The sequence below is a fragment of the Lottia gigantea genome (genome assembly GCF_000327385.1).
Source record: "Lottia gigantea unplaced genomic scaffold LOTGIsca_36, whole genome shotgun sequence".
NCBI lineage: Eukaryota > Metazoa > Mollusca > Gastropoda > Lottiidae > Lottia > Lottia gigantea.
In genome coordinates this window covers 1682759-1754847 of record NW_008709220.1, presented here as the reverse complement: position 1 = coordinate 1754847, position 72089 = coordinate 1682759, and the positions used below count along the sequence as shown (strand labels likewise).

At 36.1% G+C, this 72089-nt stretch overlaps 6 protein-coding genes across 6 annotated transcripts in view; 1 reads left to right on the top strand and 5 right to left on the bottom strand.

The window, feature by feature from the left end:
- Positions 1-2445, bottom strand: part of LOTGIDRAFT_162876 (hypothetical protein) — a gene marked incomplete at both ends in the record, with an annotated part of 3645 nt that extends 1200 nt beyond the window's left edge. The window contains one exon of the mRNA XM_009058895.1: positions 2370-2445. Coding sequence (XP_009057143.1) covers positions 2370-2445 — 76 coding nt within the window. The remainder of the gene's footprint in view (positions 1-2369) is intronic.
- A 25874-nt stretch (positions 2446-28319) lies between these two features.
- On the bottom strand, positions 28320-30623 carry LOTGIDRAFT_162875 (hypothetical protein; the record flags this gene model as incomplete). Its single annotated transcript, XM_009058894.1, has 4 exons — positions 28320-28382; positions 29428-29546; positions 29832-29966; positions 30503-30623. 4 exons carry the CDS (start codon positions 30621-30623, stop codon positions 28320-28322), a joined length of 438 nt encoding a protein of 145 aa, XP_009057142.1.
- A 2631-nt stretch (positions 30624-33254) lies between these two features.
- Positions 33255-33635, top strand: LOTGIDRAFT_121279 (hypothetical protein; the record flags this gene model as incomplete). The annotated part of the gene is made up of 1 exon (XM_009058893.1): positions 33255-33635. A coding segment is annotated over one exon (381 nt), but the record flags the coding sequence as incomplete, so codon positions are not given.
- Positions 33636-53257: 19622 nt separating this feature from the next.
- LOTGIDRAFT_190955 (hypothetical protein) lies at positions 53258-61590 on the bottom strand. The gene is made up of 8 exons (XM_009058892.1): positions 61531-61590; positions 58629-58807; positions 57508-57636; positions 56591-56757; positions 55948-56067; positions 55302-55458; positions 54885-55083; positions 53258-54040 (listed from the first exon to the last, which is right to left on the bottom strand). The coding sequence occupies exons 1-8, from the start codon at positions 61562-61564 to the stop codon at positions 53721-53723; spliced, it is 1305 nt and encodes a 434-aa protein (XP_009057140.1). The 5' UTR covers positions 61565-61590; the 3' UTR covers positions 53258-53720.
- On the bottom strand, positions 61475-67973 carry LOTGIDRAFT_162873 (hypothetical protein; the record flags this gene model as incomplete). Its single annotated transcript, XM_009058891.1, has 10 exons — positions 61475-61629; positions 62268-62354; positions 62656-62845; positions 63247-63374; positions 63754-63903; positions 64260-64316; positions 64671-64826; positions 65833-66382; positions 67013-67147; positions 67797-67973. The coding sequence occupies 10 exons, from the start codon at positions 67971-67973 to the stop codon at positions 61475-61477; spliced, it is 1785 nt and encodes a 594-aa protein (XP_009057139.1).
- A 2972-nt stretch (positions 67974-70945) lies between these two features.
- Positions 70946-72089, bottom strand: part of LOTGIDRAFT_162872 (hypothetical protein) — a gene marked incomplete at both ends in the record, with an annotated part of 24447 nt that continues 23303 nt past the window's right edge. Inside the window, 3 exons of the mRNA XM_009058890.1 lie at positions 70946-71037; positions 71337-71439; positions 71668-71812. Of these exons, the coding sequence (XP_009057138.1) occupies positions 70946-71037; positions 71337-71439; positions 71668-71812 (340 nt within the window). The remainder of the gene's footprint in view (positions 71038-71336; positions 71440-71667; positions 71813-72089) is intronic.

The window sequence follows — 72089 nt, the reverse complement described above, 5'->3', positions numbered from 1 at the left end:
ATTGACTAATAAAACAGAATTTACAATTAACGATTGGATTAACTCGGGATTACTGAAGCATACAATTTAAGCAATATTACTGAAGTAAAAACTCAGATCCCAAGCGAGATCATCAGACTTCAAAAGAGGATATCTTTAATTATGCAATAAAAATATGATATTCCCTTAACTAGCATGGACAGAAAACTGTTTAAGAGTTTGGGAATTACTTCACAAAGATTTCAATAAATTTCAGATCAATAGAACCAAAAATATTTTATTTAATATCGTGCTTTGAAAAAATGCTTTGGTCTATTAACCCAAAGAAAGTAAATTACTGAAGCATAAAAAATTAGGCAATATTACTTACTGGGTTAATCTTTGAAACAAAAATTTGTTTTCAGAGAGAATATCTTTAATTATGCAACAAAAAACCAGAGAAGTATTCTCTTAACTCGCTTTTGGGAATTACTTCACATAGATGATATCACAGGACTTAAAATTTTATTATCTAATATCGTTCTTTGAAAATATACGCTGATCTATTAATGCAAGGACAGCGTATAGGAAGGCCCAGAGGTATTTTATATCATAAGAAGATGGAAAGTCAAAGCCAATTTTTCATGACTTGGGAATACGATGTACAACAATCTACAGGAATAAAATTTTATTATTTAATACCGCTCTTTGAAAAAAATTGCTTTGGTCTAATAACGCGAGGGCACTGGCAGTAGGTCTCACTCCTAAAGGAGATTAAAAGAATGGTTTGTCGAAGCCAAGTTTACATCAAATTCATTACCCAGAGACCTGGGAATACGAAACGATCTACAGGAATAAAATTTTATTATTTAATACCGCTCTTTGAAAAAATTGCTTTGGTCTATTAACGCGAGGGCACTGGCAGTAGGTCTCACTCCTAAAGGAGATTAAAAGAATGTTTTGTCGAAGTCAAGTTTCCATCAAATTCATTACCCAGAGACCTGAGAATACGATACGATCTACAGGAATAAAATTTTATTATTTAATATCGTTTTGTGAAAAATAAAGTTTTGGTTGTTATGGACACAAACACATAAAACAGAAATATCAGAGGTTTCAGTCAGTATTAGAGAGAAATGGAATTTTATGTGATAATTGTCTGGGTACAGCGAGGAGGTTACAGCAGATCATTTAAGCAAAATTTGGGAATAAATTCCCGAAATAGTCAGACGATATCTTTCATGCAGACCATTTCCACCTCAAAATACCGGACTATTTCTTCTCGTGACATTGATAAATAACGGTAATTACACCATGACGTCATGATTGACACGCAATGGAATCAGAATTCATGACGTCTCCTAGTTACAGTATCATTGCTCCAAGAGGTGTTGAAAACAAGTAGACCATTCTATCAATTTCAGGGTTCCTACCAGCCGTGAAATTCCTGGTAAATTGTCCGTCAAATCTCATTAAGAGTGTCTTGATTCTCGCTCATTAGTTCGTTTATAACACGTCATTCATTCATCACAAGAATATATACACGTGACTTCACGTCTGGTTTTAATTGACGTCATGATAACACCACGTCATCATTATCTCGATCATCAAGACGTTAAATAGTATAATATAATTAGTAAACTATTTATGACTGATATAAACAAGTCTAATGTAAATCTCGATATCACTTACATCTGGAATGTGTTTCTGTCAAAACGGACACCTGTCAAGAGACGACTAGCATGGAAGGGTCACGGCCACAAATGTCTCTAGTGGATCGTGATTCAGACAAGTTTTTTGTTTCACCCATATATAATTAATGAGACTTGAAGACTCAAGGCTCAAGACTATGGTGATTGAAGAAATAGTCGATGACAAATGAGGCATGTAATACAAGACTATTAATCATCCCAATCGTCTACTTCCGGTTATGATGTCGTCTGCCAGTGAGAAATATCGTCTGGGATATTCTAGAAATTTCGAATATGACGTGGAATATTAGAATTAAGACGTTTATCATCTGAGTTATTCTGACACACCATGGTTAGTCGATATGATAGAAAATGAAATGAATGGAGTTTTACGTCCTTCTTATTGCACCGACTTGAGGTAATGAAGATAGGACATGATAAACAAAATTTGACAGACCAACTATCGGAAATACCGACTATGCATCAGATGTTTCTGTCACATCACATCAGCTCAGTTAGTAGCGAGTTTGCTTGTCGTCTGCTGCTAGGTGCTGCCGTGAGTTTCTACTCGAGGTAAAAGGAGGTCAATGCCTCCAAGAGTCGGGACAGTATCGACTTTCAAACCCTTTAAAAAAAAAAACAACTACCCCAATGCCTTAAAAATGTTACAAAGTTGAAAGGTGGAAGAAATAGAAAGCCCCATTTCTGAATTGTTTTTACCTTGAGTAAACTCGAATAGACTAGAACTTACGGCACCAATATTACCAGAAACCTGACGGAAGAATGATATGGTCATCCTATAATTTATTGTGACTTATGACAAGTGGATATTGAAACATGATGGAGATATGTAGAATTGATATATTTATTATCGCAACTAGAATTCCTGACATTTCCACAGACAGACCACCTGCAGGTGGAACCGGAAGATGGACTGTAAACATAAGGCGCTGTGGCGTCTCTAGGAAGCCATTAGTTTAGGGGACCGATCAGGAGTCAAAAATATTTTCAGGGGGCGAGGACTATTCTTTCACTATGTAAATTGAAAAAAAAAATAGAAGTGCAACTGATAAGGCGCCTGTAATTTCGATATAATTTCGATTTCATTATTGTTTTTAATAGGTAGGTCATAGTTTGATCATCTGTTTCAATATAATGCTTCTTTAAGCGACCTCTGCAAATCTGAAATGAAATGGAGTCTTACGGCCTACATGCACCTCTTTTGCTAATGAGGAGGGACAACGCCATGCAATGTGCAATTTGGGAAATTTGTTTAGGATGATGCACGTCTGTGGGGCTCATATGACAAAGCGTCTAGTTGTCCGGACAATAAAATGAAGCCCATGTGTTACAAACTGGGCAGGACAGTTAGAAATTGAAAAAAAAGAAGCCTATGCTAAGACTGTCCTGAAAAATTACCTCATTGCATTATGTTGTTATTCTTTTACCCAGTAAGTAAAACGAATAACTCCATTTTTGAACATTTTATCAAAGTTATTTAAACCCAAGCCTTGTATTAATTTAGTTTATTGCATGAAATAATGTCAAAAATCGGATCAATCCTTTAAAACATGCCTTATCTCGTCAGGTACCCGGAAAATTTTCCGCTGATAATTCACTTATATCTTTAAAAAGGGCTTAACATCATCTACTAAATAGTCAAGATTATATGTAGAAACCCGTCTTATCTCTATAACTAAACGGAAATATTTTGAAGATTGCATCTAAAACACTTATAATGATCTATTTACTTTTTGCAATTCTAAGATATGAAACTATATCATTTGAACTTTCGGCATTTTGTTTTATTGTTCTAAACTTTAAACCTACTTGTAGATGACGCCAGGAAATACACAGAAAAATACATCATTCGAAAATATATTAATCTATAGGCAACAAATATTTAAGGAGTCATAAAGAGGTTTTCTTTTCTAAACTTTTTATGTGTTTTGGTGACAGCATTAATTTGCATCGTTTCAGTTTTCAATCGGACGTCTGTGGTTCTTGCAATTCCATTGAAAGAAAGCGTTTTATGGCGTCACTGTCGTAAAAGCTTCTATTGATATTGATATTATGCATGATTTTCTGATTGAAAATTGATAAGGTGTAAATTGATGCTATCATTTGCCTCTTATACACATATTTCTTTTAGAAAACCTCTTTACAATCCTGTAATCATCGATTAAAATATAGATATGGCTGTACTGTTTCGTGTTTTATCTCTTAGTTTCTTAACTATCCATCCTTCATCTGACGTAATTCTCCTTTAAATCGTGTTCAAGCATTCAATAATTTTTTAATGTTCTAATAAGATTATTCTTTATGCATTGTATCGGAAATAGCCATGTTCGAACTTTTGATGTTCTGTGTAATTTATTGACGACATTTAGAAGTTTATGTTCGGAAATTTATGACTCGTACATGAAAACGATTTTAATTGTAGGAACTGTATGCAAGCTGGAATTACTTTCCTTATCCAATTAAACCAGAAATGTTTTCTCTGTAAAATCGATGTAATACTTATAGAAATTGAAAATGAATTGAGGTTTTTCAGGCAGTAATTTCATTGTATCTAATCTTTAATCAGACTTGACTATTTTCAGAATGTCATTTTATATCGAGGTTATTCTGATCTCAAACAGAAATTATTTGTGACGTCTGAGATGGCAGAAAATGTTCGCAGAGCGTTTCCAAACATAGCACATGACATGATAATTATGAAATAAACATAGTAAAATCATAATGGCGATTTTCCCTCGAGATCATCTTCCTGCTTGACACTTCATCTCGTCTGTTGTATTCACCTTTAATTATAGAGAGCATTATTCACGTGCTGGCGTTACGTCATGACGTCATTGTTACGACATTGTTTACTGTATGACGTCGTATTGTTCTATTTAACACGAGCTGTTTCATGTCCCCGAGGACCGAAATCTGGCTTGGGAGTTTATTTAGGGTAAGATTATGAGATATATTTGAAAAAGATGCGATGTCAGGTCCGAACAATTCTTAGACGAACGACAGGATCAGAAATCACGCCCTGGTCGTGACCTATTACGTCACTGACAATGGCAGTGTTGTTTTGACCCATGACCTGTTCGTGTTAAAGGTCAACTGGGTTCTAACAGGTGCCGTTTTGAAGGAAACAAGGGCTGGTTTGTGTCGGGGTTGAAACAGACAGTGAATTGTATCTGGATAGTTTCATGGTTCATTAACTAGTAGGACATCTCTGTAATCCATCAGCGGGGCTTTCTGACATAATCTCGATTATTTAGGCCATTTCAATCGCTTAATAGAGAACTGAATGTTCGAGACAATTTCTGACACCATTTTACACAGACCTGACATTAGTAAATTATCGACATTAATGAGATGTATCTGCTCCATTAAAATTAGACCTCATTAAATTTTGACACCCATTGAAAATGTTACCGATGAAAGGTTTTGGAATGTGGAGGAATTCTTCAGGAATATTTTAAGGAGAGATTTAAATGCTTTATGAATGAATGAAATGATGAGAATTATGATAATTTCCAACTTCTCTGCCCAGTCATTCCAAATAGAGCATGCGAAATGATGGGTGTCATTAGGTGAAAGCTGTTGTAAAAACAATATATAATTGAGAGGAACATGGTGCAGAAAAGTAGGACGTAAAACTCCATTCATTTCATTTCATTTCATTTATAATTGAGATGAGACAAATCAGCAACACCAATTACTGTTATTTGCAAAAAAAGTGGCGAAAAAAAAAATGACGAGAAGAGCAATGGAAATGAATTAATGGAGTAAAACGCTCTACTATTCCTCTCTTGAAACTGTTCATCAGTATTGGTATTCTCGTCTTAGATATCCGGGGCCTTATTCCTGAAAACTTAACTTTAGATGATTGTAGTGTTCCAGTCATCTGATTGGTCAATCACTAAAATCGATTTTAAATTAAGTTTTATTATCCAATCAGATTAGTTATAGAAGATACTCTCCTATAGAAGCACTGGCCTAGGTCACAAGTAGAGACTATGGATTTCAACATGAAAACTATATCAATTCAAACAGAATATGTTTTAATGAAGATTATTCATAGATTATTACTTCTGGAAAGATTACAAGACAATTAGTGAATTTCTTAAAATCTGGATTTCATTCAAGTTCAGTTTTGGAGAATAAGGTTACTGATTGCCATATAGTGCACAATCAGGGGAATTTTGACAGGACAGCAGTATTGGCTAACTCGTATTAAGTTTGCAAAGGTGGAGAATCATTTCATAAGATGTTTAAGCATATGTCTGAAAAGCATTGTAAAGATGTTTTCTAAAATAAATTATGTGTATCGGGGACACTGATATAGTGATACACTTTGCACACTTCCCATTTTCAGTCAGACGTCTGTGTCTCCTGCAATTGTACAAAAATAAGTGCTTGATAAAGTCACTAATCGCAAAACATATTTGTATCACATAACCCCTCAACGATTAGTGACGTTATCACATCTTTTCAATCCCTTAAACAACAAAATCTTTCCTTTGTCAATCATATCGTCCTTTTGGTACCACAAAATACAAAAGCACAGCACTTTTCCTGATAATAATCTATTGATAAGGGCTAAGGGTCGGTTTCAACAACATTAAGAATCAACTGTGTGATATACTACCCTTTATCGCAATAATCAGAGAAACAAATTTCATCACCCCACTTCAGGACCACCAGTTCTTAAAACCTGTTGGGATTATCGCAGTCCGTTATCTGAGAAATTTTTACTACCAACAACGAATGAGATTTTTCTTTGTAGTTTCTAACGATTATCAATATTTTCAAAATGGCGCCCAGCATGGTAGCGCCACCTAGCGATGCATTTAGCTCCGGGCTTGTGTTATTTCATCACCATAAAGTCACACTTCCAAGTGTTACAACACGCACGTACTTAGTATCAACTTCAAATGATTTCAGAGTGGGGAGGGGGTCAAAAACAAAAGGGATTAGATATGTGATAGCCCCGAGGGTCTGAAGAAAGAGATTTAAAAGCTTACACCCCTTGAAAGCTGGTGGGGGTTACAAGCTAAACTAAAAGGGTTTACAGAAAATCACAGTAGGGAATTTACCTAAATACTCAATCAAACACTTCCAGGGGATTATTTCTCAAAACACCTTGTACAACACGGAAACATTTTAAAGTATAGTTTACGTCAAAACGTGACGTTGTGGTTACGTCATAAATCGTGACGTGATGTTTTCGTCATGACACGAGAATGAAAGGAAGTTTCACGTCCTACTGTTCATGTCAATACTTAAAGTGATTCGAACCTATATATTATGGTGCTTAATATGACCACCAGTGTGAAACAAGTAACGAGTTGTTGTAGGTAAATGCCCATTATGATACAAAGTGAGAGATTATGACGGGGAAAGTGGGCGTTAATTGTAGTTTTTATTGTCTGCCCTGATGTTTTATACTGCGCCACCTACCGGTAGTAGCAGTTAACGATTATTAGAGGTGATGAAAAGAGTATCATCAGCCGACTGTGTAACGACAAAGTTTCTCTTGTTTCAAAGTTTTATGGTCGTCATTATAAACTGTTTATCGGTTGGTCTAGATTGCTTATCGGTTGGTTTAGTCATAAATAAGCGTCTTTAGCGTTGGTTATTTATGACTGACTGCAGCATAGAAGTATGTTATACAGATTGACATGTACCTTGTAGAGGTGTCAGGAAAATAGGCAAGATTGGTTAAAGACGAATGAATATCAGTCTCTCGGATCATTTTAGACCTTTGTAAAAATATCCGACCCCAACCACAGAAGTATGTAGCCAAAGAAAGAAACAACAATTTTTTACAAGGATAATAAGTTAGGTTCACAAGAATCCTTTCTATTAGCTGATCCATGGCCAAACCTATTGGCATAAATCCGTTTTCATCCTCACAGATAGTTTACATAAGAACCTAGATGTACAGTACAGTGTTACAGTACCCCTGTACTGACTTAAACTAGTATAATTACCAATTCTTCCAGATGACTAACTCTGGTATTCTCGGGTTATTGTATTGATCAGTATATTGATTGATTTGAGATCAATACAATTGATATCTCTATAAAAATAACTAGTGTTAAATCAAGGTTTATATCTCTCTAGTATCATGTTTACTTACGTCACTAACTTTTTTACACTTCTGTTGACGTATCTATATCTTACCCCACTGTGTTTCTCTCCTTCCAACGAAAGCATAATCAGAAGCAATAGGACGTAAGTTCCAGTTAATTTCAGGGCTTATTATCATGTTAAATTACGTCATTGACTTAGAATATGGCTGTATATCGACTTAATTATATCTTGCCCCACCGTGCTTTCTCTCCTCCCCACGGGCATCTGCTTTAGTAAGCATAATCAGAAGCAATAGGACGTAAGGTCTAGTTTATTTCAGGGCTTATTATCATATCAACTTAAGTCATTGACTTGGTATATATTTGTATATTGACTTCATTATATCCTTCCTAAGGACATCCAGGTAATCATAATCAGAAGCAGTAGGACGTAAAACTCCATATCATCTCATTTGACCGATATCGAACAGAAAAATAGGACTTTTAATCCATTTCGTTTAAGTTAGCAAATTAGTAGAATTTTCCATTGGCCGCATTCAGGATTGAGGAGCTGATTCAGGAAACTATGTACGAAAATATATATATACTACAGTGTGGGTATATGTTACTCTGTCTTGTGCCCTATCAAAGGCTAGATTGAGCTTGTCTCTGCTTTATAAAACCTGTAAAAAGATAAATTAAACCCTGACGTTTCCTGAAATATAAATAAAAATCAGAAGTATCTTTCATATCTTAGAAAATACTTTATAAAGAATGTCAAATTATATTTCTTTATGGAGTGATAATTCTGTAATAAATAGACAGGTATTGATAATTTACCGGGCCATATCAACCCTATATTTCTCACATCAAAGGTACCGCTATTACATATATAGTAGATATCAAAGACGCCGCCATACGATATACACTGTAGATGTCTAGTATTTTGTATAGTTACTATGTTATTTTTAATATCTTTATTGATATATATTGACTTATTTCTCTAATAGACTCGATTTGATTTTAAATAATTTTCAAATTATTTAAATTGTTTACCTATCTAGATAATTTGATATGCTGAAAGTTTTGCTAATGTTTTCTTATCTGAAAGATATTGTAAGTAGACCAGCGTGAAGTTTGTCTCGTTTTTAAATATGGGTTCAAATCTTTCGTGTTGAATAGACACAATTGGAATATTTGAATGGAATTATACTTTGCCCGGTCTACCGACATGAGAACTAAATGGATGGATTATGTACTAATTTTTCTGAAACTTAATGAAGTAATGAAATAAGGTTCGGAACTTGATTAAATCTAATTAGATCTGATTAAAATACATAAACTGAATGTTTTATTTCCTGTTTTCTGCAGTTGACCTCACTCCCTATCCATACTCTCTGATGGTTGCATTCATCTTCTGTCCTGGGTCAATAAATCTATCTGGGGTGGCAACATTTCACATTTGATTTCAGGGATCTAGGTTGATATTGCCCGGGCTAGCTTTACAGAATTTATTACAGTGAGGTATACAATATGAAGTATGTATTGTATATAAAGTCAAGTACCAATATTTATCAGTTGATATCTGATCGAACTTCAATAACCGATCACTTTATTATTTATTGATCTAAAGTCTCAACAAGTTAAAACAATGTATTTAATCTTTGATCTCTGGTAAATACCGACAGGTACATAGAACAGAACACAGGTACATAGAACAGAACACAGGTAGATAGATAGAACACAGGTAGATAGAACAGAACACAGGTAGATAGAACAGAACACAGGTAGATAGAACACAGGTAGACAGAACACAGGTAGATAGAACACAGGTAGATAGATAGAACACTGGTAGAGAGAACATATTACTGGTAGATAGAACACTGGTAGATAGAACAGAACACAGGTAGATAGAACACAACACAGGTAGATAGAACACTGGTAGATAGAACACTGGTAGATAGAACACAGGTAGATAGAACACAGGTAGATAGAACACAGGTAGATAGAACAGAACACAGGTAGATTGAACACTGGTAGATAGAACACTGGTAGATAGAACACTGGTAGATAGAACACTGGTAGATAGGACAGAACACTGGTAGATAGGACACTGGTAGATAGAACACTGGTAGATAGAACACTGGTAGATAGGACAGAACACAGGTAGATTGAACACTGGTAGATAGAACACTGGTAGATAGAACACTAATAGATAGAACACAGGTAGATAGAACAGAACACAGGTAGATTGAACACTGGTAGATAGAACACTGGTAGATAGAACACTGGTAGATAGATAGAACACTGGTAGATAGAACACTGGTAGATAGAACACAGGTAGATATAACACAGGCACACAGGTAAATAGAACACTGGTAAATAGAACACTGGTAGATAGAACAAGTAGGCAAAGTTGGAAGATAATTAGCTAACTGAGGTAGAAGTAGCAGAGTTAATATGGGCGGACACATGGGTGCTGGTCCGACGAATGCTTACTCGGCCCCCTCCGCCTTGTGATTCATAGAAACGCAACCGGGTAGGGGAGGCAATGGATTTGAGTTTTTTGTATTACTCCTCTGCCCCTAACTGCAGTAGCTGATGATCTTATGATCGTGCAATGAAGGACAATGAACTCCCGAGGAATATGTAATCTGTAGTCTGTAGCATACAGGGTATTGTTTACTGAGATAAGTTACGAAACGAACTGTAAATAATTGAACAAGGGTTATATATAGAGTGTGACAACCTACTGTACTGTCTGCTGAACGCATAAACTTTATGAACTTGACTACGACAGCCGCAATACAACTGTACAACTGTTAGAGATGACCCATCCCATTCCCAGCCCCAGTAAAATACACCCTCTACCATAAAACACACTCAGCTTAGCCCTTATGATTTTTTTAAAGGAAATATGCAGTATGCGTATATACACTGACGTAAAAGCATACTTTAAACATCTCAATATCAAGTTAAATCAATATACAATAATAATATACTTATCTATGACGTAAGAAATGCTCATAAACTAAGTAAGTGGCATGTGGGGAGGGTTGTGTGAAACGTTTTTTTTACCTCACATTCAATCATATTTTAAGGACGTCTTTTCAATTGTGATGATTATCACCAGCACTCGGTTTTACCATTCTACTTGATAGTGAGAATGGTCCATTCTCGAACTACCATTTTCAGAGAACCGTTCTCTACCCTATCATGAGAACCAGTTTTCCAGACACCCTTTTCTGGAAACCTATTTTACAGATACCCTTTTCTGGGAACCTATTTTCTAGATGATCTAATACGTAGGGACCCTTCTCTGTTAATTCAACATCTCGGCAATCTTTCATTAGCACTTATTTTCTAGGTAACCTATTTTGAGGACCCATTTTATAGGTAACCTTAAGCTTTTCACTGGCCTTCATATTTGGTATGAGAAGTATTTGCCTGTCAGGTGTAGACTGTCGTGATGGAATGTTTAGATCGATAATGATAGGTGATTGATTATTGATATATTGTTTCAACTGGGCCAATATTAACTCTAGGTATATTAAACTAGGAGTATATCATAGTAAATCATTGATATACTCTATACCTCTATACAAACAGGTGCTCTTTAATAACATTATATCGTACATAATGACTGTACAGGTGTGAGTTAAATAATTCTGAATTCCACGTGGGTCCATCAATAAAACACCCTGACCTTGTCTTGTCAAGTGTCCTGAAAACAATATTAAAAGTCAATCACCTCCAAAGTCTAACTGGATCAAGTCTAAGACTTCCCCAGCATACTATCTCTCCAAGCTTACCCGAACAGTGGGATTTTCTTAAACAAATTGTTTACATTGGACTGCACTGACACAAAATTGAGTCGTGATCATAGAGAAGGACAGGTGTTACAGTATCATCAGAATTTGCAAAAAGTGCAATTTGGCTTCCCCGAAAGAGACACGCTTGACAAGCGGAGTCTTTGGGCGACTTCAGGTGTTTTCCAGGAGTGCTCACATCGTATTACAGTTTAAATCATCCGTTTGTATTAATATAATTTTTGTCAAAACAATACAAAAACGAAAGTGTTAAAAATATAAATTTATCGATCTACCAATACTAAGCAGAGTAAAATCAATAACTTTTCATATCTAGACTTCAAATTGATTTAGATTTTAATTCAAAAACTTGAAAAATATCCATAGGCACTGGCGGTGCCAGTCTCTCTAGACAAGGAGGCAGACCTTAATCGGGGACAACTGTCGAGGGTAGAAATTCAAACTGCGACGGTAGCTCTGTAGAAGAAAACAGGCACAGGCCTCTCATGGAGCGTCTCTCCAAGAAAAGTTTGAAAAATAGAATTAATTTGGTGCACTCTGGTGGTGCATATTTTAAGACAAAAAGGTATGAAAACTATATTTTCAGAATTTTTATAAATCAATCGGGGGTACAATTGGGGGTGCAACCCATTTTTCTAAAGGGGCGTAAAAAATCAATGATCAACCGACGGACGGTAGCTGAAAACCAATAAACTGTAAAATCCGTCTGGAAAACGAGTACTTTTTGTATTGATGTTTCAATGAAAGTTAAAGTTAACCAATAAAACTCTGGAAACAGTAAACTGCTGCAGGTAAGACAGACACTAGAGGTGAACAACCAAAACAACCTTGAAGTGTTTTCAAACTTTTTCAGCTTCAAATCGATTTCTCCGTCTAATGAAGATACTCGACATGTTTGTCTTTAAAGTACATTTTGAAATAGTTTTATATAAAATATCTATATATGGTTTAAGTTTGTTTATTTTGTTTGGATAAGTACAATTGAACGAGTTATGCACATAAATAAAATGAAATAAAAAGAATTCCAAATTTAGACCTGTATATTTTTAGAAGGCTACGTCTGCCGTGGTTCTATCTTTATCAATTCATTGTATGTTAATTGGGTCTCATAAATGATTTTTATTTTTCGCATCGTTTCGGTTCTATGGAACTATCATTGTTTGGAATTTAAATTGCGAAACGTGGGCCCACTGATTCCGATTCCAAGATTCAAGTTAAGAAAAATCTCTGATGTCTGCTACTTGTAGAACTGGAGATGGCTTTCGTTTTGATAACCCAAATATAGTCATTATTTTATCAATCAGCTAGCAAGTTAGTCACGAGTTTTTGGCACCAGTAAGGTGTTTATATTTAACATTAAATTCATTCATTATGGGATTTCGTGGAGAATCGGCCAAGGTTTTGCAAAAAGAAATATCCACATAGCCCAGGCCTAAAGCCTTCAAAATGAGCCGAAGGACGGAACTCTTAACCATTAAAAAAGTAAAACAATGTTTAATATAGAATGAATGATGGAAAAGTTTACGATGGACACCAAAACTCCAATGTACCGTTAAACAAAGTTGACCTAATAGCTCACTTTGATTTTGGCGGCAAGTGAAAACTTTAAACAAACATTTGCTGACAGAATTCGAGGTTCCCAGCAGAATTAACCCCGTTTCTTTCAAGTTTATTTAGAGACACTCAACCCCCTAAATCCCCTCTTTTATCAACAAGAAAAGAAGGGGACTGACTGTTCACAAATGATGCCCTACATTCAAAAATTGCATAACATTTGTGGGTTTTTCTTGAAGGCCGAACTTGATTGAATGTTAAAAACTCGGTCGCGGAGTCCAATGGGCATTGTTGACCTTCAGAAACGCAAAGGTCAAAGGTAGCGAAAACGTAATCGATTACGTCATTATGTTTGCTATGGATGTTTCTGTAATTGTACGTCTGTTTTCTCAGCCTCGTTTTCATCGGTCAGCCATGTTTTGTTGAACGACGGGATACCGGATTGACCCGCAGAATAAAGAAAGGAATAATACTAACACGTCACTACAGAAACTTCTGTTGATTTTTAGCGGATCAGATTTGTAATAATGATACCGTTTGTGATTATCTAAGTCCTTAAAATAACTATTTGACTTGAGGGGGAAACGGGGGAACAAAGAGGGGCTGGGGATGATCTAACGGTTAACTAGGGGTTATGAGGTTTGTCCCGGGGTCACACAAATACTGTCATAACAGACGACAAATTAACCGTGTATGAAATAGGCGGGAAAATATCAAAATGTATCGGTAATGTAAAGTTTGTATCTGTTAGTGATTTGAAATTGATTCCCAGTGACCACCCGGTCATAATTTAATCAAAATATTTGAAATGTTCATGCGAATTGATTTGATTATCATGTTGGATTCCTGACTCATAGTCTCACACTATCCCTACTCTCTAGTAATCACAGGAAAGCTCAGAATATTTCCCTTTAGCTCTAGCCTTTAAAGCCCGTAGATTAGTTCCTCAAAAACATTACTGCCTGACCGATTGTAACTCATGACGTCATTTGCATGATTACGTCAAACAAATGCTGGTCGTGGGTTCTGATCTCGTCCAGCATATGAAAGTCTGGTGAAAGATCAATGCCAAGAGGTTTTGCCAAGGACGAGATGGTATATAGGATCCTCGTGAACTTGAAGCTGGTATCCCTGGATCGACTGACAATTTTGCCCTTTAAGGATTTGGCTTTTGACCTTCTGTAGATTTCCCTTGAGTCTTTCATTTACCTTGTAAATTAAAAAGTGGAATATAGAGAGTTATATTAAGATTACAAGTATTTATTGTGCCCAATTGATTTAAATGTTTGAAATATCAGCTATATATGAATAACCTCTAAAATCGTAACTGAAGTGGTACTCGATAGGTCAATACGGCTTATATTGTCAGGATAAGGTCCATTATTCAGGATTTCGTTGTAGTTAAGATCCTGGCCACGTATTCTCGAAACGATCTAAGCGCTAGGATGTCCTAGAATCAATCTTAGAAGATAAGAACCTAGGATATCCTAGGATCAACGTTAGAAGATAAGAACCTAGGATATCCTAGGATCAACGTTAGATGATAAGAATCTAGGACATCCTATATAGGGCTTAGATCGTTTCGAGAATACGTGGCAAGCTCTAAACACCAGGCCACGTATTCTTGAAACTTTCTTAGCGCTAGGATGTTCTAGAATCAATGTTAGAAGATAAGAACCTAGGACATCCTAGCGCTAAGATTATTTCGAGAATACGTGGCCAGATCATACTCCCAAAAGCATCATTATATTGTATTCTTACGAATCTTCATTCTCATTTCTGTCAGTGATACCGGTCGGAGAGGATGATATTGGAGAAGCATCTAGTCGCTCGGATGGGACAATAAACTGACAAACAGTAAAGTGTATGTTAAACTTGGAATGTGAAAAAAAAAATGCAATTGATAGCCACTGCTCTGGCAAAATTCGCTCAGTACACAATGCATGGCGTTCTGACCAGGTTCAGAAATCTAGACGTAGACGTAAATCTCTCCATTGTATATTGCGATGCTGTTTGCTCCTGGCCAACATCAATGCCAATCACGGTCTGTCACGTTTGCCTATCCCCCCCACCGCAATGTCTCGCGTTCATCCCGTTTTCCCTAGCTTGGCTTGAACCGTGATTACCGTAGCCATCGGGAACATAGTGTAAAGTAATATTACATCCCCTTGTGTTTCGCTATCACTATTAAATTTTACTCTAATTCAGTTTAAGAAATTAAGAATTGGAGTGAGACATGTTTTGCTTCTTCAGACAGACACTAATGTATAAGCACTCTGTATTCTAAATGACCTCTGAATTAAACCACACGGCACCATAATTAATTGAAGTAGGAGTAAACACACTTAAATACCTAGAACTATTTAAAACACCGGTAAAAATAGAGAAACAAAGCAGGTAGATCGATCAACTTAGAGAGATGAAAATTGATCGAGACAATAAGCTTAGTGACTGGAACCAAGCGAAGTCGGCTTCAGACAATTTTTTCTGAACTGCTTGTTGATGTATAGGTTACTAACCTTTCTCTCAGATTTGACATTACTATAGTTGTTTTTGAGGTCGGCATAAACTTAAAATATATATTACTTGTATATTTCATTAAAGGGGTCGTAAAGGGATTTTCTATAACTGAAAATTGGGAGGAAGGTGCAGGATCTGAGTCATGTAGCTATTTTGCAGATTTTATTCTTTGGCTACTACACTATGTAAGCGTTCTAAAGGCAACTTTTAGGATAGCTATTTTATTTTCTCAACTAGAGGCTATTTTCGAGCTGCACCTAAGTGAAATTGGAATGGTGCCAATCAATGTTATTAATGACACCAAACTAATACATAAGTTTAGTTCATTGTTCTTGATATACATAAATAAAACTTGAAAAAACCGTTGTGTTCCATCTGTACGATTAGACGCTTTTTAGTTCCTGTGACCTGCTTCACTGTGGACAAACCCAGTGCCCCCCTGGATGGATGGGCATTTCTTTTGACATCAACAGTTGGACTCGACGACAATATCCGCATTTCTTAAAACGTCGGTAGCAATTAAAAATGTTCCAGTTGTAGACTTCAGAAAGATCTTATCGGTTATAGAAACTACCGAGTGTTGCCATTTAGACTATTTCTGGCTTTTGCAGAAAATTCTTAAGACAATTATACAATTTGATTTGATTCGCAGATCTTTATGATAAATTTCAAATTTGACTAATCAAGGAAATATTGGCAAAAGAGGTCATTTTGAATAACAAACTGCGATACGATAACGCTACAATTGATCTCTGTCGTAAATAACCATATGGTTTAGGCTTTTTAAGGGGTTTGTAGGGTTTAGGGTTTAGAGGTTTAGGTTTAGGGTTTTAGTATTTTAGGTTTAGGGGTGTAGGGTTTTAGGGTTAGAGATTTAGGTTTAAAGGTTTTGTGGTTTAGGATTGGGGGTTGGTTAGGGTTTTAGGGTTTAGGATTGGGGGCTGGTTAGGGGTTTAGGGTTAAGGGTTTATACCATAGAAGAAAACAACCTGAAGATACCACAACAACAATAGGTTATATTGGGTGACTATAGTACTGAGTGATCTATAGTAAAATACAATGAAGATTATAAAAATAATAAAAAAATCATTAAAACATGGACTTCATTATTATCCTATTGTTTCAGTCGGGGATAAACTTTTATCTAGTCTCTTTTATTATGATTAAATTCTTTAATATGAATTATAAACAAAGTGAAGGATGTCCCAAGATCTCGAGGGACACAGAAATTCAGGATTTTGTTCATCAACTAGTTGTGTTACATCAATATACCAAATCAAAATTAGACCAAACTTTCGTTCCGATTTTTCTCAGCTTTTATTTTTAATATAGCCACTTAAGTTTGGGTCTAAAGACAGGGTTTTTAAACATTCGTCAAAATAACCTTTTGACCTAATCTGATAAAATCTGCTATAACCAATCAAATTCCTCACTCCACAAAATTAGGTTTTGCAGTGTTGAATTTTCCAGATGTCTGCTTTGATATTCATACCAGGATGTAGTCCAACAAATCAACTTTAAAATTTAAACAAAAACTCAACAAATCTTGCCATACCTGTTCTCGGTCGTGATTATACGGATGTGATATCGGCACGTGAAGGCGATATCTCATCCGTATATGACGTCCGAGGAACGGATAGGGCAAGATTTGTCAAAATTGAAATGAATGGAGTTTTACACCCTACTTTTCTATACCATGTGGGCTAATGAAGACGGGCAACGCTATGCAGGGTGCAATGAGTGAATTTTGCCAGGAGAGCGACATTAGCCTGCTCTTTTTCGATTTCCAACTGTCGAGGGATCTTTTGCGTCCACTGCCAGTCAGGCTAACCAGTATGTATATATATTAGTTAATATCCAGTTGAATTAGTAAGACGCATTCGTTATTGATTCACATGACCCACATTATCAGGTTTATGCTTTTATTCGGACAAATATGTCGTTGGCGTTTTGTCCCTGGAATTGATCCTGCAAACACTTAAAGAGTTGAAGAACAATTGTCACGTCTCTAAGAACGGTCTGCAAATACTGGAACCATTATGCTGGAATTGATCTCGGTCCATTACCATACTTGAACAATATAAGGTTAACAAAAGGTTTCAATAAAATTACCTAGCCAATAAACAGTGATCGTGATAAGAGACAATAACAATAGGTTGGTGCTGTAAATTCCTGGAGTTATAATGGAACTAGGGCAGTAGTTTCCTGGCGACCATGAGGCTGTTGGATTATCCTGTCCTTAGAATGGTCTTTATATCCTAAACACGAGTTAACACCTACTAGTATAATTACGGAACCAACGTTTTCCTGTCAGGCAATCCAACTACCAACAACTACCTAGTTTGCAATATCAGCATCAGCTGACAGCGAACATTTAAGGGACAAGTGCGCCATTTTGGGGGGTTTATTTTGTCTTCAATACATATAAATAGTCATCAGAAGTACTAGTAATGTACGAAAATCACAAAATTCCTTTAAAAATACCTCAAACTGGGAATTCTATTCTATTCCTATATGCCGTCATTTTAACACTCAAACGCGGATAATTTTCGATACGCGTGGATTTAAGGGCTCAAATTTCGATGGTGAGCTGTGAACACTAATACTTATTGGCTTGGCTTACTCAAGTAGGATTGGTCAAAAAGTTTGGCGCACCTGCCCGGTTAACTTATCATATACCAACCATCCACCATTCCTGTCAGACACAATGCCATGGTACTAAAAATGGAATTAGGACAGTGGGCTCTTAAAATTATTGAATTTAGCTGTCTTGTTAATGGGTATTATATTCAAACACTTGCAAAATATACAAAATAAGATACAACCAATATCGAACAGTGGCCATGGTGTGGCCCTAAAGATGCTTAGGATTTCAATGGAACTGGTGCAGTAGGTTTTTAAAGACTACACGACTTGCTACTCTTATAATAGTTTTATATCCGAAACACCAACTAGTACAAATGACGAGTACTACCAATCCAATTTCATAGAATTATCCAGTTCAACCAATCGACAACGACTACCAACAAATACCTAGTTTGCGATATCCGTGATAGTTAGCTGGAAGCAGTCGTGAACCAACAACCAAGCGGACAGATGCAACAGCTTCGTACTGATATTGCCTGGAGATACAATGAAACTAAGGCGGACAGTGTCAAGTTTGAAAATTAAAATCGTGGTTCACCCTGTCTTGAGACTTAAGGTATTTTCTAACATGTTTCATCTTTGCACTTTTGACGTGTTATTATCTTTGTCAATATAACAGAAACAGATCGATATACTTTAAGCCATTATTAATCAATCCGGAAGTAAAACCACAGACTCTATTGTACAGTACACAATATAATTGTTTTCATCTCATCTCTCTCAGTAGATTGTTTACTTGAATTTTAAAACAAATAAACATTTTATCCCAGAAAGATTATCAATACATTCCATTGGCCTTGGTATATCAATCAATCAATTCGAATATCACAGACAAACACAGGCCCGTGGCCAGACTTGATTGTTCGGAGGGGCAAGTAGTATATCCGAAGAAGCAAGTAGTATAGGCGGAAGGGCAAGTAGTATAGGCGGAAGGGCAAGTAGTATATCCGAAGGAGCAAGTAGTATAGGCGGAAGGGCAAGTAGTATATCCGAAGGAGCAAGTAGTATAGGCGGAAGGGCAAGTAGTATATCCGGAGGGGCAAGTAGTATAAATGAAGGAGCAAGTAGTATACTCGAAGGGGCAAGTAATATCCGAAGGGGCAAGTAGTATACCCGAAGGGGCAAGTAGCATATCCGAAGGGGCAAGTAGTATATCCGAAGGGGCAAGTAGTATATCTGGAGGGGCAAGTAATATCCGTGTAGTGTATGGTGTTTAGTTACAGTAATGGAACTTGTCGGTTGTCAGGATTTTCAGGGGGCGATCCCCGTAGCTACGGGCCTAGACAAGCATCGAAGACAAAACCATTTTTCACTTTCAGTTTTGATTTCATTTTCTAGACCACGGTCTCAGGCGGGGGATTGGATGGGAGACCCGGCTTATATCTCTCTAGAGGGGCTTGACAATCAAGACATATACGTCATCGCCTGTATAGTGCGATTATAACGGCTTTTTCTAATGTCAGTGGTCAAAATGATTTTCATTATAGCATTTCTATGCTGACACTAGTACAATATTAAAAAATTTCAGATGGATTCTTCTTTAGCTACGTTGTTGGTACACACGGAGAAGTTATAGTTTGTAGTTATAGTCCGTATATTTGATTGAACTGAGCGATTGAAACAAACCTGAAAATCAATAAACGCTGAACAAATCAGAACAACAGAACCAATTCAAACATCTCTAACCGGAAGTAACATCCGCTTTTCTCCGGAACTGTTGTCCACTTAAAGTTATTTCCGGTTGATAATGAACAGCATTATGTACTTGAAAGTCAATTGTGCGCATGTCCTTTGGTGTAGGAGAAGAATTTATTTAATTGAGAGAGCAGTTCACATAAACACATGCTGAAAATGTGGATGAAACAAATTTTTGGGGGTGTGAAAGGTCCAGGTGATTGCTCCAGGGGTGTGAAGACTGAAAAAGGTTGGGAGCCCCTGTTTTTAACAGAACATACTTACAAAGACTTCCCCAAACTTCTTCGTCTTCTTCTTCAGACCATAGAACTGTAATAAGTTCAATTATTATGAAGACTCACCCCGATTGACGATGTGAATTGTACAATCTATGAACCACTAGATTTGATATATGACTCGTAATCTAAGATGTAATTCTCCCGAGTCCCCCACCCGCCCCTTACTGTAGGCAATCGTCCAACCAAGTCTGTCAGTCGGAATCAAATGATCAAATTGAACGGGAACTGGTAGTGTTAGTATTATGGACGAATGTAAATATAAAAAGCAATCCCTTTTGTTAAAGGAGCGCCATACTACCAGAAAAAAGGGTGCGGTCGATCGAGAAAGGGGTCATCAGGGTCTCCAATAACTCCCTGACCCACACTCAATAAAAACTATAGATAAAAACAAAGGTGTTAATAATATATCACTATAATTAGGGGTAGGGCTTTATTTACCTCTATACATATTATAAACATACTGCAGGTTGATGCACGTCCAGTTCACGTTCATTACATATTGATTAATAATACGCGTGACCGAGATTTCTTGTAAACAAACATGTTCCAATATGCACAAGTTTAAATTGATATTATTCTCAAGGCTAAAGTTAAGACTGCGTATAGAAAGACTACAGCTACAATGACAGTATTATGATTGGTATTTCATGAAATAAACAGAACCCAATGAGGACAAGTTTAAATTAATATACTCAATTATACTCATTCGTTTGATTGGCGATTGACTGCGATTAGCAAAACAGGAGGATCACAGTGAGATGAGGTTTTTGGTTGATATGCGTTTTGGGTGGTTCGTAGGTGTAGGTTTTTGCTAAATAAAATCACATCTCCATAGAGTACTATTCTTGAGAATATTAGGTAAGGACAGGGTATTGCCGATAAGGAACGAAATGACGAAACGTTCAATGTATGCTGACCAACGCCTAATTTCAACTTGTTCAAAGTTTACAATTTTAGTTGATAATAAGGTTTCTGGCAAACTCGAAACTACACAATACTTTGACTTTTAAGACAAAAAGGGTCGAAATGACGAAACGGTCAATATAGGTTGACCAACACCCACTTCCACTTGATCAAAGTTTACTATCTATCAATTTTAGACCACATCAAAATTGTCAAGTTTATTTACCGCCCGTCCACCTCGACCCCTTGAGACTTCACGTCTAGCGACAGCCTCTTGTAATATCAATCCACCCACATGTTTCTATTTATAGGAGCAATCCCTTATCTTGCATGTCCTAATGTCCGAACTCAATCTTTAAAAGTTGGACAAAGGGCGAACGATGGTAAAACTACAAACATTAATTTTTCAAGGCTCAATGTTTCGAAAGTAAGACATAAGACGAACGTTCGTCAGTGTACAGAATTGAATCACATATAATTATCTTGGGGAGAATTAAAATTTGAGGACGTTTCTCATTTAACTTATAATATAAGTGTCGGTACTGAGATATAGATCATACTAATAGGAATAGGAAAGGACATTCTCCGGGTTAAAACGCCATACAGTGTGCAATGGGTGAAATTACGTATAGTACGTTTTATCTCTTTATTGATTTCCAACTGACGAGAGATCTTTAACATACTCAACTTGTTGTCTGTAGCTCCTGGAGGCTTCATGACGTCAAGGGAAGCGATATGTCCGAACCTCTATGCTCTAAGCCTAATCCCTTTGCTGTTCAATGATATATTACGTACGATTTATCATAGAATAATTGATATATAATCCTGAATATAAAATTTTATTGTGTATGTATTATTTCTATTCAATCTACGATCAATTTAAATTAAAAACAATGTCATCAGAGAGGGACTACGTGACTAGTGCTTACTCTGCAGTCCGTGCATTGTTATCTAACAGATAATCTCCAATAAGATCAATAACTTTATTCAATACAGTAAACCTACTTCGTTTATCAGCTTGAATTTCCAAATTCTTTTAAATGTATTATTTTAATAAATTATTTAAATTGAAAACTATTTTTTGCAACAAAAGAACAATAATGAATTTTGTAAAATATTAACCGGTGTTTTATTTCCTGAATACGATAAGGACAGTGACATTTTCTGATTAAACAAACGAGCATATAGCATGTTCTGCTTTTGAATACCTTCTCAATTGCCAGCTATGACGTCTTATACCTTGACTATTGGCGTATCTAGAAAATATCCGAAAGAGATGGGGCAAAAATGACAGATGCCTTTCTGAAGCGAGGGCTAAAGCCCTTTGAGGTTGAAGGATATCAGATGGTTGAAGCTGAAGTTTGTGCATCAAGAGAACTTAATTTTCACTTCAAAATAGGACACTTCAAAGGCCTGGGGCTGGGGTGTATGGCTCCACGAGTAGAGTATGGTTCCCATCTGCTATCATTTTCAGTTGTACGTTTTTTTTCTCAATTTTTTTGAATCAATTTGTAATTTTTAATAATAAAAAATTCTTGAAGAAAATATCAATTAAGTCATAACCAAACAGAATACAAAATTAAAAACTTGTGTGATGATATTAGAAGAAAATAAAAAAAGCCAAAAGATCAATTGCTAAAATTTTAAGATAATTTTTTGTTTTCTTTTAAACGATAAAAACATTTAAATATTGAGTTAGTTTTAAGATAATCAAGGTTTGAATATTAATGATAACGAAAGTGTTTTGGTTTTCTTTATATTCTCTTTGTAAATGATCTACCGTCTGTTGCCACTCTGTTGTTGTGTTTTTTGGTGCGCCATTTTTTTACCAGTCACACTTTTTTTTTGGCTAAGTCAATCAGTCCACAGCTCACGGTCGAAATTTGCGTGTCCAGAATTATCCGCGTTTGACTTGTCATTTTAAGATACTCTGTGATATATAGAAAAGACATATAAAATGAAATGTTGAGTAAAATTCCTAGTATGAAGTATTTTTGAAGGAATTATGCGATTTCGTACATTTCCAGTACTTCTGAAGACTATTTACATATCTTCAAGACTCAAATCATCCTTCCAGGAACCTCGACCCAATAAGTAAGGTGTTACTGAGTAAATTGTAGAGTTGATATTGTCAGAACTTTTAAAGGCTATACAGAGGTTCGATCCGGTAATATGCCTATTTGGCATCCTCAAAACTTTTTGGCTATTGTGACCTCTTGCCAGTGATAGCGATTCAAGTTGAGAAGCAGATATGTCTTCACCATGCCAAAATTTAATAACTCTGTATAATACCTTGACATCATTAGGCACTTTTCACGTATCACGAAAGCTAGCGTCTGTGATACAAGAAAGGTGGTTATTGCAGTCGAGGCATTAGATGAAGTAATTAGATCTGTGAGCGGCCGAAATTCATTCCAAAACATCAATAACTATAGATTTTGTCAGATTTTCTGTATATATCTTTAATTGGGATGTGTCGTCTTGTCATCTTGCCTCCAGTATTTGGTTAAAAAAGTTTTATATCGTCGAAACGGTGCAGTTTAAATTCCAGCACAGTCGCTGAGCGACAACCACGAGTCACTAATGAAGCGTGACGGTATTTGAATGTAGCGTGATGTGACCGTGACGTTCTTTTCAACAGGTGGTTACATAGCCTCCAGATACTCTTAGTTCACTCATGCGCATTAAATACTTAATATTTCATTCCGCACTTTATGCTTTTTGAAATAAAAAATATTGTTTCAATTAACGGGTAAAAAACTGAGTGAATAGAAATTTGAAATGGATACCCACACTTCATTACGTTCGAATAGCATTGTAAATGTCAATCAACCGTGACGTCATCATAATTCACTTTGATGTAAGCCGGCCAGATGTAGAGCGCGGCACGAGGCTGATCGGCTGCTACTGTGAAGGGTAAAGATGAACGACGTTTTCTTGAGAAAATATGAATTCCCATGCACATTAATTAAATTTGTCGGTTGAAACATGGCGGAGGGTTTGAACGATCACTGGACTACATAATTAATACAGCGGGGTAGAATTTCACTACTTCCGGTTCACAGACAGACCGCAGTTAATCAAACCAATACGAAACATAATGCAGATCAATGTATTAGAAACAGGGCTTCGTCAACGGGGGTACATAAACTTCATTAAGGGTGTGGGCAGGTACAATGTATGTATCTTAAAGGGATTTTAAAGATGTTTTTATGTTTAGCCTGGCTGGCTAGTATTTGAATATAAGGAAGTGTGGCTTCCTACATTTGCAGAACTATTACTGTAAAGTGGCTCAATATGCGGAACTGCATCTCCACAATGTCAAACTATTACGAACTTCGTCTTATACCTCGACCTCAATAGCCACTATTCTTGTATAAGGTGCAGCGATTTGATTGTATTGTACGCCAGCAGGTTTCGTTCTGCTGTTCGGTTGATTAAGACTTTCTTTGGACATTCTTCTTATACTTAACTTGCTCATATTTGTCATCCACAATTTTTGAATTAGTTTTGCTTGTGGTTCAATGACGAGTCGACAGTATGTAAATTGTAAAAAACAATTTGAATGGTCAACGAAGAGTGTACAGATAAACAATGACAAGGCAAGACGTCCTTTGATTAAGGTATTCAAGTAGATGTATTTGTTACAACGGGGTCAACTGGCCATGTAGATTGTATAAAAACGTGTGAAACTTGTTGTTTGTTTACCTGTGCGAGATGTAAACAATATTTTTTTTACCTATACACCTCGATTAATGACAATATTATTTATATATGTGTAAACATAGGTATATTCTAGTCCAGGGTTTTCAACCTTTTTCTTTCTACTACCCCTTTCATGATCCTTGTTCGATATATCACATATTACACTAAATATCTGTCAGAATGCACAAAATCAATTCCTTTTTTACTAAAATTTTCTTGAGAGAACCCTATCAGACGTTCTATGAGAGGCTTGTGACTATGACACCACCACAGAGTAGCCAAAATAGGAATTCAGCTTCAGCAGTTGTCCCTACATTGAGTCAGTCTGCCCCCTATTTGTACCCTCAGTTTGGAAGGCTGGCAGCGCCACTGCAATCTATTTCATGTCAGAGAATATAGCCTGACTGAATAGAACGACTTAAATTATAAACGTCCAACATTATATGCTACACGACAAAGTGCCTCATTACCCCCGAAAAAGATTCAAAATCACCCCCCCCCCCCACCTTTTTTTTTACAATGCCCACATCTCCATTAACAAACAATATGTACAGCTCGATTACCCTCATAATATTCACTACCCTGATGTCTACCTAAATTAGTTTTATTTACACGAGATCAACAATATACAGGTCTACACTTCTCACCTTGAATGACTGGCCAAGCCTGGGGAGCGATTTCTCACCGTCGACAGTCTGCATTAGCCCAGGGGCTCATTTTTGACCTGGTCAACTATTTTATTTACCTGCTGTTCACTTTCATCTACCTGAGAGAATATCTACATATAATTACTTTAGTTAGGTATAATGAATGGAATTTTACATCCTTCGTTTCACCACTAATATTAGGCACGGCCATGCAGTGTGCAATGAGAGAATATCTACCTTAATTACCTTAGTTAGGTATAAGACATAGAGTTTTACAGTCTTCTTTAGTCAGAATGACGAGGATATGTCCAGCTGTTGCAAATTCACCAAGAAACGAAATAGTTACCCATCTCTTAAAATGCCTGAAGAAAACTGCAACCTGCAGTCTGTACTACTGATAGGCAGGTGTTTTTAACAAGAAGATTAATTAACAGTACTAATTAACCTGTGTTATTATCTGACTGGTTCATTAAAGCGAGTCAGTTGTTTTTACACCTCACTTAGTCCGGCTATTCTAAAATTTTACACTCAGTTAAATAATGATATAGTCAACCACAAAACGAAACTAATTACTGTCGGTATGTACATTGAGATGAAACCAGCCATATTACAGACTGAATACAAAATATGTTATAATGAATTTGACTGAAGGTGGTTTCAGTACAGCTGAGACCTGAACCAGTGAGGGGGTAGCGGTTGCATGCCATTAAAAGCAAAGCATTAGCACCGAAAATCTATGTCCCTCAAATTTGATAATTTGTGACTGTGTTGGTAAGCTGATCGAAGAAAATTATCATTATGGTGTTAGAAATTAACGATGCTGTGAAGAAGCCTATAATATCCGTTGATTCAACGAATAAAGTGGGTGACGCCATGAAACCTGAAATGAGGGACACGTAGCCGTTGACAACAGTCGTATAAGGTTTTAAAAGAGATACTCTCTCATAGAAGCATGCAGAGCGATTGATTCAGGGAGGTAACGAAGTATAAGATAACTCTGGTCTTCGATGTTGACAGTGGCGTTTCCATAAATCATCAGGCGGGCGTCAAGTAGGGGCCACAGAGCTTTCCAGGAAATTACAGGCAATTATTTTCCCATGTTCCATTATCAGCGATGAATGAAACCGAGGAACCAAACTTTCCTGTAAAAGCGCCCATGAACGTGGAGCGTCGTGAACCTAGCTTTAGAATTAAAGTAACGTTGGATGTAAAACCATGTGAACCTAGCTTTAGAATTAAAATGACGTTGGATATAAAACCATGTGAACCTAGCTTAATGATTAAATTGACGGTCGATGTAAAACCATGTGAATCTAGCTTTAGAATAAAAGTAACGTTGGATATAAAACCATGTGAACCTAGCTTAATGATTAAATTGACGGTCGATGTAGAACCATGTGAATCTAGCTTTAGTTAGACCGAAGTGTAAATATCACTGAACAAGTCAAGTAATATAAGAATAATAACATAATAATAGATTTATCATAATGAACTTAACAATGACCTTTGTAAGGTCAGCAATTAACCTCAGATGACCTTCAATTCAAGGTCATTGTGTATGCAGAGAGGATCAAAATCAATATCGATAAGGCCTTCTTATTAATTAGTAGAGCTCAACTACTGTAGTGAATTAAATAGAGCTTCATGTCCCACTTTTCTGCAGCTTATTAGGTTAATGAAGATGTGCAACGCCCTAGCCGCGTATTCTCGAAACGATCCTAGCATTAGGATGTCCCAAGTTCTTAACTTCTAATACTGTTTGTAGAACATCCTAACGCTCGGGTCTTTTCGGGAATATGTAGTCTAGAGCCTAGACCATTATATTGCCAGGGCGTCCGCATTACGTCGAGATAATACCTTCCGATTTCCACTCGGTTTCCATTTCCACTTTCAGTGACTAACCAGGTCGGAGCAAAATGTCATCGTTAGGATGGAGCATTAGCTAAAACCCCAGCTACAATCTGCGAATTTTACTGGCTAATGTTGCTGTCCTGGCAAAAGTTCCCTAATTGCATACTGTATAGTGCTGTACGTCTCCTGTAATTCAGATAAATGCAGGGCGAACATAAAACACAATTGCATATCATAAGAGCGTTTGCAAATACTGTTCATTTTCACTTCACAAAAGTACTATTGTACCCCGTCAGTGCTATAATGTCACAAATTGCTAGAAGTAAGACACGAAAGTTTTGTATGCGAAATATTTCTGTCAAGGTCTTCTGCTATTTACAGGTGCACTCACACTATAGTGATTACAGTTGTACATAATGAAAGTGCACATAATTACCGAACACTACTCAGTTGCACGAGAATTGCGTTTGAAACTTATGGCCGCTATTCTTATTTGCAACCATGTGCAACTGGTGATCTCTATAATGTGAGGGCACCTGTAGGAAGATTTTTGACCTTCGACGAAGCTTTAAATTTCCCCAAATCAAAATAAATATTGCAATGATAGATCATACTGTTTTGACGACTCATAAAAATATTCGTACTTGTTGATAGATATTTGTAACTTTTTAAAAATGCACAAACAAAACACTTGATTCGTCTTTAATAAGAACAGAACAATACGACACCATAAATACTGCATATATCTTTTCAATCAATTGTCAATAACACGAATCAGACCTAGCCAACATTGTCCAATTATTGTATGTTATATTTGCTCGATCAAATCAGGCGTGATGAATCATTAAAAACAGCTCTGGTCGACCCTGGACAACATAAAGTCATTTAAGATCTATTTTTATTGGGGAGGCCTGCACTGTCATAAAACACGACCCTCCATTCAAAAAAACACCTATAATATATCTTATTACAATTCTAATATCACAATATATTGTTTGGCAGCTCGTATACATATATATACTTTATTCATCTACAATACAATTGACATTATCAACCAATCGCATTCCTTAAGCTCATTCGCTGCGTTACTGACGTCAAATTTTCCCGCGTTTCTGGGAATGAAGAATGTCGTCTGTTGTCGTTGTGGAATTCGATCACTGGCTATTTTCTATGAATGAAATTATCTCAATTGAAAATGAGGTTTAAGGAGTGACAGGCTAGCTGGAATATCTATAGATCTCTATAAAGAATACTGTGACCCAGTTTTACCAGGAATAATAACCATTCAACAGACATAATGATTCTTAATTTTTAATAGAATAGTCAAGGTCGATTTGACATGAGTGCAAGGGTCCGCCTAGCAGTATGTAAAAGGAAATCTCTGTTGTTGTACTCCTACTCTTTTCGTTCTAGCGAGGGACCAAGCACAGCCAATAACATACTAATACATCCCATCAGTAGCCCACCAAACCTGACCCTACCAGTGATATACGAACATCCGTATATCCGTACGTCTGAGGAACGTGTAGGGTCAGATACGTCGGGCTACTCCTCAGACCTGGATACAGTGATGAATATATCACTAAAAGATTTGAACGACATTTAGAAGCGGAGAAGACATATAACATAAAATGGAATGGAATGGAATATAATCATAACACACCTCTTCGTGTTGAAACGTTATGTACGATACTTTGTTATTAAAGAAGTGTGTTATGCTATAATATTCCCTTGTGATTGCTGTTATATATATCACTTTGTTTCAGAAAAGGTTTGATGTGGAAAACTCCAAGATTAGGATGAAAAACAGTATCTCAGTCTATATAAACACTGGAATCTATACACTTCAGTTACCTAAGTAATGAAACAAAACTGCAAAATTAGTATGTCACGTGTATTTGCTAAACGAACACATAAAGATCGACAAGTTTGATATAAAACTATTCGAAATAGCAATAATCTGCTCAAAATGGCAAGATAAGACTTAAAACAGCGGTAGCAATAATGAACATCAACACGGATGATAGTTTCAGAGTCGACCCAGAATTACAGCCATCCGTGTAACAGACATATACATTGTGTACACCAGTGGTACTTCCGGTCGCCTGACATTCCATGTTGATAGGAGTTATCTGTTCTTCATATTCCTGGTAAACACAGTCTCTTCTCACCCGATACTCTTTAGATCCATTCACTGGGAAGGAAAATGAAATGAAATGAATGGAGTTTTACGTCCTACTTCTCTGCACCGGATCTCGCTTATAACATCCTTATATCACGTCTGAGGAACTGTACCCAGTGGCGTAGCAATGATTTTATTGAGGGGCGGGGGGGGGGGGGCATCCGAGCACCCCGTCGGTCCCTTGCAGACTTTAAAGGGCAGTAGTTATCACGGGTGTTTCAAGGCCCAAAAATTATCACATAAATACGCCACTGTCATCAGATTGTCGCGAAATTCACTCAAAATCGTTTTACTCACATTTTCGTTCTATTTTCTGACAGGAAACTGGTTTAAGAGATGGGTCACATGACATCAAGAAACTCTGACTGGAATCGAACTCGATACAGCCCGAAATGAAATAAGAATCACAACTAAAACATTTCAAACCAGATACTGAAATATAAAATAGAACAATTAGAACGGAACCTGAAACATGTTGCTACACTGTTTCACACTGTACGATCTTCAGACAACTGACCTATTTCAGCCCGCGTCCCTACTGAAATATAGAATAGTTAAATCTCGAAATACCCGTCATCGAAATGTTTATATAGTTATTCGGCATTATTCAAAGGTTACTTAGCTTTTAATTTGTATCAGAGCAATTAATGGTTTCTATTTGCATCATTCCAATTTTCCATCAGATCATTTAATAACATAAGAGTTAGTGATTGGTTACCAGCGTTTCCGTCCACATTTAAATTTCCCTCACTTACGAATTTACGAAAAGCAGGAATTCGAAGGAATCTGACTAATACATACAACCTATTGTAATTAGTTGATGTAAATGTATTGAGTACAAACACGAAAATAAATGTCTGCTAGTGACCTATTTAGTTTTGTCAGAGAATCATTTTTACTCATACACTCATGCTGATGTCCTGACAAATTGTCCCCCATTGCACACTGCAAGAGGAGGAAGTACTTACTTGATTCTAAAGTTATGAAGAATATCCATATGATAATCCATTTAGCTGCAATCAAAGCCATAATGTTATTTGGTATATCAGCACGGGTACTTGCAGTAACTATATCAACTTTGTTACTCATATTTAAATAATAACCCCGTGGTATTTCTAGACAGTTTGAAGGTTATTTCGTGTTCTAATTTCAGGCCGCATATCGACATAATTTTAATTTATACGTGTTCGCTGTCTGTTGCTGCGTTTTATCATGTCCTTACCCTTACCGCGTATATCTCCATCTTCAATTTAATACTGATTTTTTACATTTTTCATGGAACTGGTCACTTTACAAACCCTGAATAATAAGATATTAAAGGGATTGTAAGGAGATTTTCAGTCAGACGTCTGTTGTTCTTGAGTGTCTATTATAAGAAATGGAACCATGGACTTAAAATGGTACAAATCGATGCTATTGGTGTCCCCAATATACATGAAAAGAGAAGCAATCGGTTTTATCCCTGGAAAGCAGTTAAAAGACAGCTCAGCCATTGCTTTCGAAAGGATTTACTTGAAGCAGCTTTATATCTGGACCTTAAAAACCTAAATTAATGTTTTGACACTAAAATTAGGGGTGTCATGCTGGAGTCGGTGAATAGATGCAGACACCATGTCCAATTAAACTAGATCATTATCGAAACGTTGTAAGGAAAGAAATGAGGTTTGTTCAAGTTATAATTGTGGAAGTGAAAATAAAAGATTTGAAGTCTAGGTTAATTTTAATATTAATTTAATTGTTCCTTCCTCGGGTTTTGAAGTATTTATGACAATGAGGTATAGATTAAAAACTCTTTCTAACACAATGGTGGACCAAACTCACTCATTTTTTACAATTCGTAATCGACCTGTCCATTGTCGTGTCATTTTTTATCTCGAGTAATAATTGACCGAAATGTTTTGATGTTCTTTTTTTAAAAGATGGCTTAAATTATTATAGTTTTGTAAATTTAATTAGGGTATTTTGTTTCATGTCTTTAAAAAATGGCCTTTACCTTCTCGTTTCAGAAAAATATAATGTTGATTGTTGCTTGTCATCTGTGACGTTTTTAAATTCTAAAATAGTTATGGAGAAATCATACTGATTGTTTTTCGAAAAAAAATTGATAGAGTTATTTTTTTTTTCTGCCAGCTGTTTCCGTGGCTAAATCTCTTGGCTTTGAAGAACTGTTTCTGCTGTTGTCAAAACACTATCTACAAATTCGAAAGTAAAAACTGTCTGATTATTGTAACCAATTCAAAATGGTCTAGATTTCAGGTCTTTTTATCGAGTAACGTACAAAAGCAGATCCGTAGCAAAAATGGATTACCCCTGAAAAACTTGCCCCAACAGACAATCAAGTCTGGCTACGATATAGGTAAATAAATAGTACAAGGGAGGTAACTCAAGTCCATAGATTCATCTTTTAGTGAAAGGGGTCCAATAAGCTGAATGATAGCTTGGTACAATTACAGTCTTCTAGTGGCGTATTCGGGGCTGGGAGCATATAGTGACATCCCACCACCGCCCCCTCACATCCTCGGGCCATAACAATTGAAAATTCTACTTTCACTTCCGATATCGCGTTTGCTGTATCCTTCGCCTTCCTGGATCAGAATATCCTCCAAGGAACCCCCACCCAGAGGCGGAGCCAAAAGTGGGGAGGGGGGGGGGGGGTTTCAGAAGGGGCAATTTTTCATAACTGTGTTAGAAATTCGGGTAAACTCTACCCCCCCCTCCCCCCCCCCCCCCTCGGACCCAAACCTGTCTCCGGCACTGCTCCCACCATGTCTAGTGCCCTGTGAAGAAGCCGGGGATATATGATATTCTTCATACACATTATTGTGGACAGCATACAAATATTGATTCTGTTTCCACAAGTCGAGATCTCAGTAATCGAACATAAACAATATGTATCAGGTAGATTTAAAACCGAAAGCGAAAAAGTTATTTTATTATTATTAGAAATAGTCACCCCTCAGAAATCCCCTGCCCTGCTTATCATTTTAATCTCTGACCTCTGACCCTAGATTAATAGCATGTCACTTATATTGTCCTGCCCTTAAAATCCCTGTATTGACCCTCGGGAGATGAGGGGATGATAAGAGGACAGGGGATTCAGGTGATGGGAAAAATAGTCTGTTGTATTGAGATATTGTCATCTGCAATTTAACCTTATTTTACCTACATGTGTATCTTTCTCTGGGGGCTGGGGACTGGGGGATGGGGGCTGGGGGCTGGAGGCTGGGGTCTGGGGTCTGGGGGCTAGGTATTGTATGAAGGTAGAATTGGAGGTATGGGTAAAGCAGGGAAGGAGGAGAGAGGGGTGACGTCTTGATTTGTATATTTCTCGGGGGTTTGAAGGGGGAGAAGGGCAGTGGCGTGTCTAGGAATCATTAGTCGGAGGAAACAAGTAGGGTTCACAACGTTGCCGAGAGAGTCAAACAGTATCAGTCATTTAACAACACAATTTCAAGAAAATTCAAACTAATAAGGGGAGGGGACGGGCACGCATCTAGGGAGGGGTAGTGTCCTGATTCTACCGATTTTTCGAGGTCCGAAATCTGGGTATTGTACGGATAGAGGGGTGGTGTCGTGACGTTGATTGTGTATCCTAAACAGGTGTCGTTAAAAATTCCATTGCAAACTTGAGGTATATACAGTAATGGAATTAAAAAATGGATAATAATACATGTATATCAAATAATTAATACTTTTAACAGAAAGAAATAATTTACCACAATTATTCTACAAAATTACCACAATTACTCTACAAAATTACCACAATTATTCTACAAAATTACCACAATTATTCTACAAAATTACCACATTTATTCTACAAAATTACCACAATTACTCTACAAAATTACCACAATAATTCTGCAAAATTACCACAATTATTCTACAAAATTACCACAATTATTCTACAAAATTACCACAATTATTCTACAAAATTACCACAATTATTCTACAAAATTACCACAATTATTCTACAAAATTACCACAATTATTCTACAAAATTACCACAATTATTCTACAAAATTACCACAATTGTTCTACAAAATTACCACAATTATTCTACAAAATTACCACAATTATTCTACAAAATTACCCGCCATTTAAAACTAATTATTGAAATAATACCTTCGTTCATATTTTCTGATTTTTTTTTAAATACTATTAATTAATCGTGGGTGCAAATTTTCATAATTAACTTTAATTATTATTACTTGAAGTCAATAAGCGATGTGGTGTTCGAATCCTCCTCAAGGTACATGTACAGTGTTATTTTGCAACCTCTATAACTTAATCTATTTGCATTTAGATGCCAACCTCGTATTTCCTTTCTTGTCACAATCAACACGTTAATTCACATTGACTGCATATTTTATGTTTACACAATGCACAGGATGCTGCCCCCACTTAGTCAAATGAGGGCCATAAATTGAGCCGATTTTTTACAAATGTGACACTTTTTAATTCTGTTGCCATGTCAACTGTCATTTATTCTCGTTAATTCACGCGTGATTTACAGATTAAACATCATTTAAATCCAGAAAACGGACAAATCTTAACAAAATCTTGAATTTCTGATTTCCTCCCATTAATTTAAGATTTCCTTTTCTCGGATTAAAGAATTAAAATATATGTTGCCATGGTAATAGAATTAAAATCGAATGTCGTTTGTTTTACTGATATTCAAATATACAACCCTACAATAATGTTCCGGCGCCCTTGGAAGTATAACGTCAAAATATTCCGAAACAAATGTAGCAGTATTAGTAATATGTTTAGGTGTCTGGGCAGTGTCCCTCCAGTTTTCAATACTTTTTGAAGGGGTCAAGGTATTGCCATGTTTGTCATGTTTTTCACCTATGGTGATCAGCTGTAGTAGTTTTGGTCTCCTCTGTCCCTAATATTATACTTAGGGGTCGGGGAATTATTCCATCTGTACTATTTTGTTCCTAATATGATGTTTAAAACGCTGAGAGGTGAGAGTAAAGAGTACTTGAGATATACTGAGTTATAATAAAGACTGACAGGATGTCGAGTTGTATACTAGAATAGACAACACTGTATCACAATGTTACCAGGGGTATAACAGTTTAGGGGGGAGAAGAAAGGGGTTTAAATCAGACCCTTTATTAGCCTGTCATATATACTGGTATAAAGAGGTACTTGAAACATGACAATAGAATTCAGTCCCTGACAGATATATCCCTTAATAAACAAATAAGTTTGGATGCATTTACATACTGTTCTATTCATCTCCCTACTCGCCGTCTACACCTTGTAACAATACCCCGTCAACTCCCAGACCCTAGCCCCTTATTTACCTGTATCCCCCTACATCCTTTATTACAATAGACTCAATACTCCCACCTTCTAAAACTTTATTTACTTTTATTCAAAATACATCTCTTAATCGGATCAGGAAACAAACCCTTTCGAAATTCTCTGCACAAATTGAATAAATAAATAAACATTATCTTCAGATTGATCGTTGACGTATCTAAAAACACAATAACACGTGACACTTCCGGGCTATTTGCACATATTTTACCACTTGTACACATTCCTTTTCTATTGATACATTGATATGGTAAAATCACTTAAAGGCTCGAATAAGGCAGACCTTATTTCACCTCAATCACCTTAAAGATTGACATAAATTAATTTGATTTCCTTTTTTTCCTTTTTTTCCTTTTTTTTTCTGCTATGTAGGTTGTTATGCCTGCTTACTTTCTTTTCCACGGTATCTCCTTTTCTTGGATGACGTCTTCTTATTAAACATATCTGCACAGGATATGAAGCAATTACAACGGTGTAAAATCACGATGACGTCATAACGTTGAATCAAACTAACTGTGTAACACTCACGATGTCGTCATGACGTTGAAACAAACGGTGTAACATTCACGATGACATCATGACGTTGAAACAAACGGTGTAACATTCACGATGACATCATGACGTTGAAACAAACGGTGTAACATTCACGATGACGTCATGGCAAACACTTATTTCATGCAGCGAGTTTCTAAAAAATCCAAGAAATCAAGACAATAGTATTTCGTCTTTCACAAATTACATTGAAATATGAAAAAACATAAATAACAACATCTGAAGAAACCACCTCGGAGTTTCATTATACACCACGTCGCTTCAATTAAATCAATAGACAGAAGATAGGAGTCTATTAAACTAGAAGCTGATAAGTTTCAAAAGAATATTTAGCGAGGTTGTAGTCAGTGTTTTATTAGGGTAATGAATAATGAAGAAGCCGACATGGAATCAGTCGGTACCGAACCATCCTGGCAGCCGGTAGACTCTATCACACATTTACATCTAATTTATAAGACGAAAATTACTTTTAGTCAGTGTAAAGGTGGGTGTAATACCTCAAATTGTCGCCTAATACAGAAGGTAGAATATACCAAATAAAATTTTAGATTATGTGAACTTTTTCCATGCAAATTAACAAACGCAGTGGCAGACTTGCATAAGGTATTTTGCGGAGGTTTTGCGAAGGATTGGTCTTGATGGTTAAATCCACTATATAGTACTTCAGAAGAGCTCAAATTAAATTGGACTCAAAAGCTTGAATCTTACTAGTTGAAAAATTAGCTTAAGGCAAAGCTTGTCCACAACATAAACAACACCCTATTGGTGTATAGAATACGACAAAATGATTTTAAACTATTTGCATATGGACACTCTGATAGAGACGTAATTTCAGCAAACCCAGATGCAGGTTGAAAGAGGAATTGTAGCACAATGAAAGAGAACCAGCAAAATGATGATGTCTTTTCTATAGACTTGGTTGGAGTGTGACAGGGGATGTATAGGGCATTCCACACTATTTCAATCTACCGTCATTAAATTAAAACTCGGTGAAATATAATAGAATTAAAACAGAAAGTTTAAAATATTACTGTGCTAGCTGATAACGTTGATGAGGGGAGGGGGATTATAAAATAACTATTGACCCTGTAGGTTGAGTTAGGGAAGTCGGTAAACATTGAAAAATTGAGGTAAATGAACATATTTAGACAATCATTACTGATTGATATAAAGGAAGAAAATTCGCCCCTTTTCTTGCCCGTTTAAATTTCAGCTCTTAACACATCAGCCCAAAACAGACAAAATCTATTTAGAGAATACATTTTTCAGCCAAAGGATTGAATCTCTCTTTTTCTACACGACGAATGAAGAGCTGAGCAACTTCATTGAAATATTCTAAAAATGAAACCAATCAACCACGTTCATTTCATAAAATTATAAATGAAACAAGAAGTGTTTGATGTTTTACCGCCATAATAATATACACCATAGAAACCCTGTTAATATCATTAACTTCACACTAGGGGGCGCACTTACATCACTTCCGGTTAATCACATCCGGTTATCGAGTCACACGACCTGTAGTTTGTAAGGTCAGGGTAGAGTGATATGATTGAGAGCAGGTCGTTAGCCCCCGGGGGTTCCGAGAGGTCCCGAGGGTCAGAAATATGAGGGGTATAATTTGTAAAGTTTTGTTTATATGATGTACTGATAAAAGAATTATAATTACTAGATTTTGAAATTACAACTCGGTATCTTGTCTGTGATCTCTGTTGGTCAGTAGAATATAATTGACCATCGTCCATCGTAGAGTGGTCAGTTAAAACTTTTCAGTATTCAGTTCTGCTGTCTATTTTTTTATGGGTTTCTTTATATAGCCCGTTTGGTGCTGATTCTCCTTAATGCATTTCATTTAATTATTTATATATTTTTTTTGACAACATAGTTTTTTCTATATTATACTATCGCCTGGTCGTTGCCAAAAATATTGATGAGCAGTTATGAGAAGTTATTTTGCGCCGGTAATTAATTATCTATAACCTGTAATTAATACATTGTTACACATTGATCCTTTAAACCTCCTTTTCAGTGTTTATCACATTTATTATACGGTTGGTGTAAAAAGCTAGAATTTCAGTATGGTCAACTTCTTTGTCTAACACCCATCCCACCCCCAATTCAGAGGAAGAATGACTGAGGAAGAATGACAGAGGAAGAATTACAACTACAGAAGAAGATCTCTACAGAAGACAGAAGAACTCTACATAATATGAAGAACTACAGAAGATGAAGAACTACAGAAGATGAAGAACTACAGAAGAGGAAGAACTACAGAAGATGAAGAACTACAGAAGAGGAAGAACTACAGAAGAGGAAGAACTACAGAAGAAAAAATACAGAAGAAGAAACACCGAAGAAGAACTACAGAAGAACTTTACAGAAGAAGAACTACAGACGAAGAACTCTACAGAAGAAGAACTCTACAGAAGGAGAATCTTAAAAGAGAAGAAGAACTACAGAGGTAGAAAAAAAATCAACAGAAGAAGAACTGCAGAATAAGAACTACAGAAGAAGAACTGCAGAATAAGAATTACAGAAGAAGAACTACAGAAGGAGAATCTTAAAAGAGAAGAAGAACTACAGAGGTAGAAAAAAATCAACAGAAGAAGTATCAAGAAACAGAAGAAGTACGGAGCATGTCGCTACTTATTCTACATCTGCGATATGAATTGTCTTTTTACCTAAGTGGACAGTACAAGGAGTAGAGTGGTTTTTTGGTATTTAAATTATTACACCAACCCTATTCTTACAGGGTTTAGATCACTTAAGTGGATCTCCTAACAGCCCGAGGGGGACAACACCTCTTTTTAGAAGTACACACATTAATCTGGACCCCTGGGTCGGATAAAGGTCATTCAACTATAATTTTGAAATATGTTTAATTCGATTTTGTTAGCAATTAGAGACTTGATATGAGGATGGAGTGACCTGACTGATTAACCCTTTCGGAACGCATTCATCGTCGTCATCTCCGATTCAGATTTGAGATGCATCAAATCCGACTATTTCGTCAACGTAGGGGTTAACCCGGATTTTCAAGTCGAATTTATCAAAACGTTAATCCGATGAAATAAAAGACTAGATCTGTAACGTCAGTCTCGTTTATCAATCAAAATTCACAATCGATTAAAATCAGTGAAATTTACAGACACTGGCATTTTGATGTGTGGAAATAAGGGGTTAAGGAAACATAATTAATCTTTGACGAGTGAAAGGGAATTAGAGACAGCACAGCATGGATAAAGTTTCGGCAATCGGATTTGTATATACCCATGGTTTAATCAATATCGATGTTTGAAGGATGAAATCTTTGCGTTTGCATTCACCTAGTTTTAGAGGTAATGATCAATGCCACGGAGACTCGCATACTCTCTACCCAGGCCCGTAGCCAAGGGGGGGCTCCTAAATCAAATCTTGCCCCCCCTAGAAAAATATACCTGTCGCTTTTTTAAAATACACCTTTTCTTTTTCCTGAGTCAATAGGAGCGGCAGGTATAAACTGAGTCGGAGTGAATAGCCAACAGTGGTCATTCTGGTCAGGCATTTTATGGTGGAGTAAGTGCACCAGTCAGCTGCTCTTGCATTGTCGATCATATGATTAGTATTTGATATTTTGATTTTACGTAACGAAAAATAAGGTTATGGCTTTCAGGGCTGCGTTATGCGAAATGGTTCAACAAAATACTATAAGTATTCCTATCTGTAAGCCTAGAACTGTTTTTAAATATCTTTCTGTTTATACTTAGCTGGGGATGAAACCAGACATCATAGCTTTTCATAACATTTTTGAATTTAATTACATTAGAATAGATAATTTGATACAATTGAGTTCGTTGAAAATCATAAAAAGTCTGCAGTAAAGCGTCGTTGGTAACAAAATTATTGGCCTGATACTGGATTGTAATCTGTCCCGTCTCAAAATTCAAAAGATTTGATTGGTTGATTATAAATACTAACTGATAGACATATATTATCCTAAATTGTATTCATATTAATCAAACAATCCAAAGTAGGAAAAATGGATAAATATTTGATAAAAAAAGACAAATTGCTTGATGGTTCCGACACTACTACGACTGACACTGGTATCAAAACCACAGCGGGCAACACAACGGATGCAGTACCAAGATGCTCTGAAAAGACAGGAGTACCAGGTGACATTGGAAAAGAAGACGTTCCAAAGCAACCGAGAATAAAATTTCCAGTTTCACAATACATCTACGGGTGCATAAAAATTCATCACTGAAGGCTACACAGATTGGAAGCATGCTGTAGGTGATACTGGAAAGGGCCTCGAGAAGCATAACAATTGAGGTGTCAAAACAATTTCTCCAAGATAACGTTGCCAAGACAGAAAAGCAGGACTCCAATCTTGTTCATCAAAAACTATACGAGCAGAAATTGGCTTTCCCTAAATTATATGCACTGGCTGCAAGCGTTGCCACATTCGGTTCTAGTACCGCTGTGTGTGAAAGCAGCTTTTCAACTCTTACTCGCGTTGACTCACCACAACGACGATCTATGACTCAGCTTCGCCAGCGCAATCTTGTTCTTCTCGCCTTCAACAGGAAGCGTACCCAGAAAATTAACTTGGACGTATTTGTTCAACGTTTTGCCATAAAACATACCCGACTACGTTTAAACTAAAACGGCAATAAAAATGTAACGTATTATAACTTGTGTGTTTTAACAAAAATAATCTCGAATCTAAAATACTCCATGAAAGTCCGTTTCCCGACGTTTAATCGTCTGTTAAGGTGCTTTGCTAAATTGCCCCCCTCGATTGCACGTTTGCCCCCAAGGAATACTGGTCAGACTACGGGCCTGTCTCTACCCTGAAGGTCTAGGGTTCCCATAGGATACAAGTCTATCAAGTATAGGCGTTCGGATGGGACAATAACAGGCCCGCAACTAGAGGGCTGCCAGCCCCCACCCCCTGAAATATTTAGATGACTTAAATGACTTGTTGAGTCGCTATAGTTGAGCCCCCCCCCCCCTCCCCCCACTTCACTTCATACTGTAAAAGGCGCTAATGTAAGCTACAAAGACTAGGTGTCATAACTAAGAAGCCTCAATTATAAATTAAGACATAAACTGGTAAAATTGTGGCCAATTTGGGATCCAACCCTAGTTCATACCAACCAAAATTCAACTATTCATTTGACCGAACATATCTTGACCTTTTGATTAGGTCAGAATACTCTCTATCACCGGATATCATTGACCGGAAGTGACGTAATAGATACGACCATGTTTATTGATATTGTATTGTGTTCTATCTGGAGGGACACGAGGTCAGTTTTTGTTGGAAGATTATATTTCATATATCTCGGTCGTCTTAATATTGCCCTGATTTTCTGGTAGGCCTACTGCAGTTGCTTGTGTTTTCTACAACACAGGGCATACAGAATATTTTGGATTTACCGAGCACACTTTTGCAATTGGTTTGTCAACTCATCATCCATTCAGTGGGGTGTCCATTAAGTGTAGGGGCCACAGAATTATCAAAAGGGTCGGGGTGGGTATCATAGCACCAGGCATTTGAATATTCAATGATTAATATTTTGTAACTGACCCGCATAATTAATCACCCACACCCCCTGTCCCAAACAACGAAATGTTATTACGTTTATTTCATAAAGTCCATATAGCTCAAATGTTGTTGTTGTTGTTGTTTCTTTTTTTCTTTTCTTTTTTAGGTTTTTTTTTTTTTATTGGTCTTTTGTTTTGATTGTTTACAGACAATTTTGAAAATGAATCTGAAAGAAACTTGGGAGTAGAACGCAAAATTCCATTTCAATTCATTACCCTAGTATAATAATGAACGAAATAGAAAAACAGATAACTCCATTTCATTTGACATTTGTCAGAATATATGACACAAATATACACAAATTATTAAAATACAGGAATGTTTATCATATTTGTACACAAATGAAAAATTGTACATGGCAATTCAAAAGAAAAACGATTCACAAAAAAAACTTCATTTCATTATTATTTATTTATGAGTTGTATTTTTTATAAATTGAATCAAAAACCATGGAAACGTTTTTACCAAAATATGTTCTTTTTGTCATGTTAACATTCTCTTCCCATGTCAAAAGTTTCAAAGAGAACCAGAGATATTGTCCATCTGGTCCAGCCCGTGTTGAAAGACAAGATCATTAAATTTTACACCAAAATGCATCTTTTATGGCAACTGTGAATTAACCGTTATAACGCCCTGTGATATTGTTCTGTATGATAACGCCCTGTGATATTGGCCTGGTGGGGACAGGTGAAGCTGAATATCATTCTTCGATACAAATAAAGTGGAGTTTTACATCCTTTTACTATGTTACTGATTGAGCCAATGAAGACGGGTAACATCGTACAGTATGCTATGAGGAAAATTTAGCCATAAAGTGGCATTTGCAAACTCCTTTACGATTTCAAACTGTCGAAAGATCTTAAACATGGCAAATTTGGGACATTTATCGCATCTTATTATTGTCCCACCCGAACAACTAAATCACTTTTCTATGTCAGACTTTCCAACCTGCATTACTGACAGAAAAAAAAACAGTTAAAAATCTGAAAATATTATCTTGAGCAATGACGTGATTGAACCCTGGACATTAAGTTTAATGTTTAGAATGAGATGACTATTCTCACAGATTATTGCCCATTGTCGACACAATACAGTTTGAGTCATAAAAATATTCAGAGATATTTCCTATTCTTTAAAACCCTTTATAAAGACCCTCAAAAAGGCACATAAAAAGGACACGAACGTGCAGTCAAATCGAGGATGCGTATAATTGATTTTTATATCAATAGTTTAACTCCTTCGCCAGGTTTGTTTTAAAGATTTCTGATAATAAAAAGGTTACATAGAAGAAAAAAGTTCACATATATTTAACTAAGCAACCCCAGAATAAGTAGGGTAGATATTCTCCAAGTCAGGGTACTTAAACTTGAAGTCGTTTGACTTATTTTGATTTTTTATATGGTAGAGATATTTGTCAACTATTAAACTTAAACTTATTTTGCTTATAAAGGTAATGTGGTATGGATATTTGTCAACTCAACATCCCTTTCTGAGAGTCCATATTGTTAATATTGTTTATTTGGTATGTATTAGGTTTGTCAGCTCAGCATTCCTTTCAGAGACATAGATAATGGTGATGGGAGTCTATTTTCCTTTTTAGTTTGTCAACTCTACACTCCTTTTATAGAGTCCATTACATGGGCAAACAGCACCAGGCTTTTAACAACTCAATGATAATGATAACTGGGGGTGGGGGTGCAAAGCCGTACCAGCCTCCTTGCTAGGGTTTCTAAAGAACCCAGTGTCTAGATAATGATAACGGGGTGGGGGGCTGCTTGGGGGTGCGAAGCCGTACCAGCCTTCTTGCTAGGGTTTCTAAAGAACCCAGTGTCTAGATAATGATAACGGGGTGGGGGGCTGGTTGGGGGTGCGAAGCCGGGCCAACCTAATTTCTAGGGTTTCTAAAGAACCCAGTGTCTAGATAATGATAACGGGGTGGGTGGCTGGTTGGGGATGCGAAGCTGGGCCAACCTTATTTCTAGGGTTTCTAAAGAACCCAGTGTTTAGATAATGCCAATGTTTGCATGTGTATAAACCTATATGTAAATCTCTAAACCAAACCCCTCTCCCCTTCTTTATCCTGGCTTTATAAATATTAGCTTGAAGGGGTTAACAACTTTGGAACTGGGTTGGGTTAGAACACTGTCTTTTTGTGGCAGTAGAAAAGCTCATTCGGTAGCGAGTTGGATTGGCCTTCGATACTGATAGGAGATTAGCTGCTGTAGGTTCGTATCCACGGCCAGTTCTTCTGAAAGTCGAACAGGTGATGATTTCCAACACTCGTGTATAATACACCTGATAACTGATGATAATATAAATTATATAAATCGTTCTATATCCCCTACAGTACTATATCTATATATCATATAAAATAATAATTATGCAAGTATTTTAATCTAGTCAACTGGGACGTGGGAAAATCTCAAAATGTCATCAAAACATCAACTTTATAGCCTGTTTTTATTTTGATAAAAGTTATCAATTGAAGGTAAACGGGTGGTAATTATACTTTTAACAATGAAGAATAGAGTTTTTATAAGTCTTGTAAGTGTGCATTATATCATTATATCATATTTACCTTCTTATAAAAATGGATGAAGTTTTACACCCAAGATCTGTGTATCTAAGAAAATAAAGAAAAGAAACAACCATATTTTACAAGGATAACAACTTAGGTTTAAGAAGATCCTTTCTACCAGCTGGTCCTTGGTCAAACCTCTTGGCATTGATCTTTCCTGGATTATCCAAAGTCTCTGGTACTTTTAAGTCATTTGACCCCTTTTGATCGCTGACAAGGATCCTATCTACCAGTTGGTCCTTAAGTTAACCTCGTTGATATTGATATGTTCCAAATTGTTCATTAACAGCAGGGTCGACTGGAATTACGGAAACATGACTTCCGATGCTCCTTTTTGCACCTTAAACAATTTAGTCTCTTTCGCCTACGATGTACTTTTAGCCCTTTCGGCCTGTATCCCTGACAAGGCCAAATAGGGCTGATAAAGGTCAAGATTTAATGACAGTTTTCTCCTTATTGTTAATATCAATAGACGATATGAAGGTTGAATTCTGTCAGCTATAATAAGTTATAATAAAAATCACCCCCTTTATCCCTTTTCACTATAAATAAAGAGAGTTTTTTTTGTATCTGTTAGCCCACTAGATAGTTGTTAAAGAATAAAAGTAGGTCAAGTATTTTTGAAATAAGTGGGAGGTATTATGATAAACTGCTGATTTGTGACTTTTTTTTAGGAAAACATATACCTGTAGGATTATTGGCTTAATTTTTTGAAATGCTGAGATAAGGTCAACTTGCAATAGAATAGATAAGATTTGAATTACATTTAGAAGTGGAGAGTAGATATACCAAAAAACACAAGGGGTATATTATGGTATAACTCACTTCTATAATAACAAAGCACATAACGTTTCAACACAATTTACACGTGTTGTCATCAGATGAAATGAAGTAGTGGGGGTAAACATGAGGATATATAACAAGAAGGAAGCCATGTACAGAAGAAAAGCGGTAATGAAGACAATGAATGCAATAGAATATATACAAAAGATTGCCATCATCTTTAAAGCTATCATAAAGTTTAAAAGAAAAGTCTGATCACTAGAGCTACTGCTTTAAATCATTAAAAGGATACTAGCTCTTAGAATGGACATACAATTTAAAATCTCAAACTTGGCCAATAAATGTATATATTCATCAGCTGGACTTACCAGGTGTCATGACTAAAGAATAGAATCTTTATATAAGACAATAATAGAACTAGTTTATTGAATTATAAGGGGATTCTGTTGTATAGTTATGACACAAGATAATTTCAAGGTATTGGCAAAAAGTGAAAAATGAACTTTCTGTTTTGACAGGTAGGGCCGATGTCCTTTTGTTATGTTTTAGATTTCTGTACGTTATCTGGCGATAAATACAGGAAAAGTTAAATTTCCACTAAAACTGTAGTAGCTTTAAGTGTTTTTATTGCTCTTTAATAGCTAAAAGAATTGAATTGAATGGAGTTTTACGTCCTACTATCTGAAAGAAACTACTGATCTTAAATAAACAGTGGATGGGACATAACTCTTTTTAAAATCAATCACATTGATCGATCTTTACTTTTTATGATACACGAAAACTTGACAGCAATGAAATCTTGATTTTGGAGAAATTTCTCAAAAAAAACCTCAGTTTTCAAGCGTACGTGATAAAATTACTGAGTTATTTTTGATGAATAGAATTTATTGTGGTTTCACACCCACCATTTTATATATTTATTGATAATTATTTATTATCTGATCGCCCATTTTTCATCTCAATTTATCTTTTTACTGATCGACATCGTTCTGTCATGGTTCAGTTATATTGGTCACTGGGTATTCGTTCATTCATTTCTTCATTTCTTCGTACGTGCGTATGTTCATTCATTCCTTCGTTAGTTCGATCGTTCGTTCATTCATTCGGTCATTGGTACGGGGTAGATACCTCTAACCTGGATTTCCAGGATTCAATCCCGGAATAGGTCGAGGTAATACCTTCGATTTTTCAACCCGGTTTCCCCCTGTCAGTGATCCAGGCAAGAGGGGCTGGCATGGAAAAAGCATCTAGTCGTTTGGGTGGGACAATAAACCGAGACCCCGTGTGCAACAGATCCCTCGGCAGTTGAAAGTCGAAAAAGAGCAGGCTAATGCCGCTGTCCTGGCAAATGGTGTTGTCCGTCTTCATTAGCCCACATGGTGCATTTCATTTCTTAACAAGATACCTCATGTCATTACGGCCACCCACAGTCAAAGCCTAGTACAGATTGTAGAGATCCTGGGAGTCAGAACAGACCGTGGGGTGAAAGGTCATGTCCCCAGATGTATGCCATACAGATATTTACCTGTATTTACCTGTAATTAAGCCGGGATTAAAGGTGTATGGTCACCTATCAGATATTATCGTGTTGAATTAACACCTATTACTCGGTTGGTTTGATATGCCCAGAGCCTTTCCAAATTGAGAACCGCGGTGTTGATGATATACCCTCTTACCGACATTGTCGTTATAGAGCTGTGCCCATTCCTTATATCCGTCTTCATTAGCCCACATGGTACAGAAAAGTAGGACGTAAAACTCCATTCATTTCATTTCATTTCCCATTCCTTATACAAAAGAATTTTACTTTTAGATATTCTAAAAATAAAGTAAATTAGTTTTATCGAGTTTAACGTCGAATTGTCCCGATCTTCATTGAACTATAAAGAGCTGTGTATCGGAGCCATTTGTCTATTTACATTGTCCGTTAGATATCTGTGGTTCCCGATATAAAACATTAGAATAGCTGAACCGTATAAATGGCGTCATTAAACGTGTATAGTGGACTCGTTCAAATCGAAAGACGTATTAAATGGTCGAATATGACAAGTGTCCCCAAAACCCACAAGATATGATCCAAAGTCTCTATTTTCGGAATCTTGATCAGTAATTATTGAGGGGGTGGGGGGTGTATTTCAAATCAGTCCCAGGTAATCCACACTTCAAACGGTGCTCTTTGCTGTATGCATTGGAATCTCTCTAAGGACATACCAATACTAAGGCAATCAACATTTTACATGTACTATGCATGCATGAGTTGTAAGCTCAGTCGAGACACTGCTAGGGAAGGGGAAATCACACCAACCTGAAATCACGTACGATCTAGAACCATAACCTGTAGAGAAAGAATAGAATAGTGAGGGAGGGGATTAGGGAAGTGAAAAAGTGAATTAAGGGGCCGACAGGGATGTGAGAAAGAAGGGATTATTGGACATCTACCAGCATACTCTATCATTGATTAACCTGTAAACTCATCAGGACACCGGACCCCAACTGACCTCGGTAATTTGAAGATAAAAATAAGTAAACACTGACTTGGGACATCCCGTCCTCTGAGGGTACAGCATTTTAATGCTTTATAACACATGTTGTCTGTTGTTAGAATGCAAATAGAAGACATTAGAAAAACCATAGTGTTATGCCTCGTATACGATGAAAGTTAATGACAACGTGTTAATAATACTAATAGGGGCAAACTGACTCAAAGGGGGACAACTGTCGAGGCTGAAATTCAAAATGCGGCAACATTGTAGATGCGCCTGTCATGGAGCGTCTGAAAGGGTATTTCCAAGAAAATTGTCGAAAACGTATATAAATCATATTCCTTAATTTGTTAAAAATAAACTTTGGGTAAAAATGGGGTGCAAAAGCACAGTGGCGGAGCCAGGTTTACGTCCGAAGGGGGGCAAGATATCTGAGATTGCCCGGATCTCTAACCTCGTTATGGAATTTTTGCCCGAAAAACTTGCCCTGTCCCCTCTGCCCCCACTTTGGCTCCGCCACTGCAAAAGCACGTACATTAGGTAGGTAAGTTAGGACGTACATGTATAATGTCTTCAAGAGTACATGGTCAGGTAACCCCTTCCCTCATTGAACACTGAATAGTTACGTCTTTTTACATTAATATTAGGTGCAGTAGAGTAGGACTTAAAACTCCACTTAATTTCATTTCACAAATAAGAGTGAACCGCCAGGTAAATGACCAGAAGAAAATGTGATCTTCAAACACAGTTAACGACCACACCCCAGTAAAATATGTTAATATGTAAATATATAATAATTAATTAAGGTGAAGATCAAAGGAAGCCGACAAGAGAATAGATAGATGATGACCGATGACATATTTTGTTGACAATTGGTAGAGGTCAGTAGGTCAAGGTAAATTATAAGTAAACAAAGTCCTTTAGTCAAGCTGTGGCATCAGATCAGCAGTTTTCTAACTTAAAGGTGGATTCGAACCCACTGTACCTCTAGAGAGCCTTGTTATTTTACTTTATTTGTCGTCCAGACAACGGAACAGACCTTTCTACTTCAGTTTTTACTTGCATATAGTCTGCAGTAGCCTAGGTTAAATAAAAAAACAACACATTAGTCATTTTAATAATTTCTCAAACCAAGACTAATAACTCAATTTCCCTCAATTCTATGAAAAGTGTTTGGCTATTTCAAACTGCCTGACATAGTTTCCCGCCAAAACCTCTACAGTGAGACCAGACGTTAACCATCTGAGTTAACCGACATGATTATACAATTTGTCAGCCATTTTGTTTATTTGAACAAAATTTATTTATCAAAATCACGATCTTTGATTAAATTTCGACCAAAGGCTTGAAGGTCACGTGATCAATGGTCAAAGATGTCAAATTCACACATGGGTCGTCTGTTTTTACTCAAATTTGTTTTAGACACAATTTCGTCTGTTATGTATTCAAATAACGGTTGTTATTCGTGGCCTGGCTCAATTTTTCGTTCACTGCCCACACGTCTGTCCATCCTTCAAAGGCACTTCTTGTCAATTTAGGTAACCCCTGAGCGCAACCTCTGACCCTAAAGGTCAACACCAAGAGGACAGAAGAAAATGAGAAGTTAAAGTCCACATAAACTCACGTGATCTTGTTCTAATATCAAAACAACTTCTGCTACTTCCCGCTAAATTCTTGAGAATTGTCTTTTGATTACTTCACGAGGTTATATTTGACAAGATTTCCCGCCAAATATTGTCATTTGGGATTTAAAAAGTTTACGTCAATAAAGTCATGGAAACTTGACTGAAGTGTGATTGTTGGCGTATTTGGAGAGTTCACATGGCACGAGTCGTGTTGATTCTGAATATTTATCAGACGAATTAAGTTTTCTTGATAAAATTTAAACCGGCTCTTTTCAACTTGTGTCATCTCTCTTGAACCGATTCAGACCAGAAAAGCCGTGAGGTGTCAATACTAGAGAAACACCACCAAGACGTTTGTAAGGCTTTAAAAACAAGATCCTGTGGCTTTAGACTCCATTTTAAGAATTTCAGAACAACTTGCACGGAAAACAGTATTGCGCACCTTTCAGTTCGTCCGCACTCATTCTTTACAATTTCACGTCCACGACCCCTGCCCAGCATTCAAACCCCCAAAAATAACCCATCAAATACGGGACATTAACCTTTCCACGTGAAGTAATTCTAGATTTAACGTGATTTGATTCCCATTACGAAATCAGGTGACATTTGGTCAATTGCTCCAGGTCAAAGTTCATTGAAGAGAGACATTGAAGAAGGTGGATTTAACAAGAAATGCCAAAAGTCAAGCAACGTTTTCATCATTTCATTGTCGCTCGTAATGTCATGGTGACACAACTGATATGAGAAAATAATAATGACGTCTTTAAAATTTCTACGTCATTGATTTCGTCATTCAGAACAGCAGACGGCGCGTAATCATTCAGGAAGTGGAGTAAAAAATTACACACACAAGAACACCCATGGGACAAAAGGAGCTTTTGAAAGTAGAATATCTCGAATTTCCTTAACGCCATGGGTGACTTTTGATTTGAAAGAATTTGAAATAATTAGTCGCCATTTTAATTAGAAGGCGATCACGAGCGGACTATATAAACATTGACTTGTACGTCATCAATTATTCACGTGGCATATCGAATTAATTTCAATCATTGAAAATTAAATTAATTTTATTGAAGCAGAAGATTTAAATGTATCTGGTTGCTAGGGGTAGGGGTCACTGACCTTACCATAAATCACCTAACAACCCTCTTTTCTTGTGAAGTGAAATTTATTCCTTCTAGAAACATCAAAGAACATTCTTGTTTTACCCGAATTCCCATAAATTTAAAAGAGTTCTTCTGGGTTTGCCTGTGGTTAGTAAATCAACCCTAATGATAGAGTCTCAGGAAATTTGTCAGAGGGTTTTGATCAGAAATTGAATACCAAAGTAGTCTTTCTTTAGAGACGAAATCGTTCATTTGAATGCCCCTCCCCCTTAAAAAAGATGGGATGGATAGAACTCAATTGCAGCTTTCCATATCACCTTTTATAATGAAAATCTGGCTCATCGTTCCGAAAGGAAGATTTGACAGGAAAAGGATGCGAAACGTTGATTTATGTTGGCACTTGTTGTGGGTAAGTCGAACGAAAAATTAGAAATTCAGTTCCCACCGAATTATTATCCATTAAAGGGATACCGCGTGTTCGATTACATAAGTTTTTCAAAAATTGGGTTAAGTCGATGTTTTGTGATTTTACATTGTCCGAGTGGTCAGTTGTCCCATTGGACACAAAGTATCACAAAATAACACAATGTTGTCACTGAGACGTCACACCGGTCACTTCATCACGCCCTTTAGCGCGAGATTAACTCACCAAACATGGCCGAATTAACTTCACCAAGATTTAGAGAAACCCTAGACGTCAATAATTTCAGATTATTTGAAAATTGAGACGCGGATGAAATCGACACCTTCCGAATATCGCGAGATTGTGGACTCAGTTAAATGACAGTTTCGATCAGAATACACACACTTGGGATTTTGTTAATCTGATTTGAATAAAGGCAAAAGATAAGCCACCTGGTTGTATCATATATAAATCTAAATTTTCAAATTCTTATATCATGCAAGTTAAAGGGATTATAAAGAGGTTATCTAAATTTTATGTGTGTATCGAGGATCAATTTGCATTATTCCTATTTTCAATCAGGCGTCAGTGGTTCCTGCTTAAACTACGTGTTTGATGAGGTCACTAATCGCAAAATATACTTATCACTTAAGGACTTCGAGAATAGTGGAATTGCAGGAACCACAGACGTTTGATTGAAATTTGGAATGGCGGAAACTGATGCTATCACACACAAAATTAGAAAATCTCTTTACAATCTCTTTGAGATATTAAAAGTAGGACGTAAAGCTCCATCCATTTCATTTTTTGAGATATTAGAGCAAGTCGGGCTTAAATGGACTTTAGGTAGTGAAAGGCAACGGAAAGAAGCAGTAGAACTTTGAATAAGTTTATTGACCACAGGTGAAGTAACTGTCAGTGTCTGTTAAAGGGGTAGTCTGTCAGAAGTTTATTTTTGCTTTAGGAATAGCTCTAGGTCTACATATTTCGTTTCGGTAAATGTCCAGGTACAAAGTCAACGAAAAATATTATGTTTGAAAAAAACAACCCGATTGTAAATGACCCAAATATTTAAATATAAAGAAGTGAAAATAGAATATAGGGATCAACAATGATGGCTAATAAAAGGTCAACTAAAACAACTGTATCTAGTAAGTGAGACAGAAATATGGGCATTTGAAACTTTACTAATAACAGTTCAGTTGTGACGAGCAATAACATGCCATGGAAAATATTTTGTTTAAAAAATGAATTGTATTGTTAGTGATCCAGAAATAGAAGCAAGTGAAAACTGAACAAAATGTCTTGAATTACTGTTTGATAGACATTTACAAATGGCGATGATGTTTTAGTTGAGATGCACTCCCAGAAACATTTTCTAACTTCGTTTTCTTTTCAATGAACCAAATAAAAACAAGATGGCGATTCTTATCTTGACCAAGTGGACGACTAAAACGTTTTTATTTACATGATGAGAAAGCTAATGAAGAGGAAAGATAAACTTTAAAAACAGTCTCCTGGTCTGTCATAAACATTGACCAACCTTTCATCTCGTTTCTCTTCCCACAGCCATCAAATTCTTCTTCTTTCATTCATAAATACACTGGCCAATCAAATCACGTCCTGACACGCGCTTTTATTCATGACAACCAATCAGAATATAACGTCATAAATATCAACCAATCAGAACATTATACTGACCAGTCCAGTCCGGACCTGACCAATGAGAACGTTGCAGTGACCACTACTTTGTTTACACTGATTTCATTGATAAGTTGTGTTTATAGCAGACGATGAGTGGACACGAGGAATGTTTAAGGTGTGAGGGTCAAGGCCAGTACACAGGATGGTCCAGTTTGACGTCTGTCAATAATCTAATAATGGACCAGTCTATTTTCCACACGGGTCTGTTTTTACTGACCACCAACATTGAGGCTGAAAATATACAGTTTTCTTAACAATTTTGATAGTTTGACCGATTTTTTTTCTAAAAGAAAGACAAAAGACATGTGAGCCCGAAAGAGCTTGAATATTTTATTTGACGAGACCAGAAAAAATGCCTTTCATTTAATTCGTATTTTTTTTTTTCGACCGCGTCCTCTAAACAATTTCATCATTCGAATATTGGTGTCAAAATTAGACACAGAATGTTCTTCAAAAGTTATTCTACAGCTCCATCGTGTAATCGTCGAATTCGAACTTAACCATGATCTCATCAAGATAAATGATCACATTAAATTTCATTTGAATCTGATGAAGACTAGTCTCGATAGTCTCCCCTCTCCAAATTCCATTCAAATCAGATGAAAACTGTAGCCTCTATTGTGTTCACAAGCCAATTGTAGACGGACCTACGGACAAGGACGAAGGCAATATAGGCCTACGTAGGCCTACACATTATAACGTGGGCGTATAAAAACACAGACTTTGTGCCAATTGCTTCTGCTGCATTCCAGCTAAAATTGGATCTGGTCGTCGAACTGAGCATTATGAATCTGTGACCAGGTAGTTAATCTGTAGTTAGGTAGTTGCTAGTTGTCAGTAAATTTCTAAATATGGGCGCTTCGCTGATGTCGACTGCTGGAGATTCCATCAGATGCTTAGAATCGGCAGTAGACTTCTGTCCACCTTGATCAACATTCCTCAACACTTACATTCATTGTCGTCTGTTAGTTGCACGAGCCTGTCAACTCAAGAACAATAACTCTATATTGAAATCGGGTGAGTGACCATCGTTTGACTTCTGCTGGACAATTGAAGACGGGAAATTGAGACCGTGTTAAGGGTGCAGATGTAGATCTGATACTCCAAAATAAATATTGTTTTTACAATAGTCTAAAATACCAAAATAAACTTTAATGGCTACGTGAATTCTCCAAATATAAAAGTGGACTTTCTTTAGGGGTAGGCCAAGGGAGGTAAATGTCGACATGAAATCAATTATATTTTCAATACACTGGAAACTGATCATTTACAATTTCACTTTAATACTGATTTTACAATTTTCTTTACCAAAGTTTATTTTTGGGGTACAGCCTGTAGCACACGTGGCCCCGGTGAATTGTTCCCTCCAGACAACGTAGAATCAAAGATATTTTCAATACACTCGAGACTGATTATTATTTCACTTTAACACTGATTTTCTTTTACAATTCCCACCTGTTTTCGGGTTACAGCCTGTAGCACACGGGGCCCCGGTAAATTCTCCCCTCTAAACTACTAGATGTATTATCCATTATAAGTCGGATTGATAAATAAAAACACAGAACTGAAAAGATCAACAATTTAATAACAAGTTACATTATAAATTACCATTCTATTTTCAAAATATAAATTCTACAAGAATGAATGAATGAATGAATGATGTTTAGATCCCTCTAATAGTTAAAACCCAACTATTACTGTGTCTACACTGTTTGTATAACAAGGCCGTAGTGTAATGGAGGTAATGAGGCGAAAGACCAATTTTTGAAGCGATGAGTGCCTTTTTTAAAATTATGTATTCTAACCCCCCATCCCCCTCTTCCTCTTCGTTAATCACCACATTAGACAATGGACAATCTTTTTATAAGTTACTTCACAGGAGAACTGAGGACTGGATAATATATCTAATGAGTCAGGATGAAATATCTTCTTCAATGAACAAGGCCTTGACAACATTTCTACCGTAATTAGCACTGGGTAATCATTCTACTCAACCGTCACTGGACAATGTTTCTATTTCTATGTCTGTCAGGAATTACCCATGAGTTCATCGACAGTGGTCTGGTTATCCAGGTCTAATTTAATATCCTGACCTTCGTTGACCTCTTCACCTTGAATCACAATATTATGACCTTGACCTGAGGAAGCAACGTCTGCTATAGATACAAATCGTCCGTTTGGCACCGAGATATGATTTTCACTCACAGCTATTTGACCTTGATCAACTAAAATTGGTCCTTGGCCTGATATTTGGCCTTGACCTACAGATATTTGACCTTCACCTTCTGATATTTGACCTGAACCTGCAGCTATTTGGTTTTCTAATAAATGAATGTCCTCATCTTCACCTGAAATGACAATTTTTCTTTTTAAATATAATGTTTGAATTTGTCCAGTAGCTTTTTACCCAATTCTTAAAAATTCTTCCAATTAAACTCTATCGTAAGTGTGATAATTTACATTGAGATATATCATAGTCCTTGGTATGTTTTATAGGATATTTTATGATATGGGCAACAAGATTTAATCATCATTATTGTCAGTAAGTCAACATAATGCCTCGGACACCAGCTTAAACCTTAAAAGTGAAATGATAAAGCGAAAAGTATATTTCCGGTCTAAGGGAAGTAACTATGTTAAAAATCTAGACCACAAGTAAATAACATTCGGATCTCATACATGATTATTGCTTCTGTTTTCCAATGATAATTAGGGCAAAATATTTGCAGTCTAAGGGAGGTAACTTAGTTAAAGATCAGAAGACAAGTTAATTGCTTCAGAGTTTTGTCAAAAATTCTAAAACTTAACTAACAAGGAATAGGAGTGGAAGTATTAGATCTCATAGTCCAAGGGAAGTAACTACATTTATAATCCAGACAACAGCTAAATGTGCTTTTTCATCTATGAATATTGTTAGTTTGTTCATGGACATATAATCAGGGTCCACCCTCCACCCACTCCTAGAAAGAGGACATTCCAAAACTAGCTGTCCTGATGAGGATAATATATCCAAAACATGTATCAACAGCATGAGATGAGCTCTAGTCAGTTAGTAACATTAAGTCCTATATTGGAAAATTAACATCCATTTCTAAAACTGGTTGTCCTGATGAGGATTGTATATCCTAAATATGTGATAAACTGTAGTCAATTAAACAAAGAAGTTCAACAAAATTTCTAAATTTAACTTACCATCAAGAACTTGTTCGAAAGTGATATTAACAGCACCATCCTCATCCACTGATATTTCCTGCCCATCTATCATAATACTCTGTCCGTCCACAGACAATGTAGAGGGGATTTGAATCATGGCTTGACTCGTACCGCCGTCTGATGTAGAAATTGATAACGCCTGTTCTATCACACCTTCACATCCAACTCTCTGATGTTCCTGGAGATAGAAATTTAATGAGTGAAGAAAAATTTAACATTATCCAAGTTAGGTATTCTGACGTTGTAACATGTTTCTGCAGTATAACATGAGCTTTACTCTGAGCAAGATTTCAGCTTTAAATATTTTTTTTAATCTATCCCAGTATTATTTTGAAGCTTCCCCCTTCACATTCAAATAACCAGTAAACTTATTAAAAGACCAAGACAGTTACTTACCCTGAGCAAGATTTCAGCTTTAAACGCCATTCCACATTTATCACAGACTAGACTCTTCATATCACCATGTTTACGCTCAATATGTTTCCTTATATCAGTAAACGTGTAACCATAGAAACCACAAACACCACATTTATAATCTTTCTGACCGTTATGTCTGGAAGCAAAAAGAAATGAAATGGAATATTAAATATTTTATACTAAAGAATGGTATTTCACGTCCTGCTTGTCTTCACCTGATTAGGCATATAAAGACTGCAATGTCATGCAGTGTGCAATGAGGAAAAATCTGCCTGGACAATGACATAGCCCTACTTTATCAATTTTCCAAGGGATTTTTGTCAAGAGATTGTAAATTTGAACAGTGTGTAGCAAACAGCCTCTGTTTTTTGTCTCATACGAAAGGAAATTTTTCCATGTCATGTGTTATCTCGAACCTATACTAGGTTTGAACTCTGGGCGAAGGTAGATCTACTTTTTTATTTTCCAACTGTCAAGGCCAGTCTAGTTATCCTAAATGTGTACAGCCTGTAACACTGGGCCACGGTTATTCCATGTACCGATACCACTGGACTCCAGTTATAGTAAACATCTGACGAATGGATATGACCCATATAGTGATCTAGTTCCATCTATAACTACTTACCTTTTTACGTGTAAATCTTTATTTTTAAGATGTCGGAAAGCTTTGTTACAAATACCACAGACATGTTTGGGTTCTTCGTGTATTAGTAGATGTTTAGAGATATCAGACCTCTCACACCCTCTATAATATAGAATCATTGTTTTTATTAAACAGTTATGTACTATTATTGGATACTTCTTATTGTAAAGGCCATAGACGTTATTCACCTGTCAGCCATATTGAATCCAGAACGAGGCTCATAATGCAAGAAAGCAAACGAAGGTAATGTGGTGTCACTGCAGTATATCGTCACCTTGACGTCTTTTGTGCATTCTGACACATATTTTGGAGAAAAATGACAGACATTTAGATTTGTTGAAAATAAAGTGGGGGTACAATGGGGGTGCAAACCACTTTTCAAGGGGGGCAAATGAACCCCCACTGGCGCAGCCACTGTTCTGAAGTCCTAGTAACTTGAAACTAATTATATTTTACATCATTAAAATCAGGCCACATATTCTCGAAACGATCTTAGCGCTAGGATGTCCTAGGTTCTTATCTTTTTCTAACATTGATTCTAGAACATCCTAGCGCTAAGATCGGTTCGATAATACCTGTCCAGAGTTCTTAATTCTAAACTGCGTTAAGAAATAACAAAACCAACCTGTATTCACAATGTGGACATTTAAAAGGTTTTTCAGGGTCGTGTATTCGGAGATGACGTTTCAGATGAGCTTTCCGTGTAAACTTCTTATAACAGATATTACATTCAAATAAAACCTCGGCGGGCATGTGAACCATTTTTACATGCATCTTTAAAATATACTGATCCTGAAATAGAAATCAAAAAAATAAAGATAGTGGATTAAGTCCAAGTAATTTACCAGATTTTTCAAGTCAAATCTCCAGATTTTTTGTCCTGACCTGTACACATGTATGTATGTAAGACCACATCAGCACGCAGTTGGTGAAATGAGAAACTTTCTTAATTTTTTCGGGTCATATTTGATTTGTAGTCACAATAATATTTTGAAATAAATCCTGGGCAGTGATCTTTTGACTGAAAAAAGGAGTAATTGTGTAGGTTTCTATACACTAAGATCATGTTGTAAGATAGGCATTAAAGGGACAGGTACGCCATATATGTAATATGTAATATATGTAAATAGTCTTCAGAAGTACTAGAAATGTACGAAAATAACACAATTCCTTTAAAAATACTTCAAACTAGGAATTTTACTGACTATTTCTATATATGTCTTTTTTATATATCACAGAGTATCTTAAATTGACAAGTCATCTTTTAACATTTAACTGATAATTCTGGACACATTGATTTGAAGGCTCAAATTTTAACAGTGAGCTGTGAACACTATTACTGATTAGCTTAGCTAGGAAAATTCCCGTTTCTGAAGTATGATTGGTCAAAGAATGGTCGTTATATCTGTAATGTGAGATGAGATCTTGTCAAGTACATAGAAGAAATTGAGATAAATCTATCACAGGATTTTCCACGATCTTTTGATTATAGTGCAGGGCTGTTGATTTGACTCTATAGTATAGAGTAATTTATTCACCTACCTTGTAAGCCTTACCACAGACATTACACATACAGCTGAATTTATTATGTCGTACCATGTGACGTTTGATTACGTACGAATGTTCGGCCATAAACTCACAGACTGTACAAATACATTTAGGATGCATCTCCTGAAAAATAATGAACAATTACAAAATCTGGGTAGACAAAGTATAACTTAAGGTTGTAGTAAAAAGTAAAAAAAGCCAATCTGGAGGGTGTAAAGAATTATATTAAACAGTACAAAAAAGACAATAAGCCAAACTTGAGGGATTGAAGAAATAAACCATTTTTATTTGATGTGTGAAGTCTGGACAGAATCTTGCCACGTCCTGTCAGCCAAACTAGAGTGTGTAAAGAGAAACTATTTATATAGGAAAAACAATGAACATTTACAAATCTATAAATCACAGCTTTCTTTATATTCAAGATGCTACAGAGAGTGATTAAGTTCGTTATCAGCCAACCCAATGCAAAAAATATACTGGAAATTACTTTTACAGAACAAATAATCTTTGAAATTAAGTGCAAACTTTAGGCAGAATTTTGTCCTGTCAGCCAAACTAGAGGGTGTAAAATGAAACAAAATTGAGCTGTGAAGTGTGAAGTCTAGACGGATTCCTGTCATATACTAGTGTAACGATATTAATATTCATATAACTGGACATAATCATTATATACTCATTAATTATTCGTCGAAATTGTTACCTTCTCGACCTTCGCGATAATGTCAGAAATTCCTTGTCGATGATTTCCTCCTTAATGAAAGGTCAAGGGGTTGTGTGATTATCATTTATTGTTTATTTATGGAATCGTAAATATTTTCTCCTGTTTTTAAAGGTCATTTAGTCTAGAATGCGAACAATGGAGGTCAATCACCCAAAATATCCTTTGTGAAATGAAAATAGGATTCTAAAAAGCACAGGCCCAGGTCCCTGAACAAGAACTATTTCTTTCACAAGAACTATTGTTTCACAAATATTAAGACGTTTTGATAAACCTTCAGCCTTTAAATTATCTGAAGATCCACTCTCCTTACAGTGTTTTCATAATTGTTCACGATCCAAAAAAAAATCTAAGGCTTCCAGTCTTAAAATTATTGGAAGATAAAATCTCCACTTACCTTAAAGTGTTCAAGTAATTCCTCGCGATCGAAAGTATAAAAATTACAACATTTACATTTGGAGATGTCGTCGCTATGATTGGTTGAGATATGATCCTGATATTGTTGAGTGTAGTAACCTTGGAAATCACATTTCAGACATTTTAATTTCTCAAGTTCACTTTCTGACGCCTTTAACCCTGAAAATACAGAACATATACTTTTTATAAAAATACCCTTAACCCTTTCAACACTAGCGGTATAAAATCGTGATATAATACGATATCAGCAGGTAAAAGGGCTGTTACCCAAGACTGTAGCCCCCCTCACCCTCATCCCTGAAAAATTTAAATAATTGAAGATTGAAGCGAAGATGAAGTTTATAATAGATTGACATTGTGAAGATGAAGTTCGTAATAGATTGACATTGTGAAGATAAAGTTGGTAATAGCTTGACATTGTGAAGATAAAGTTGGTAATAGCTTGACATTGTGAAGATGAAGTTTGTAACAGCTTGACATTGTAAAGATGAAGTTTGTAATAGCTTGATATTGTGAAGATGAAGTTTATAATAGATTGACATTGTAAAGATGAAGTTCGTAATAGATTGACATTGTGAAGATAAAGTTGGTAATAGCTTGACATTATGAAGATGAAGTTTGTAACAGCTTGACATTGTGAAGATGAAGTTGGTAATAGCTTGACATTGTGAAGATAAAGTTGGTAATAGCTTGACATTGTGAAAACGAAGTTTGTAATAGCTTGACATTGTGAAGATGAAGTTTGTAATAGCTTGACATTGTGAAGATAAAGTTGGTAATAGCTTGACATTGTAAAGATGAAGTTTGTAACAGCTTGACATTGTGAAGATGAAGTTGGTAATAGCTTGACATTGTGAAGATAAAGTTGGTAATAGCTTGACATTGTGAAGATGAAGTTTGTAATAGCTTGACATTGTGAAGATAAAGTTGGTAATAGCTTGACTATGTGAAGATGAAGTTTGTAATAGCTTGACATTGTGAAGATGAAGTTTGTAATAGCTTGACATTGTGAAGATGAAGTTAGTAATAGCTTGACATTGTGAAGATGAAGTTAGTAATAGCTTGACATTGTGAAGATGAAGTTTGTAATAGCTTGACATTGTGAAAACGAAGTTTGTAATAGCTTGACATTGTGAAGATGAAGTTTGTAATAGCTTGATATTGTGAAGATGAAGTTTGTAATAGCTTGACATTGTAGAGATGAAGTTTGTAATAGCTTGACATTGTGTAGATGAAGTTTGTAATAGCTTGACATTGTGAAGATGAAGTGTGTAATAGCTTGACATTGTGAAGATGAAGTTTGTAATAGCTTGACATTGTGTAGATGAAGTTTGTAATAGCTTGACATTGTGAAGATGAAGTGTGTAATAGCTTGACATTGTGAAGATGAAGTTTGTAATAGCTTGACATTGTATACTGAAATACCCTTGATACTATTTATATCTATTTGACCTAATGACCTCCGATAGTCAACTCCCACGCTTTCACTAGTCTGGAATGTATTCTAATTATAGCTTATTTCCTGTTTCTGGTTCAAAGTAGAGCATAAAAATTTCCCTTATATCAAGTAGTATAATATCAGAGATTGTAAAAACTTCCGGCAAGTAAGAAATATTTTAGATTTTGATGTCTGCATTTGAGCCTAATAGGGTTTGTGCAATAGTTGCATCATATTTGGTTTTTCAAAGTTTTCCAAGTAACTGGTAAACAAATCAGCTATCAGAAGGTGCAAATGGAAGCTATAAGTGTAACCAATGAACATACAAAAGGTTCAGACTTTTAAGTGGGACGAAAACTTAATTTGAGCTTCCACATAACAGTAAAGCAAAACCTCAGTCATGGCTCACAGCATGACTCAAATTCAATTAATGAAAATAAAGTATTAACACTGACAGATCTTTTTTTTTCTCTTTCATCATTTGACCTCTGACATTTAGTAGAATAATCAATGACTAAAATACAACCTATTGACCTAGTCTATAAAGATATGATTACCCAGGTCAATGACTAACTAACTGATGGTTATTAAAATACCAGGGATATTTGGTAGTTATTATATGATATCATTATAGTCAAATAATCATACCAGCTGGTCAATATCATTACATAATGCCCTCCTGTAAATATTCATATATTACATACTTCACATTCCATAGAAATACCAAGCACGAGTCATCACGTTCTCTTTGAAGAGACGGTACTGGCAGTGGTGCATTTAAAGGGGTATTTCGCTTTTTTGTTAAAAGTTTTCATTATCAAAAGGTTGTAAATTACACCTGAAAATAGTATGCTATTTATATCTGTGTATATTCTTGATCAAAATGAATTTGTTTTAAAAGGGTTAAGTAAAAAACAGAGGGTACTAATTGTTAATTAAGCAGTTTGACAAGTTGAATATACTACTGAAGTATTATTACATGATGTAAGTTGTATGTTTGTGATACAGAAGCAATACAGTTCAAGGGAGGTAACAATATCATGCAGACGTCTAATTTCCCAAATCACAGACAACTTGATTCTGTACGGGACACATTTGAAATATTAGTACAGACGAATGCTCTCTAGAGAGAAATATACTTTATTTGCATAATAATTATATCACATGTGTCCATTATATAATTCTGATTGGTTGATTTATATGACGTCATATGTCGTGAACTCGGAATAATTTTAGCTACCCGAGTTCTTCAATAGAAAACATGACTTCCCAGCAAAATTTGAAGTAACGAATGCTATATACCATCTCTTAAGTCGTATGTCCCATATTTCCCAGAGGTAACAAATACAGCATTAGAACCTACGAGCCTCAGGTTCAACCTAAACGCATCAAGATTCTAACACTCTAATAGTGTGAGCTACAATCCATCCCCCAAAACACTTACCGATTCTGACTGGATCTTTTTTAGGGACAAACATAGGAAGCAGATTTTCAGGAATTTGTATAATGGTTGGTTTCTCATCACTCTCTTCAGCTTCTTCACCTGAAATTACACGAAAACAAATCAAACTTCTTGTCTAGCTCTTTCAATGTGTATTGGTGTTAGGGTGTATTGACAAGAGTCTCAATGAAATCACTGGCCTAGGTCACAGAGAATTGGTGTAAGGGTGTATCGTGACGTGTCTCACTGAAAGCACTGGCCTAGGTCACAGAGAATTGGTGTTGTGAATGGCTTCTTTAAGCATCATTCTAATCTTCAGTCAGACATCTGTGATTCTTGCACAGGGTTCAATTCTGCAGTATTGCATCTCAGTTTGTGATTCAAAATGGCCCCAATTAATATTTCCTATGATTAACAAAAATTAAAATTTATCATGATGATCAGTGAATCAAAACTAATTGTTTATAATTTTTCATGCAAATATTTGGTCAATTATAGAAATATGTTTACTACAAGAACATTTCAATTGCTACAGAATTTCTACGAAATACGAAACAAAATTTAACTTGATTAGCCCAAAATAAAATTAGGTGTGATAAATTGCTAATGAAACTTTTCAATCTTAATTAAACCCTGTTCTTGCGATTGCAATAATTTCAGAGTAGAAAAAATTTATGAGGTCACAATCTTGAAGAACCTTTGACCTCTTTATTATCCCTAGAATATAATATATAACCCACCTTCTAAGGTCAGAGCTGAATCAGATGTATTTAAATTCAAACTGTCAGCTTCTAGATTGTTTAACATAGTACCTTCTATTACAGATACTGTAAAATAAAACAAAGTTCTTAACATCAATTTAAGGGCATCGATAGGCATTTACGGGGGTGTTTTGAGTCTTGATTTTATGTAAATAGTCTAAAGAAGTAATAGAATGGCACTAAAAATACATAATCACTTCAAATATACAGCAACAGACAAACTATAAATTTGGTGATGGTGATGGAGATGAAAAAAACAAGAAAGCCTTGAAACAGTGCAGTATATCTAGAAACAGTTACTTGGTACAAGGAAATACAGTGAAACATATATTTCTACAGCAGCCATATAACAGCGAAGTATACCTACCAGAAGAAGTATCTATAGCAGGGGTTGGACCGTCTGGTAGATCCTGGCTACTCTGTGAACCATCTGCTGGTAATAAAGACTGGACAGTAGAGTCTACTGATAAACTAGTGTCTGTGGTCATCATCGATGGCAACAGTTGAGTATTAATAGATTTTACTTGACTCTGTAAACTTTGTAAATTTTGAACTCCCTGAAACACAACAAACTAGATTCTGAGAACTGAGGTTTATTTTCTGTAAGTAAGAGGGGTGCTGTCAAGGTTCTTGGGATTCAAACCTTTTTTAAAATAACACTGTTCTGTAAAATGTCTTTCTCCAAAACAAAAATACAGAGTGTACTGTACAGGAGTGTATAGTCAAGCAAAAATATTCGTGCACTTCAGGGTAAGAATCAACCATTTACATGAGAATTCAACTTGATATTTTAATAGTATTGAGCAGAATGCAAGTCTTGTCTATACAGTTTCAAATACTATTATACTAAAATATTAAAATAAAATTGAACCTAGATGTGAATATATCTCTGTTTGACTAGAGACTCTCTAGTAGAGAATAATAGAATTAGAAAATCGGAACAAAGAAAAATATTTACCTGAAGGGGTGCCATCATTAAGGTCTGACCGTTAGAGGAAGGAATGAGGACTGCTGGGATTGAGGAAGAGGTCGCTACTTGACCTGCTGGAGGATAACGTCTTGGTCGTCCACGTGGTCGTTTTTCACCTGGAAACATAGAATCATTCATTTTGAAAATAAATATATCGAAAAGAAACATTATCAATAGAGTTTTTTTTTATGTATCTTTGCATTCAATACATGTTGTCCAAATACTTTCAATTGTCAGTTAGAAAACCAAGTCTAACGTCCACAAGGGTTATTTTAAGCTTCAGCCATCATTTATTTTCTCTATTTGATGCAAAAAAAACACCAAAAATTGTAATATTAAATGTATTTATGGTATATGAAAAATATCATTTTCAGTTTAAAGCCAGGTCTTGTTTTAATTCCTGAAGATTACATTTCATGATTTGTCCCTTTTTTGTTAACTTTTTAATATTATTTATTTATTTTTCCCAATATTAGTTTAGTCTTGTAAACTTACTAGTAGGAGTGGGTATAAGAGACTGGAAAGTGGTGTCTATTTTACGTCTCTTGTATCCAGGCAACACAACATCCTCATCTTCATCATCATCATCAATCGCTCCAGCATCCTCGATATCTTCCACATCTGACAGTTCCAAATTCTCATATTCTATATATAGACAATATCAAAACATCTACACAGAGATACCTGAGTTATAAACAACAACAGAGGTGGCCTTCGATGAGGATATAGTCTGGTCCTTCAACTTTCAAGGGAGATAACAATGATTAAGCATATTCGATCGATAAGTCTCAAACAACTTGTTTGCAACCGACACTTATGGGCAACCCCCACCCACAAGTTTTGTATTTGATATTTTCATCTAAACTTGTTGTTTTTTATTTATTGTTCGAGGAAAGAATTAAAATTTGAAGAAATTGTCATAAATTATTTTAATCAATGTTTAACTAATGACCTTGTAGAATATTTCAATAAAGGAGAGTATTCAGATATAAAAAACCTACCTTCCAAAGTTTTAGTTTTTTTCCGAGCTCTTCCACTTCTTCTGAGACTGTCAGGATCTGAAATGTAATTGTATCAAATAGAGTTAAACGTAGGTTCTAATCTTGTTTTGTGTAGTACCAAAAGTCTTATGATCTGTGTAAGTGATTCATCAGTCAATCCAGCTGTAAAAGTGACTTAATAAAAATTGATAATTGAAAGATCATTACGCCAAGGTTTAGTAAACCATGGACCAGCTGATAAATTATCCCTAGAAATAGTATTCTTATCCTTTATTTTGTACTTGATAGTTTTTTCAACTACTTTTGTGGTTAAGCTAAGCCACCCCTAGTCCCGCCCCGGCCCACCATACCCCCCCACCCCCTCTGCCTTGCCTTACTACTCATTAAATAGGATGAGATTCATTTACTCACCAGAGTTAGAGAGTTCTAGTAAACCTTGAACAGCACTAGAGTTTTGATCACCCTCCTGTTCCTGAGATTGGGCTGCCTTCTTCTTTTCTTCCTTCTCTATCTCAATCTCTTCTGCTGTTCGCGGGGGCTTCTTCGGTCGGCCTCTTCTACGCTTACCTAATGATAAAAATAAAACTCTAGATGTAGCAGGGTTTTTTTATTGGCTATTTTCTTTCTAGTTTTAAGCATGACCGACTGGGCTAATCAAATATCTGGGAATCCCCAAGCTTGCTGGGCTGTAGAATTGACTATAGTTAGCCAGACATGTCCGACAGGGCTACTCAAATATCTGGGAATCCTCAAGCTTGATGGGCTGTAGAATTGACTATATTTAGCCAGACATGTCCGACAGGGCTACTCAAATATCTGGGAATCCCCAAGCTTGCTGGGCTGTAGAATTGTCTATATTTAGCCAGACATGTCCGACAGAGCTACTCAAATGTCAGGGATTCACCAAGCTTGCTGGGCTGTACAATAGGCTATATTTAGCCAGACATGTCCGACAGGGCTGCTCAAATATCTGGGAATCCCCAAGCTTGTTGGGCTGTAGAATTGGCTATATTTAGCCAGACATGTCCAACAGGGCTGCTCAAATATCTGGGAATCCCCAAGCTTGCTGGGCTGTAGAATAGGCTATATTTAGCCAGACATGTCTGACAGGGCTATCAAATATCTGGGAATCCCCAAGCTTGCTGGGCTGTAGAATTGTCTATATTTAGCCAGACATGTCCGACAGGGCTATTCAAATGTCAGGGAATCACCAAGCTTGCTGGGCTGTAGAATTGGCTATATTTAGCCAGACATGTCCGACAGAGCTAATCAAATATCTGGGAATCCCCAAGCTCGCTGGGCTGTAGAATTGGCTATATTTAGCCAGACATTTTTGATAGATCAGCTCGTATGTCCTGTAATCGAAAGCTTATTGCTAGGCTGTTGAATTGTCTCTATAATATTATGTCTAAAAATCCAAATTAAATTGACTGTTTGTGAGTTTGAATGAGAAATAGATATTGTCTGATATTTTTATTCTACTGTACTATTTACAGAATTTTTCCAACTTTTCTGAAGTAAGAAGGGTTGCGCAATTATATTCCAATTATTTGAATATGAAATCAAGTCTTACCGTCAGGGGGCAGTAGGGGGTAGGCACACATTTCTTTTGTGTCTGGATTGACCAGTAATACACATTTCTTGCCGTTGATTACTACTTCTGTTCTGTCGCTGACCGATATTGGACAATCTAGATCTGGTTTCGGCTCTTTCTTGATTTTGATTTCCTTCACAGCTGATTTTTCTGATTCTTTGGAATTTTCATCGGGTGTTGAACTTTGCTCAATTTCGTTTGGAATATCTTGTGTGGTTTCTGTGTCGTTTGCATTTGGATTTTCATTAGAATTTGAAGAGTTCACATTTTCAAAATTTTGATTTCCATTCTCGGCAGACTGTAAGACGGAAATTTCGGTTTGAGATTGTGAATTTGAATCCCCTGACTCTTGAATTATTGAAATTTCAACCTTTTTGGCATCCTGCTCTAATTCAAATGCCTGGTTTTCAAATTTTGCTTCCAAACCCTCAGATTTTACGTTCATTTTCTCCCCGCCTTGGGAATTATCAGGAATAAAATCTTCGGAAACTCCTTCCATTGGAACTTCATCTTCTTCCTGTCCTACATCCTGTAAAAGCACATAAAGATAGCTTGCCAGGCAAGGTAACATATCCCCACTACCAGCCGTCAGAAACCATTACAAGAGCTTTAGTGGCTTAATAATGAGTTTTCAAATAATCTTAAAGTCATCTATAAGTCAAGGAAAAAACGGAAACAGTTCATCAAGTTATCATCAAATTCAAACATGAACAATGTCTCATCGATGTACACACAAGGGCAATAACTCTGAAACTGTTCATCCAATCATTACCATTCCTAACTTGACCGAGATCTCATTAATATATACATGCATAATTAGTTTCATCTAGGTTGGATAAAAACTGTAGTCTTTATCATGCCTACAATTGAAATTTGACGAGTTTTTACTAAGTCAAGGGCAATAACTATGAAACCAATCATCCCATTATTATCAATTTCAAACTTAACTGATATCTCATCAATATATACTTGCAATACATGCATACCAAGTTTCATCAAGATCAAATAAAAACTGTAGTCTCTATCGTGCCTACAAGGCAAATTTGACACGTTTTTACTAAGTCAAGGGCAATAACTCTCAAACCGTTCATCATGCAAGCTTTAAATATTTGCAGTTTTAAGGGGTGGGGGTTTGGGAGGGAGGGAGGGAAATACTAACCTGTGTATTTTTGGTCTGTAAATCACCCCCTGGTGTCAAGTGTTGTATATTACTAGGTAATAGTGATACCATGGTCGACTGATTCGTGGCTGACGAGTTGTCATGGTGAATATCATACGGTACCTGTACTAATTCCTGTATGGGTAATATTATATCAATTTTAGTGTTCATTGAAAAAATCAAATTCGGGATGAAGATAATAATAGGCCTATGGTAGGGTGATATTGGTTCAAGTTGATATCACGATATTAAGCATTAATATATCACGATATATATATTGCGATATTTTTTAACAAAATGATGATCTAGAAATTTTAAATGTAATATAAAACAATAAATATCTCTAAAAACACCCCAGTCTTTAACATTATGAAAAAAACATCTGTATCAAATATTAAGTTACTTGTTAAAATTGTGTAGATGATCTTATCTGGACCAAAATTTAACGATATCATCATAACTACCATATATCACGATATGGCAATATTTGGGTATATTTTAATCAGGCGACAGAAAAACTAGGTCTATTTTATGGGGATTTTCCACACCTCTGAAGTTGCCTGGTGCAGGGTTTTTCAAAATTTAAATGATGTAAATCAATGCTATCAGTGTCCCCTATACACATAAATTTTTATAAATCCTCTCTACAATCAATTTAAATTTTAATGAAACAAGCTTCTTGTTCCTTTGATCAGAGTAACTCTTTAAGATTTGAAACACCAATTTATCAAATAGTTTTCTTAATTTGAAATTAAAAAATAAGGAAACCCATCTTTAAATATACCTGATTGATATTAGGTGTACCAGTGGTTACGATCTGATAAGTACCCGGAGCAAACTGTCCTCCATCCAATAATAACTGACTTGCTTCTTCTAAACTTAATGTGATTGTCTCCCCTTCTGCTAGATTCGCAAACATTGAACCATCCAATGTTTCAATTATTTCTCCATTCCCTTCCATTTTCTTATAAATTTGGACATGAACCAGTCATCTAAAAATATACACACAGCTAAAATTACTGGTTTAGGTTTCCAACCTTTCAACATACATATCATAAATTGTTAGTTGGAGGGACAGGTAGGACTTTTTTTCTGACCCATCATACTTTAGTCTCAGAAACTGGAATTTTTTAGCTGAGCTAATCAGTAATAGTGTCCACAGCTCATTTTAAGATACTCTGTGATATATAGAAATAGTGAGTAAAATTCCTAGTTTGAAGTATTATTAAAGGAATTATGTGATTATTGTAATACCGTAGTTCTGAAGACTTTTTACATATATATTCAAGACAAAAAAATCAACACCGCAAAATGGCATGCTTTTTCTTTTAATTGTTTGCAGGGGCAAGTATAATATCTAGAGGGGCAATTTAGTTGCGGTAATGGAATGGGTCGATTGTCAGAACTTTTTCAGGGGGTAATCCATAATACAGCGGAAGCTACCTTTACAAGATTTGTATTTTTCTGCTTCTTAGTAGCGAATAAGGGAGGGTTGTCACCTTTTCAAACTTTCAAAAAAGCAGACATAGAATCTGGGAAATTCAAATTATGCCGTCTACTGCAACATTCTATTGATTTGTAAGTGTGGCAATGTAAAACGCAAAATATGGTACCAAAAAGCCCAAAATATTCTCTTTAGGCTGGAAATAACCTTGGTTCCCATATTTCAAGGTCAAATATCCCATTTCAAATTTCCCGCCAAAGTTGAAAAAATAGTCAGCAATATGAGTGAACAGGGTCGTCTGATTGGTTCAAAATGGCCGACAAGAGGTCAATGATTTTTGTAATTTTCTCCCAAACTAGGTCAACATCATGACTTCAAAATACATGATCAAATCTTATATTATACTCAAAACAGAATAAAAGTATCGGATTCATTTTATTTGCCATTTTAAATTTTGAAGCGTAAATTTCAGCAAATAAAATCTCTATGCAAATCGGCTTCAGCCCGTGGCTGTGATCGGGCAAAATAACAAAGTAGATACGCAGAGAAATTCTAGTTCTGCTTTGATGTAGCGGTTGAAAATTTTTCTAAAATAAGCTCTTCAAAATTTGTAGAACGAAGTAAATGGACAACTTATAATTATAAACTCACACGAAGTCAAACTGCAAATTCTTTTCTCCAGAAAAATATATTTTCAGCACCACAATAAATTCCATCCCATAATTTTATGACGTCATTGATAAAGGGCGATAACCTCATTTTGTACGAAACAACAGACCACAAATAAATTGTGCTATGGTCGATTTCACTCAATCACAATCTACATTAATACCCAGTTGCAGGTAATGGTTTTGTAGCCTATTATATCAATTCAACCTTCTGCCAGTGCCCTGTGTTGAAAAGTGACTAGTAACACCCATTTTCGACCACTCTTTGTGTTATCTTTCATGTTTTACTGGTGACTTCACGTGGCATTAATGATCTGATGAAAATATCATTCATGTTTTAGGTCTTTTAATATTCAATCAATCAATTAGTAACTAATTTACAATACACCCACCGTTGAATTATAAATTATTTTCAATCAGCTTACCTTAGGCAACAAGTTACATAGTTTTGCTAGCAGTTTGAATATATTCTTTGCTCTTAGCCCCCAAACACACACACTTTCAATTTTTGTAACAATTTACATAGTGAAAGAATAGCCTGTTCCCCCACCCCCTGGAAAATTTTCCGGCCCCATGCTCGCCACCCTCAACTAATGTTTCCTAGAAACGCCACTGTTACACCCAGTAGGTTTAAGGGAAGCGGGGGTTCTACTGAGATCAAACTTATTTTTTGTAATAAATATTAAAACTTGACATCAAAAAACCAACGTTTCGTCAAAATGTTTTGACTTCATCAGGACAGCTATGTCGTCAGGGTGGAGTCCGTGGGGGCTGGGTCCCAACAAGTGAGAATTAAGCCCCGGTAAAACTTTCTTCAGATCATCAGAGATTGATTCATTTACAGTGTCTTTGTACAAATCAAAAAGATATAGATTTTGATACGTTTTTGGCACATCAATATTGTCAGAAATGAGTTCTCTGCGTCTTAAATTCTACAACCCAAAGGCCCCAAATTACAATTTTTTTTTCTTGTAGAATATTATACGTTGAGAGAAATTGGCGATGGCCTTCCCAATCTAAAGTTCTGCAGCCGCCACTGGGTGAAATAAAAAATATAGCAACATATTATCTACTTTATTTTAGCTTAAATACATTTTATTATATTATATTCAATTTTCTATACAACATCTTTAAAATCCTGAATTTCTTCAACACAACCTGATACAACGGTTCGCAGCGTCTGTTTTAATCCAGACTTAAAGTTTTTGTTATGTTTTTGAAGATGGTCAAAAAATATTATCCCCCCCCCCCATTACCTCAATTTCCACTATAGTTTGAGAATTTGAATAGATATGTTTCCAATACCAGAATTAATTACGATATCGAGGCTTCTACAACTCGTACCCTACAAAAACAAATCATTAGAATTTCATTAAATCATAATCACGACAGTAATTAATTTCAGAATAAAAACAGCTAGACTCGTAATGCATCTGTATTCTGTACTTTTGAGACAGTCAGAATATATTCGTGAAGGATTCAATCGAATTAGACCTCTTCGTCAAACTGGCAGATTAGATCCCCTCTCATTAACTACAATAACAATCGTATTTATTGTTTATCATGTAAATATCTCCAGAAGTAAGTTATTTCTTATCAAATTGGTGTATTTTGATGCCCAAATCTATAGTTTCTACTTGTGACCTAGGCCAGTGCTTCTATAGAAGAGTATCTCTTACAACATCTTATACCAAAAAATTGTATCCAATTCGTTCACGGCTAAGTTACATATCTAATGAGCGGACCGTGAAATTTCGACATACACCCTTCATTAATCAAAATTCATCATCGTTAGCCAAGATTGAAATCTACTTACCTTGTCTACATACAGTTCATATTACAATCAGGACAGACATCACATACTTTAGAATTCTTTAACTTACGAGGATGATACGATACTGTCGAAGATTTACCTAGAAAATAAAGCGAAGAAATGAAAAATGGAATGGAACAGAATTGGAGTTTTGTGTTTTCAGTGATACGACACCATTGTACCATTGATAATTTGCCTAGAAAACTCCGCACAAGAAATGGAAATAGTAGAAAATGGAATGGAATATTAAAGCATCTTTTGTCCCCTCCTTTTTCGATTTCCAATTATCAAGGGATCTTTAACAGTTTAACGCACACAGTCACAAGGAGTGTCGGTTTATTGTCTCAAGCTTCTAAGAATAAACATTTTCACAATAGGAATTTGGAATTTGGAACCTACTAGGTTGATAATAATCAGTAACTTCTACAAAACATTTCTGAGAACTGGACACCATACTGGATCTAGAAGCCTGTAAACTGACACACGTTGATGTTTCACCAATCTGAAATCATAATAAAATACCAAATAAACATTATTAGCTACGCTGTCTGAATGTTATGCTGAGTTGATAAACCCGCCTTCTTTTCCCATCTTATTTTTGGCAATTAGGTGGGGAATAAGAATTGTACAGTGATCAATTTAATATGGCCAAAATCCTTTTTCGAGCCCCTTTAATGAATGAAATGTTGCTGCCACAAACCACTGAGTGACCGAACCGTAGCTATGTTACCTGATCATAATAAATGTTGACGTCATTTCCAGACTTTTCAACTTTCCTAACACCGACAACATTGATGTTCGATATATCGGGTTCGAATCCTGCTGGAATTTGTACTTTAGCTGTTGCCATACCAGTTGGTTCGTCATTCAGGACCCTTCGAGAAATAAAAAAATTATATCTAAGTGCTATTTAAAGTCTCAAATACAAAATAGGAAATATGGAATATAAAATAAGATCCATGGATCTGGACATCGACTTTTGATTGAGGTCTGGGGAGACACGGGCAAGTTATTGGAAAAGATGCACGTTAAAGATCCCTCGACATTTGGAAATGGAAAAAGAGAAGGCTAATGTCGCTGTCCTGGCAATTTTCCCTCATTGCACCTTGCATTGTGCAGAAAGTAGGCATAAAACTCCATTCATTTCATTTT

Excerpts from the sequence above, each read along its gene's own strand:
- LOTGIDRAFT_190955 (XM_009058892.1), bottom strand. The coding sequence starts at position 61,564 with ATGTTTGTCCCTAAAAAAGATCCAGTCAGAATCG. Across the intron at positions 56,758-57,507 it reads TCTGTGGTAAGGCTTACAAG|GATCAGTATATTTTAAAGAT; the intron begins GTAGGTGAATAA and ends TTTCTATTTCAG. Across the intron at positions 54,041-54,884 it reads TTTCGAACAAGTTCTTGATG|GTGAAGATGAGGACATTCAT; the intron begins GTAAGTTAAATT and ends TTGTCATTTCAG.